Raw genomic sequence first — 72,089 nt, forward strand, 5'->3', positions numbered from 1 at the left:
TTCTTTAAAAATAATGACATAATCGGCAGACTGTAAAATAAGATCCAATTCTCCCATTCTTTAGCCTTCCAATATCCTCTTTCGCTTATAGATCTTGATAATCGCATTGATTGATGGGGAACATTGATTAAGTCCAACAGTTCGTCAATTTCTTTCAAATCTGCAGGTTTCAAATTCTTAATCCAATATTCTATGAATTGTTGTCCTATTCCTAAACTACCGAAGTGCATATCTTCGGGTACAAATCCATCAATTATGTGAAATTTGTCCAAAACATTTAATGGTGAAACGTGTTGCACGCCAAATAAATGTTCCTCTTCTGGATCATTATCTTGATAATTGTTAATATCTTCCAGGATACATTCTTCTTTTGAGTTTACCATATCAACATTTTCGTGATTATCAATATCTTTTAAACAATATTCTGTTTCTTCTTCTTCAGGATGGACCATATCAATATCTTCTGTAGCAACTTCATCAGCTTTAGGAGGAGAATAAATATGTTTTATTAAATAATCTAAACTTCTGTAAAAATTCTGTTCGTTTCGTTTTTCAGGAATTTCGTCCGTAATTGGAACTTTTACACATCCCCCTGTGTGTGCCCCATTCCATATATACTCACCACGTTGTAAACACCAGCTACATCCGTAATAACCATTATATGCTTTAATTCCTTGCATGGAAAATCGAGCAACAGAATCAACTGCACAGCATATTGCATATGGTTTAATTATTCGATTTTCCCCTTCAATACAACATTCTACGCCTACGTTTGATAGCTTATTTGATTCTTCAACAAATGCTTTTAAAAGAACGTTCATGTCAGGTTTTGACTTTCCAAACCACAAAGCACTTACAATTGTATCCTTTGTTCTCGCTTCCATTGGCAACTCATTTATCATTAATTGAATAGGATAGATTGAGAAATTACCCAGCTTAAAATTCCTGTACAGGATCCTCATGGGATCCCGGGAGGTTCCTGCGCAGGAAGGCTTACTTTATTATTCTGTAAAGGAACCTTCGCAGGATCCAAAGGAGAATCGTGTATAGGAACCTTTGTGGGTTTTTGGAGAGCTTTTTTGTGGAGGATCCTGTACAGGAACATGTACAGTTCCCCGTGGATATAAGCTTGGAAATGGGATCCTATGAAGGAACCTGTACAGCTTCCCTTACAGGTTCTTGTGTTTCTGGAATCTATACAAAAGTTCCTTCGTTCATTTCTAAAACCGTTTACAATTTAATGAATAAATAAATAGATAAAACTGTTGATTCCTAAAGGATTATTTATCAATTTAAGAGTGTCATGAAGGAATTTGTAAATAAAAAGTTATTTTATGAAGAAATATTTTATTACAAGACAATAATATTTTATACTTCTTAACAATAGTTATCTCTAAGTGAGTTTATAACACTTGTTCAATCATCTTTCAACTTATAAATTGCTTTAGAAGTATTACTTTAAAGCAATATATGGTTCACACTTATTTATAAATAATTTATTGTTAATATTTGAAGCATGGACATTGTTTAAAGATCAGTCTTTCTTCAATTATTAATAACTTAAAAATAGCCACTTTTTGAAGAAATTTGTAAAGACAAAGTTTTTATTTACATATAAATTATTAAGAACAGAATTAAATCTTTTTATCATATTTGGCTTTGAACTATTAAAACTATAAAGAATTAGATTTAATAGTGCTATTAAAATAAAACTCTTAAAGTAGACAACACCCCCAACTTTGACCCCTTTAAATTTAAATTATCAAAGACAGTAATACTTTTTTTCTTTCATCATTTTTTACCTAAAACTATATAGAGTAGTTAAAATAAAAATTTTTTTTATTCCTTAATAAATTAGTTTTCAGTTTTTCTCAATTTTAATATTTTTTCATATACATGCGAGAAGTTGTTTTAAATTGTAAAATAAGCTTAGCAAAAATGGTTGAAAAATATTTAAAATTATAAAAGAAGATCATTTTTTAATATTCAAATTTTGAAATTTTAACGTTTCTTCAAAAGCCCTAGATATCTAATTTTTTTAACTGTGTGTTCTTACGTGATTTGATACTGATTGCAAATATCATAGTGAAATTTGGCGACAAACTTATTTTTTTATATAAATCATAAAAAACCCTGAAAAACGATTTTCTTTGCATATCCTATTGTCATGGACATTTTCATGTGAGGTTTTAATAGTGACCTTTTTTTGGTTTTTTCTCGAAAACTAATCTTTTTTTAAACAATTTATGCAATTTAAATTTTTATTTTAATGAGGCCTATAACTTTTATGTCAAATTCTTTTGAAATATTTTTAATTTACTGAGATAAATGCAGAAACAATCTTCTTTAAGAGTTTCTTTATGGTTTCTATAAAAAAATGAGTTAATCGACAAAATTTCAGTACAATTTTTTACAATCAGAGCATTAATTTACGTAAGTAAGAGTTTAAAAAATATTAAATGTCAAGGGGTTTCGAAAAATTATTAAAATTTTAATATTAACAAAAAAATCCTCTCTCACAATTTTGAATATTTTTTAAAGCTTATTTTAGAATTTCGAATAACTTCTGGCAGGGATTTGAAAAAATATTAAAATTCTGGAAAACGAAAAACTCTGTTGTTCAGAAATAAAAAGTTTATTTTCACTACTCTTATATGTTTTTGGTGAAAAATGATGCAAGGGAAAAAATATGATTATCTTTGATAAATTAAATTTAAAAGGGTCAAAGATGGGGGGGGTGTCTCCCCTTAAAAACCATTTAATATGTGATAAAGTAATCTTTTAATTACATAACATTTTTATAAAAGTGACAAAAGAATTAACAATTCTGTTATTTCTTCATTTTAATTATTCAATAAAGTAGTTTCTATTTTACTATTTAGGTGTTGGCAAACAATTAATTGTTATTAAACACTTTGTAATTGGTAATAGAGTGAGGTTAGAAGTAACTGTAACAACTGATAATTTTAAAGTGTTTTAAAATAATTAATTTTAAAATTATTGAAACTTGCATTTCACTGTCCTTCCTCAATATATTTTAGAGTTATTTACAAAACACTAGTTTAATTTAATGCATTTAATATTTAAAGAGAAAAACAGTCGAAAAATTGACATTAGAGATTTAACAGTCACATGCTTTTAAACCCTTTTATCTGAGCTGAGCGTCAGTATAAACTGATAATTGAGGGACTGATAGTAAAAATAGTTTTAAATAATAATGGGAGGAAAATAATTCAAATCACAGAATTGACGATCAAAAGAATATATTGACTTGTTCAATGAAAAATGAGACTTTAGTCACTGACACCCTATACCTAAAATGGGAGAAAAATTGGAATAAATGACTTGGAAGTAAAAACGGCTTAAAATGATTGATGAAGGTATTGATAAGTTAAATATATTAATGATTTAAAAATATTAATTATAATAAAATGAGTCTTTTTTCAATATTGTTAATATTTTTTAATCAATAATATAATGAATTTATCAATAAATTATCAATTAATAAACACGAATAATTTTGACCCCTTTTTGCTCTCAAGTCACTTATTTCACTTTTGCTCCCATTGTTATTTTAAACCATTTTTACTATCAGACCCTCAAGTGTAGTTTCACATTTCTTTACTAAAACGAAAATAAATTTGGGACTGGACAAATGTATTTGTCTTTTTTTATATTAACGCATACGCACACTTTATCAATTTCTGTCGTAGGTAGAGCTGTTACTTCACAGTTAATTTTTACAATTGTTTGCAACACTTTGTGATCATTGAAGAACATTGGTCTTGTTTCTATAATTTGTAATAAAACAAACTCTCTTTTAGTTTCTACGTCGACAACGAAGGATACAATATGCCCGTATGCTCCATTCGAGAGTTTGACGAAAGTGTTATCTGATCGGTTATTAATTTTTGACGAAGATAAATAAAGGCAACCATCTTTCACCATTTTTTTATAACATATCGCATTACTCGATAATTCTAAATCTGTAATCCATGATGAATGTACCGCCGAAGATGTTCCGAAATATCTGATTTTATTTATTTTAAAACTTTTTTGAACATTTGCTTTATCCAGCTTATCGACGTACAATTGTGTTTGTTTTGAAGACACTGGATAAACTTGACGTTTGATTATAATTAAGCTAAATTTTAAATTAATGTGTCGGCAAACTTGTAAATGAACGCCCTTTGAGGCATGAATTGTTTTCAACAATTCTTTATTACCTGCTTCAAAACTGTAGGTACTATGTGCCCACAAGGGACCCCAATTAGAGACACAAGTACTCAAATGAAGCAAAAGGTGAACATTAAAGGTCATTGCAAATGACGAATACAATTTCTCCGTATCTGCAACAAACCTACATAACAAACTATCCGCGTAATCTATTTCTGGGATTGTTACTTCACTTTTCAGAAGAATGTAGATAGATTCTACAAGGAGAAGCCAGTGTTTAACATGCTTTTCTTCAAGATATAGTTGAATAATGGGTAAACTATAGTAAAGAACCCAGTTCTCCCATTCGCGGGCTTTCCAAAATTCTTTGTCATTTAACGTTCGAGTTAAACGACCTATTTGACAAGGAACTTTAATGTTCATCATAATTTCATTTATTTCATCTACATTCTTCTTTGTGATTAAACTGGACGATTCATTTTTAGTTCCAAACCAAATTTTTGCGAATTGTTTTCCTACCCCACTAAGAATGTGCAGAATATCTGTGTCGAAGCCTTTAACAATGTCAAACTTATTTAAATTTATCAGTTGTGATGGTTGTTTCACTCCAAAACAGGGATTTTTTTCTGTAGCTAGAACCATGTGTTTAAAGGTATCGTTGGCATTTCTAGAAGGAATTGATTTATTTAACAAAGGATATTTGTGACTTCCTGTATTTTTGTTTTCATGATAAACCCATACACCTGGGTGAAGGCACCAGTTACACCCATATTTTCCGTTAAATTGACAAATGCATTGTAAAAAAGCTCTTGCCACAGAGTCTACACAGCAAAGAAGGGTAAAAATTTTAATAATTCTTTCTTTACCATCAATTTGGCATGGAATTCCTGTTTTAGAAAGTTTATTCATATTTTCGACGAACGGTTTTAAAAATATGTTCATGTTAGGTTTATGTTTGCCGAACCATAATCCAACGGTTACCAATTCAGTGTTCCTAACGCTAATTGGTAGTTCGTTGATTTGTAAAAATATAGGCCAAATAGAATACTGTGAGCTTTCAAACACCGGTGCCCCATCGGTATTGAAAATCACAGATGCATAATTATGCCTATCTTCAGGATCTAGTGTTTTAAGGAACTTTCTATACATTTTACCATTATATATATCTCGAATAACATTGCCATCATTTGATTGATCATTCACTATTGCATTGTAATAATCACTGTTTGAATTAATTATTTCTGCAATTTGTGATGAAACATCAAAAAATACAAAAAAATCATTATAGGCAGAGTCTTTTACATTTATCTGTAGATTACAAATATTACACGTAATACTTTTTACAGAACGATCAAATTTGTCAACGTAGCCATTACATTCTGGACACAATCCATGAAAAATCGCATTATTCGAAGGATTAAAAAGTTTATCGATAAAATATCGAGTGTTAGGTATAACAGGGAACGCAAAAATTAAATGCACAAGCTGGAACAGATGAGTTACTGCGGTTTGATTGAGTGAATGAGTAGTTGCGAATTTCAAAAGCATCATTACTACTTCTCCCACCGTTTTATTAACTGGTGCAGTAATAACCTCTTTAAATTCGTCGCTGTCAATTAAAGTATGTAAACTTTGAAACGAAGATTTGTTCTTAGTTGGATTTTCAATAAATGACTCTAAGAACTTCTGATCTCTTAAGTCTTCCAATTCTTGCATATGATGATTTAAAATCTAAAAAAGAAATTTATTGCTTATATAAATTAAATGAGACTTCTTACTGTTCATTGTTTAGAAATTCAAAAATTGTAACACAAGCCTGTGAAAAAAATTTTCCGTTGTCTGAGATCGTCAAGTCGTTTCTCGTAGTTTTTAGCGCGCTGAATTCGAAATTGGCAACGGAAATCTCCCATCAGGTCAGGATTTTGAGAAAAATGGGGGCAGAACACCCAAAAATTACGTTTTTGTCAGTATTTGGGAATTTCTACAGGGTAAATTAGACGTGCTCTAGACTTGTCTTAGAGATCAATTTTAAGCTTGTTTCTCGGGGGTTTTTGGGGTCGCTGGTTACGGATATCAAATCAGATTTTAAAAATTCATAATGGTAGATCCATTTTGAAATGAAAAACTCCAGAGTAGCAAATTTCAAGCAAATTCAATCAATTTTGAAAAAGTCGCCCACCCTATTAAATCCGCCATTTTGAATTTTTGGAATCTGATTTCTTATTCGTAATCAGCGACCCCGAAAACCACCGAGAAATAAGTTTCAAGTAATTCCAATCGTTTTTTTTAAATAGATCTACATTTATCGACAGTGACAGCCAATTTTTACACTTGGCAACTGTCAAAAAAGGCATGATTGACAGCTAATTTAGTTTCTTCTTGTCAACATTGCTACATTTTTTTAAAGTACAGTTCAAACTTTAGTTTGACCCCTATGACAAAAACGTGATTTTTCTTACCCCCACTTTTCTTATAATATTGACGTGATGGAAAGTATTAATTGCCAAATTCGGATTCAGCGCACTAAAAATTACGGGAAATGGCTTGTTGATGTCAAACAACGAAAAAAAAATTTTTTTGCAGGCTTGTGTAATTACACTCAACAATAATGAGATTTATTAAAAAACAACAAATTTGTGTCATGTACTATTTGTAAAAATGCATTTGATCTTTATTAAATTTTTTTAAACTTTTAACAGTTAACTCGTTTGGTTAAATTATATTAAATACAACCCTTGTAAACAGTTCATATTTTATAATCTTCGGAATTAAATTTCGTTAAATTAAAAATATAAGTTCAGATAGTCAAGACAATTGATATTATGTTGTTCGCAACGATGTCTTTATGGTAAGTCAGTATTTAAACGAGAATTCTATAAACATTTAATTGAGCCGCTGGAAAGAAAAACCGCACATAAAGTTCTGACCGACATGCTAATTCAATAGGAGTCAGAATTTTATGTGTTGTTATACTTTCCAGCGACTCAATTTCTGTGAAGAAATTAAAAAAATTGAAAATTTTTATTTTTAAAATTATTCAAGTTTTGAATAAATTTTATTTCTAAGAAATTTTATTGAAAAATAATTGAATTTGTTAATTAAAAATTTATTTTAAAAATTACTCAAGTTTTAAATAATTTTATTTAAATTCTAAAACAATTGCAAACTTTAGTTCTATTATTTAAAGTTACTTGACTTTGTAATGAAATTTTATTTAATATTTTTCAATTTAATTGAAGGTTCATGAAATTTTCATGAAAATATTACAATTTGTTAAGAAATTTCATTAGATGTTTAAAAAAATCAAAAGCTTAATTAATTTAAATTTATTTTGAATTTTTTTTTTCATATTTTCGTACGTAAATTTTTAATTTGAAATGGGTGACATCTAACGTACAAATGATAAATTTATCCATTATTCGAGTATGGATAAAGTAGAAATCAATTGACATGGGTTCGGTCTAATTGAATTTCTGAAAATTAATTTTAGTGCATGTTCTCTGAAAAAAATGGATCGTCTCTCGCCGCCGGGGTATGATACGATTTAGATTACACTTTTTTAAAAAGAAGTTTCGAAAAAATTTATTTAAAATTCTGAAAATTTTGGTTTTTGAAACATTTAAATTCTCCATTTTGATAATTGAATTGAAGATGATTGAAATTTTATAATCAAGTAATTGAAAATTTGTAAAATATTTGAAATTTCCTAAATTCTACTAAAAGTAGATTTCCAAAGAATTTTATAGTAAATTTTTGAAAATAGTCGAGAAAAGTTTGATACAGTAAGTAATCATATTTTCAACTGTTTTAATTCTTTTTTAGAATGATCAGGAGAGAAGAAAAAATTTTATTTGGAAATGGGGAAAAATCAGGGAATCATTTTTTCAATAAATTTGTTCTGTATAAGTTGAAGTGGATTTTTTTAAATTTATTACGTATAAAGAACAAAAATAGAAATTTGAATTGTCAACTTGGTCACTTTAAATTTATACGCGATTCAAATACGGCAAATTAACTTTTAATAGTATATTATGCGTCGCACAGACAGCGAGTATTGAAATCATCCGAACCTAAAAATTGCTACGTGCGAGCCGCCATTGATATGAAAAAGTGAAACAATAAAAAAAATTGAAATATAGATAAATATGTTTATTTAGAATATGAATTAATATATAGTTAATTGTACTATAATATTTCTTTATTACTGTTATAGATTAAAATTATTAATTATAACCAAAATAAATATATAAAATATTATTAACAAACAAAATGAAGAAACACGAAATAACAAAAAAATCCTTCAAAATCAACAACTGCCTCAAAAAGTGCCACTTTATCTGCCCAAAACAGGCACAAAAATGACACTTTTTCATGTCAATGGCAAAAAAATGTTTTATAAAATTCGATGACTTTTTAAGATTTCCCTGGTTTTCCCTGACAGGAAAAAATCCCCCGACAATTTCAGATTTTCTCGTAAAGTTTTTCTCATTTTATGCTGTGAGTGGTAATGCAATTCTATAAATTAATTAAAACCCCTTCTAAATCGATTATCCGTTTTAATGTGATGCTTAGATAAAATTTTGGAAAATAACCTAGATACATACATACAACGACAGATAGAGACATTTTTGAATTTGTGAAAAGTTAAACATCAATTAATAAGTCTCAAGCAATTACCTTTTTTAAACAATTGGCGCATACTGGATAATTAATTTGATAAACAAAAAATCCGATATATACGAGAAAATTTAACTCAAGGCGTGTAAAGATTGGTCCGATATAATCGGGTATTTTAACACAGACTTTCATATGAAAATTCAAGAGACCGAAAAAAACAGATGTAAGGAAGAATCCGAATTCATACGGGTCCCACACACGTAGGTTTCACTCTATTTTATTTATATTTTTTTAAAAAATTCCAGGTTAAGCAAAATAATTTCAGGTTGATTCCTATATTTTTTTGGGCTCAATACTTAAATTAAAATTTTTATTACAAACCCCATGTTATAAAAACCTTACTTTTCGTGAAAAATAAAAATATTATTTTGAATTTTGCTAGTTATGCTAATATTCAAATAATATTTTTTTATTTAAATATCTTACCTCATCACTGGTATTCCTAATACTAAGATGGTCTTCGATAGTATCAAAATCCTCGGCTATGGCATGTAAGAAAGTTGATGTTGCGGCAGATGTAGATTCTTCTTCATTTCTTGACAAAATTTCGCAATGTTTAGATGAAGCAGATGGCAAAGATATATTCTCGATTGAAGTCCTTCCTTGTGTACTTTCCATAACAATATCAAACGCATCAGTTGAAACATGTTCAGGAGATGGTGTTTCTTTCAAAGTTCCTTGCTTCAAATTTTTCTCCCTTTGATTTTCTTCATTAAAATCGTACACTGCCCGGGTCCTTCGTGGTGTACAAGGACTACCCAGATAACAAAACGCCTGCATAATAGCAGGCCGTGTGCCGGACCTCAGTCCGATCGATCGGACCAACGTGCCGGCACATAAGCAGCGCAATGTACGCGCCATTGCTGGCGATATCGCCCGCCCGCGGTCCGATCCATTAAAGTACAGAAAATGTTTTTTACTAAAATAAAAATTGAAACTGCGTCTATGTAGATACGTTTAATGATTATTTAAACAATTTCAGTAAAAAAATTACAAGTGCTGATTAACATTTTGAAAATGTGCTCTGGTAACTTTTTTTATCAGATAATCAACCATCTCATTGATTAAATAGCTAAAAAAATAGTGTTATTTCATTAGTAAAAAATGAGCTGTTTTCGGAATTTAATCACGGAAATGCATATATTTAATTCAGTATGATTATTTACAATATTTATCTTAAAGTTAAATTATCTCACGCACGCAAGGGGAATCGAAACCGCGACCTAACGCAAACTAAACCTAATGCTTAACCAACTGATCTATCAACGCACTTGCTTTTATTTACAAGAATTCTGTCCTAAAAATGAACTATAAAATACTTTTATTTAAAATTATTGTTTTTCAAAATTTCATTTATTCAAATATTCTTCTTAGAATTAATTATTTTTATTATAAATAGATCAAACATTTTGAATATTATTATATAGATTGTAATAATTTTCAAGATATTCTATGATTATTTTTTGTGTTATTAAGAATATTCGTATAATCGCATGATTGTTAAATGCAATATATAATTATTATATTCATTAAAATAATAAATTTTTCACTAATGATTAATTATATTCACGAATTCATCAAACTTAAGTAGCAAACAAGTTACAAAAGAAATTCTAAAATTATTCTTGTAAATTATATCGATGGCCCCTAAATGAAAACACGTTTTTCGCGAGTGCAGATAGGAAACACTTTATTAAGAAAAACAAATAGAAAACATCTTATTCAAAATGACAGTTGTTTGAAGGCTATGTTACAATTTTAATTAATGGTTATTTTTAAAGTATGAATGATACATTAAAATTTAAATTAATTTAAACGTTTATGTTGTGTCAAACTAACGTTGTATCCTTAAATTACTTTATTTAGACATTTGATATTGGCTTAAAATAAAAACATAGCAAAAGTTAAGAAAATTAGGTTACAAAATTTTCAGATGAGTTTTCTATTTTTTTTCGTAAATAAGGGTGTTTTTTGTTTGCTCTCGCGAATAACGTGTTTTCATTTAGGAGCCATCGATATAAATTCTCAATGTAACATTAATAATTAAATCCATCTTTATTTTATTAATTCATTAATTTATTTCTTTGTTAAAGTAAGACAAAATAAATATTTCGAAGTCAAACTTATTAGCTTTATTAAAAGTTTTCATAGTTTTTTTAAAATTTATTCCATCCAATTTTCAATTTATTATTCAATTAATTCAATTCGTTTTATGAATTTTTATTTGTTTAATATTTAGTACAATTTTTAAAAAACTTTTCAGTTAATCGTTTAATTTTTTTAAGGATTTTCTTTTTTTCCCACACATCACATTATATTTCATAAACATTTAGTAGTAGAGCTATGTAGGTTCTAGCTCAGTCCTATTCGATTCCTACCTTACCGACCTATGGTAACTCTACTTTACCATAGATCGGTGTTACCGACCGTTGTCGCGAGATGGCGCTGTTGCTCGCGGGAATTTTTGAATTTTTGAACCCTCTTGGCCACCCCCTTACCACCTACTCATTTGCATATCATTTGCATATAATTTGAATTTTTTAAACCCGTTTGGCCACCCCCTTACCACCCACTCATTTGCATATGATTTGAATTTTTGAACCCTCTTGGCCACCCCCTTACCACCCACTCATTTGCATATCATTTGCATATAATTTGAATTTTTTAAACCCTCTTGGCCACCCCCTTACCACCCACTCATTTGCATATCATTTGCATATAATTTGAATTTTTTAAACCCGTTTGGCCACCCCCTTACCACCCACTCATTTGCATATGATTTGAATTTTTGAACCCTCTTGGCCACCCCCTTACCACCCACTCATTTGCATATCATTTGCATATAATTTGAATTTTTTAAACCCTCTTGGCCACCCCCTTACCACCCACTCATTTGCATATCATTTGCATATAATTTGAATTTTTTAAACCCGTTTGGCCACCCCCTTACCACCCACTCATTTGCATATGATTTGAATTTTTGAACCCTCTTGGCCACCCCCTTACCACCCACTCATTTGCATATCATTTGCATATAATTTGAATTTTTTAAACCCGTTTGGCCACCCCCTTACCACCCACTCATTTGCATATGATTTGAATTTTTTAACCCTCTTGGCCACCCCCTTACCACCCACTCATTTGCATATCATTTAAATATGCTTTGAATTTTTTTAACCCGTTTGGCCACCCCCTTACCACCCACTCATTTGCATATAATTTGCATATGCCTTTTGAGATTCCCTCCCACATTCCACCCACTAATTTACATGCCGATTATTTATTTTTTATGGTAAGTAACTATTTTACCATATAGTAATCTTATTTTTCAAAAGAGGGCGCCCCTTTTTAAAACTTCTTTTTTTTCATGGTAAGTCTCTATTTATCATATATATATTTTAATGTTACCAACATTTTTCAAAAGAGGGAACCACTTTACATTGACCGGGAAAAATTTAAATGGTTCGATTACTTATATATTTAAATATTTAAATTTTTTCAACGTTTTTTTTTATATTCGAGAATTTTTCATTATTATATATATTTTTTGGAAATTATTTTTTAACTGTAAGTACTACAAGTTTTTTCATGAATTTGAAGATTCATCTGAACGTTGTCAACAAGCTGTTTTGAGTTTACCTGTATTCCTATCATAAAAAACATAAAAAGTGTCATAAAAAAGAAAATTCCTTCCAACATGCGAAAAACTGTCATTATGAAAACTCCTCTCTTACTAAAAACATCTTTTTTTAAGAAAGTTCAGTGAAAAACAAAATTTTTTTCCATTTTTTAAAAATTAATAAGTTAAAAAAATATTTTAATTTTTATTGAAAAAAACTAATTTTATTGAATTAAATTCTTTGAGTTTATTCATTATCATTAAAGTGTAGTGAAAAAAGTGATTTGTTTAAAGAAAATTTGAATTTGAAGAAAAAAAAATGGTATGTATAATTTTTATATATTTTATAATTTTTTAATAGAAATCTTTCATATTCTTATAAATTCATTTTTTTACAAATTCTGATATTTTTATGTACAGAATTCTGAAAGAAAAACTATTGTTCGCCTACAAATGGTTCCAAGGCGTCGTCAGGAGGAAGCGGCACCGACGCCGAAATGGATGATAGTTATAAATCCCGAAATGTGGAGCTTACCGAAATATTGGATGGTATGTTAAAAAAAACTAATTTTTTTATTTTAATTTTTATTACTATTAACATAATAATTATTTTTTTTATTATTAGTAGTGTTGATATTTTTGTTATTTTTATTATTGTTATTATTACCATTATTATTATTATTATAATTTTTTGTTATAATTTGTTGTTTCAGAGGGATCAGTATCAATATAGGGTTATAGAGGGCGTGATTAATCAATCAAAACCAACAAGGACTATAATTGATGTGCAAATTAAAAAAAAAATGAAATGGGGGGTTGAATCATCAAAACCGCAACCATCATCGGATCCGGAGGCAATACCCCCCTCCATCAATTATTCGTCATCATCATCATCATCATCTGAATCATCATCATCTGAAGATGAATCATCATCATCATCATCTGAAGATGAATCATCATCATCATCATCATCTGAAGATGAATCATCATCATCATCATCATTACCAGCATCATCATCATTACCATCATCATCATCATTACCATCATCATCATCATTATCTAAATCATCATCATCGTCATCATCGTCATCATCATCATCATCATCATCATCATCATCATCATCATCACCATCATCATCATCATCTTCAGATGATGATTCATCTTCAGATGATGATGATGATGATGATGATCGTCCTCCCACTCCAGACATTTGTCTAAATTTATCTCCCCCGACTGATTTTATAATATCCTATGATCGTCCTCCAACCCCAGACATTTGTCTGAATCGTCCTCCAACTCCAACAATTCGTTCTCCTAACCCTCATTCAAAATCAAATCCTCGTAAAAGAAAATCCTCGGAATCCAACCCCCCCTCTCTAACAATGATGATGATGGAAAAAAAAGTAAAAGAAATTAAAAAGCTTTTTTTTTTACAAATTTAGTTTAAATTATTTTTTTTATTTTTTTGTTTAAAAAAAAATGATAAAAAATATAATAATATTTAATAAATTAATGTTGTATATATTTTTATATTTAAAATATTTTTTAATAACATTAATTAATAAATTTGTAATTTCTATATACTCTGTGTGTATTTTTTTTTTGTATACTTCCTATAATTTACCTTTTCCCTAATTCAAAAATAATAAAAATTATATTGACAATTAAATATAAAAAAATATATAACCAATTTTTTAAGTAAAAATATAAATTATTTAATTATTATTTCATAGTTACCCTTCACAGATAAAATTACCATATGTCGGGAAGTTACCCTTCCTAGATATAAATTACTATATATCAGGTAAGTTACCATAAGTCGGTAAGTTATCATTCATAGATGTTATCCATGAATTTCTACTTTACCTACTAAGTGATTCATAGTGTTTTCAAGATCTACCGCACAGGACAATCGATGCAGTAGAGTAATAGTAGGGAGTGATGTGGTGGGAGAGATGGGGTGGGAGTGTAACCTAGCTACCCCCCCTTACCACCCACTCATTTGCATATGCCTTTTTAGAGAATCCCTCCCCCTTTCCACCCTCTTGACCACCCACCACCCCCCTTACCACCCACTTATTTGCATAGGTCTTTTTAGAGAATCCCTCCCCCTTTCCACCCTCTTGGCCACCCACCACCCCCCTAATTTGCATATATCTTTCCTACATATTAACATATACGGCCCCGAAAATTCAAAAATCATAATTAGAACGTCGAGGAACAAAGGGTTCGCGAGATACCGCGCGGGACTGTGGGTGGTTGGGAGTAGGTGGCTGTGGGTGGTGCACAGTGGATGACTCAAAAGTGTGCGCGGCACATGCGCGCGTACATCACCGGGCCCGTTGGTAGTCCATGCGTCAAGTGGGGATGGAGTTCGGTAGTGGGGTGTTGTGAATAGTGGGGACGACATGTACCTCAGGCGATTCCCGTGGCAAGGAAAGTCATTCTGTTCTAGGTTCCAGAATCAGCAGCATCAACCCGGGGCTCCTCCTTACATACACCAGTACTAGTAGCTGTCTCACCAAGCTGAGTCGGGTCCATGAGAGAGAGAGAGAGGGGTTCTTCTCACTCACACCAATAGTAGCTGAGTCGGGTCCATGAGAGAGAGAGAGAGGGGTTCTTCTTCTCACTCACACCAATAGTAGCTGAGTCGGGTCCATGAGAGAGAGAGAGAGGGGTTCTTCTTCTCACTCACACCAATAGTAGCTGAGTCGGGTCCATGAGAGAGAGAGAGGGGTTCTTCTTCTCACTCACACCAATAGTAGCTGAGTCAGGTCCATGAGAGAGAGAGAGAGGGGTTCTTCTCACTCACACCAATAGTAGCTGAGTCAGGTCCATGAGAGAGAGAGAGAGAGAGGTGCTACTCACTCACGCCAATAGTAGCTGTCTCACCAAGCTGAGTCGGGTCCATGAGAGAGAGAGAGAGGGGTTCTTCTCACTCACACCAATAGTAGCAGTCTCACTGAGTTCAGTCAGGCGCGCAAGAGAGGGGGCCACCTACACGTAGAAGCAGTTGTAGTAGAAGCGTGCACATATATCTCATCTAACTCAACACCCTTGAGACTACTTTCACTTCACAGACTGTAGTCTCAGTGAGTTAAGACTTGTTTCTTCCCTGTCTCAACTTGCTCAAGCGCGCTAGAGAGGGGGTGCTACTTTTACACACATTGTGTGTTATAAAGTGTAGTCAGAACATTTTTATGTAAGTATTTATTTATATGTGTATATAATGTTAGTAATAATTAAAAAAAAAAAAAAATTCCTTTATTCTGTTGCAGACTAGTCTCAGGAGTAACAACAAACAATTAAGGGTCAAAAGCATTCAGTTTGGAGGTTCCAAATATATCCGTGAGAGGGGGTTCCACTACATTCAACTACATTCAACAGCATTTTTTTTTCTCTGTTTCAGCTTATTCTTTTTGTTACAGTATCGTTCTAAATAAAAAACAATAATAAAAAATGGCTACACGCAGAAATAATAAACCTTATGAAAGAATAGTTTCACAGGATAGCATTAATGAAATTTGTGAAGTATCAGAAAATTTCATTAATGTTGCGAAAATTGAGTTAGAATCTGTATCATCCAAGTCAGGTGATGATCGTTTCATTAGCGCATTTGAGTGGCATAACAAATGTAAAAAACATTATTCTCTTTTAAAAAAATTTTCAAAACGTTTCTCTTCTATTAAAGGTAATCAAAAGGAGAGAATTTTAAATTTACTAAAACAAATTTATTATTTTGAATGCCACTTTGATTCGGTAATGAAACGTGGATCAGGTTTGGAAGCGAATGATAGAATTAAATGGACTGTGACTGATAGGGCATTTAATTCAAGAATTCAAAGCGGAACAATTATTAATATGAGTCACATAGATGTTAATTTATTCTTAGATGATGCCTTTTCAATTTATGAAGATCAAGTTAAAGCCTGTTTAAATAGGTTAGGTTGCTTAAAAGTTTATACAGTTTTGGTAGCTAAATTTAAAAAGACTTTAGCTGATGGAACAAGTATTTTAGATTTGAAATCATTTATTGCAAAAACAGGCGAGATTTTCCCTGCAACAGATTTAAATAACTTTTATAATGAAAATGTTAAGCAAATAACCCTCAAACTTATGGAAGAATTTCAGGAGAAAGAATCAAATTGGCAACTTCACTCTATTCTCAGATTAGATGTGAACTTTAACAAATACAACCCTATGCGTGTTGGTTGTTTCATTAAACTGCCACTTGCCACTGAACGAAAAAAAGCCTGTATAAATGTCCGAAAAGAAGGTAATGAATGCTTCAAGTGGGCGATTCTTTCAGCATTATATCAAACCTCCTCTAATTCGGGAAGAGTGAAAAAATATGAGAAATTTGAAGATACTTTAAATTTTACAGGTATTACATTTCCTGTAACATTTAAGGATATCCGAAAATTTGAATCTCAAAATGATGTTTCAGTAAATGTTTATGGTTTACAAAAGCATAAATCAAAATTTACTGTAATACCATTATATCTCTCATCTAGTAAGAAAGTCTCACATGTGAATCTTTTACGCATTGAGGAAGATTATGATGAATGTGAGGAGGAAGATTGTGTTGAAAAATCAAACACTACCACCTCATTCACTTATCATTTCGTTTGGATAAAAAATTTATCCAGGCTTGTAGGCAAACAATTATCACAGTCTGAATATAAGAAGCATATTTGTGATCGGTGTTTACATTATTTTAAAAATGAAGAGGAGCTTCTTTAGTTTTATTTAGTTTTATACAATTTTCTATATGATTATAATCATATAGAAAATTGTATAAAACTAAATAAAACTAAAGTTATTTTACCAAAGCCTGGACAAAATAGGGTTCATTTTAAGAATTTTTATAACAAGGAGCGTGCTCCGTTTATCATATATGCTGACTGTGAGAGCCTACTGCTTCCTGCGACTGATTCTTCATTCGTAGGGGATAATACAGAAGTTTTTCAAAAACATAAACTTCTGAGCATTGGCTACTATTTAAAGTGTTATGATGACACTTTATCAGTATACAAAGCATCCCCTATTAATGAAGAAGATGCAGCAAAATGGTTTGCTCGTGAATTAAAACAAGTGGCAGAGGATGTTGAGCCTGTTTTTATAACTAACGTTCCGATGGAAGTCTTAAATGCAACTCAAAAAGCAGCATTCAAAAATACTAATGTTTGTCACATCTGCAGAAAAATTATCACGCATGGGGGTGTTAAGGTTAGAGATCACTGTCATATAACTGGTAAATATAGAGGAGTCGCTCATCAGGATTGCAATCTGAAATATCAGGTTTCAAAAACTATTCCTGTGGTTTTCCATAACTTGAGTGGATATGATGCACATTTCATTATAAAAGCTATCGCGACTGAGTTTGAGGGTAATGTTAGCCTCCTTCCAATTAATAAAGAAAAATATATAAGTTTTACTAAACACGTTGCAGCAAATGATATCAAATTTAAATTTATAGATTCATTTAGATTCATGGCATCATCTTTGGATAAATTAGCATCTTATTTGACGAATTATAATATTGTAAATTCTGAATTTCAAGCCTATGATATGGATAAAATTCAGTTACTAACCCGTAAAGGAATTTTTCCATATGAGTACTTGGATTGTAGATTAAAACTTAATGAGGAACAACTACCGCCAATAGAGAAATTTTACAGTACCTTAAATGATTCAAATATAAGTAATGAAGATTATCTACATGCACAAGAGGTTTGGTCTGCATTTAATTGCAAAAATATCGGTGATTATGTATATTTATACATGAAAACAGACATTTTATTACTTGCAGATGTTTTTGAAAATTTTAGAGACCAATGTCTTGATGCATATGGTTTAGATCCAGCTCACTATTATACAACTCCTGGATTGAGTTGGGATGCTATGCTAAAGTATACAAATGTTGAGTTGGAACTTCTTACAGATATTGACATGATCATGTTTATTGAACGTGGCATTAGGGGTGGGATTAGCCAATGTTCAAATAGATATGCTCATGCTAATAATCATTATATGAAGAATTATAATGAAAAGGAAGAATCATCTTACATTGTGTACTTGGACGCTAATAACCTTTATGGATGGGCTATGGTACAAGCACTTCCCTACGGTGGTTTTGAGTGGGTAAAAAATATAGATAATACATTTAACTTTAACATCCCTGATGATTCACCTTTTGGTTACATATTAGAAGTGGATTTAGATTACCCTCATGAATTGCATAACAGTCATAGTGACTTACCATTTTGTCCTGAACACTCAAAGCCACCTGGATCAAAACAATCGAAGCTGTTAACTACTCTCTTACCGAAACAAAAGTATATAATCCATTATCGTGCACTTAAACAAGCATTAGCACATGGTATTAAACTTAATCATATACATCGAATTTTAAAATTTAAACAGTCCACTTGGTTAAAAAGTTATATTGATTTTAATACTATGATGCGAACAAATGCTCAAAATGAGTTTGAAAAAAATTTGTTCAAACTTATGAATAATGCTGTTTATGGCAAGACTATGGAAAATGTACGAAAGCATGTAGATGTCAAGCTTGTGACAAAGTGGGAGGGTAGGTACGGTGCCGAGGCTCTTATTTCAAAACCAAACTTCCACACAAGAGCTATCTTTAATGATAACTTGATTGCTGTGGAACTCACAAAAACGGAAGTGTACATGAATAAGCCAATCTATATTGGACTTAGCGTTTTAGATATTTCTAAAACATTAATGTATGATTTTCATTATAATTATATGAAAATCAAGTACGGTAATAATTGTAAATTACTCTACACTGATACCGATAGCCTTGTGTATAAAATTAAATGTGCAGATATCTACTCTGATATGAAGGTAGATATTTGCAAATTTGATACATCAGATTACCCAGCTAATAATGTATATGGCATTCCGCAAGCTAACAAAAAAGTCTTGGGTCTCATGAAAGATGAGTGCAGTGGGAAAATTGTAACAGAATTTGTTGGATTGCGGAGTAAAATGTACAGTCTTCGCGTTGAAGGTCAAGATTTTATAAAAAAAGTTAAAGGTATCAAGACGGCAGTTGTGAAAAAAACTATTACTTTCAATGATTATCTATTCTGCTTAAAAAACGTTCAAATTCAATCTAGAACACAGTATTGTATTAGATCAAAATTGCATAATGTACACACATTAAAACAAACCAAAACAGCTTTAAGTCCATTTGATGATAAGAGATATTTATTAAAAAATAGTACAGACACTCTCGCTTGGGGACATTGCAATATTGTAAACCATGATGATGATGATGATGTAGAAATGTTACAAGTCTGATGTATATATTTGTTATTTATTTATATTTATTGTATATTTCTTATTTATTTATATTTATTGTTTATATTTCTTATTTATTTATATTTATTATACATATTGAAAAAAAAGAGTTGTAGTGGAAGGAAATTCTTATTAAATGAAAACTTTTTATTAATTTTATGTCTACTTTATTTAATATAACCTTCATATACATTATTACAATTGTTGACATAGCTCTAACAAGTATAAATAAATTCTCAGAAGATGCCTTTGTTCTTTTTTTTCAAAAAAAAGCAAGTTGAAACAAGTCTAATCTGTGAAAAGCATAAATTTCTTTCTTTGTTCCTTTTCAAAAAAAAAGCAAGTTGAAACAAGTCTAATCTGTGAAAAGCATAAATTTCTTTCTTTGTTCCTTTTCAAAAAAAAAAAGCAAGTTGAAACAAGTCTAATCTGTGAAAAGCATAAATTCTTTTCTTTGTTCCTGTTCAAAAAGGCAAGTTGAGAAAAGTCTAGACCATGAAATGCATAAATTCTTTTCTTTGTTCCTGTTCAAAAAAGGCAAGTTGAAACAAGTCTAGTCTGTGAAAAGCATAAATTTCTTTCTTTGTTCCTTTTCAAAAAAAGCAAGTTGAAACAAGTCTAGTCTGTGAAAAGACTAATATTTTTTTTTAAAATTATAACGACTTTTTTTTTTTGTTTCCTTCAACAATGAAGTTGGAATTTGTCTAAACTTGCTTAATTTCATTCAGTATATGAAAAGAACATTCTCTTAACTTTTGAAATAGTTAACTTTAACTTTTGAAATAGTTAACTTTAACTTTTGAAATAGTTAACTTTAACTTTTCAAATAGTTAACTTTAACTTTTCAAATATTTACATGCTTTTTAAATGTAACTTTTCAAATAGTTAACTTTAACTTTTCAAATAGTTAACTTTAACTTTTCAAATTTTACATTTCTGATTTTTTTATCCAACTATTGTGAGAATTATCGAATCCAAGCCATTTGACATAGATTTCATTACGACGATTTTTAAGGACTTTTTCTACCAAATAAATATCTGGAAATTTCATTTTAGAAATTTCTTCTTCATAGAAGCCGCCTTCGATGGGTTGATCTTGATAATCCTTCAGCTTGTAAGTTACTGGATTCGTTGATTTGACTTGAATAATGGTGAAAATTTCAGTCGTCCAGTTGGGTGTGTATCCTTTTTCAAAAACATTCTTATACTTGCTCACTCGTACTCGATCACCAACTATGAATTTTGCTTTTTTAGGCAAAATTTTTCTTTGTTTGGAGATGCGTTTCAACAGTTTCTTTTCATCTTCTCTGCTGACATCCTTAGGTTTCATTCCAATAGTACGATGTTTATTGTTATTATACTTTGTAACAAGAGATGGTAAAATGTCTTCCCATTTATAACTTCCTCGTAAGTTGAACTGTGGCCACATCATATTTTTTAGTGTGCGGTTAAATCTTTCGATAATTGAAGCTTTTAAATTACTATAAGTTGAATACAGTTTAATTTTATATGATTTCATTAAACTCTCAAATATAGAATTATAAAATTCTTTTCCTTTATCAGTATGCAAGTTTGTAGGAACACGTCCATTCACAAGTATAGATTCCATAGCTTCAGAAACATCTTTTCCACTTTTACTTTTTACAGGAATAGCCCATGCATGCTTGGAAAATATATCTATAACTGTAAGCATATATTTAAAACCTTTATTAACTTTAGAATAAGGTATCATTTCAACTAAATCTGCTTGCCAAGTTTCATCAATTCCACGCATTTCTACTTTACGACGTGGATAATTTCTCCTAGCTTGCCTATGTAACTCTGTCACAACTGTTAACTTTTTATCATCCATGTTCAAGGATTTATAATAAAATGATCTGAATAGAACAATATTTAATATAATAATGATGTTGATTTTACAAGTTCACTCTTAATATATAATTTGAGCTTCCCGTAATTCTTCAATTATTGACATAATTTCATTGTTATGACTTGAATTGCCAGCCTGTTGTGATGCTACAAGTAAGCGTAGACGATCAACAATCTCATTTGGATCATCCCAATAGACATAGTCTGGATATGATTCTTTCTTCACCGTCATAAATTGTGGTAATTGAGTTTTTCTCTTCAAATAAGAATCTCCGGATTTGAGCAAAAGTTTTGCAATAACATTAGTATATTTGTAAGTCTTATTACTACGAATAGGTTTCTTTGGGCTATAGTTCTTTCTATGTGCATTCGTACTACGCAGGATTTCTTTATAGTTTACGAAATCATTAGCATTTGTTAACTTCTGATCAGGTTTTTGTCGGAATATGAGTTCCAATAATCCATCCGTTTTAGAATATTTTTTCTTCCCAACTAGGTTAATGTAAGAACCTTCAAAATTAATTTGTGTATCACCAATCATATATGTACCGTCGGGAAGTTTACGTACTCCATAAACCATATCTATATATTGTTTCCTATTTTTATCCAACATTTGTAGAAATTTCTTTGTTAATTTATCAGAATCTTCTTCTTCTTCCAGAGTATCAATCACATTACTTGCGTCTTTAATATTATACATGCCTTGCTCATGAAAGGTATCATTAAGTATATTATTATTTTGCTCATTAACAATAATATTATGATTCTCTTGATTGGGCAATCTATCAATTATATTTTCTTTTGATAAATTTTGCATGTCTTCTTCATAAATAGGATCATAAAACGTTACATCATCATTATAAATAGATTTGTTGAAAGGTGTATCTTTACTAATGGCAGTCTTAAAAGATGATTCAAAGTCTTCTTCTTCTTCTTTCTTTACATGGTTTTGAAAATTTTCAATCTTTATAGGATTTTTAGTTATATTGACTAATTTTTCCAATGGAGTAACTAATGGTTGAAAGGTTTTTTTCAACATATTTTCAGCTGACTCTCTGCCACTTTTAAGAATACGATGCTTTCGACGTATAGCATCACTTGCTGCAGCTATTTGATGTAGTGTCTCTCGCTCCTTTCGAAACATGTTTATTTATGAAAGTCTCAAACTAAACTAATACAATTCTCTTGAAATGCTTAATATTTATAACTGAATAAAGCAATCAAATCCCTTCCTATATCTTCCATCATTTATATTTCTATCTTTATCAATAACTACAAATCCATACCTGTCAGAGTTCCAACATACTGAACATAAATCTCGAAACTGTGTAAAAGTCATATCTGTATTCACATGATCACTGTAAACATGCTTGAGATTCCTTTCATCTTGTCTGAATAGCACAAGCAAATTAATATTATCTCTAACAAGATGTTTTGGAATATGAGCATATGTTTGACAAAGATAAAAACTATCGACGTTAACATGCCGCCCCATACAAAAAAACGCCTTAACATTGTCCTGCTTCTCACAAGCGATATCATCAAAAATGAAAATTGAATTAGTTTTTGCATCCTTAGGCGTAACAACTTGTTCATGTTCACTGAATGGGAAGAACTCGATGCCATCTACTTTACTAAGTACTTGTTCCAAAAATTTATATTTCGGCTGCTGTAATGATTTTGAATATAAATATATATTTTCAAATCCTAAACCATTCGGATGTATAATCAGAGAGAGAAGTGCATTCGTTTTTCCACAATTTGATGGTCCACAAAAAGCTGCTCGAATACTATTTGAAAATAAACTTCCATGTCGTTTAACCCCATTATCTTTACTTTCAATGAGGTTATCCACATTGGCAATAGGGAGTTGTACAGCTTGTACCTTGAACTGCATCTTAGAATTGACTAATGAAAAAACTATAAATACCCCACTTATATAGTCGCCCTCAATCAGTTGGTTATAGACCATTGTCGAGTGAGGTATGATTACTCACGATAAAGTGAAGAAAAATTCTTGCAGTGGTCAAGGATTTCTCAATACTTTAATTAACAAATTACCATTCGAGTGTCACATTCCTGGTTATCAATATTGTGGACCTGGAACAAAGTTGGCAAAACGTCTTGCACGAGGGGATCCTGGTATAAATCCTTTGGATACGGCTTGTAAGGAGCATGATATAGCCTATTCAAAAGATAATGACGTGGCTGCAAGAAATACTGCAGACAAAATACTAGCTGAAAAGGCGTGGGAACGAGTAATTTCCAAGGACGCTAAAATTAGTGAAAAAGCAGCTGCATTAGCTGTAACTAATATAATGAAAGCTAAATCTAAATTTGGGATGGGTTTAAAAATTAATAATAATATTAAGAAAAAGATTGTGAAGAAGAAGAAGAAGAAGTCGAAGAAGAAGAAGAAGAATACAATTTCCAAGAAAAATAAACGCATGACATTAAGGAAGATTATTCATGCTGCTAAAAATAATATGAAAAATAATCATAACGCAACGGACACTATTAAAACAGCAATGATTGGTGCACAAAATGCAGTTAAAAATCTTGGTAGTAAGTGTAAAATTTCATCACCTCGAATTCTTCCTGTACCTTCAAAAATTGGCGGTATTTTACCGCTAATACCAATTTTTGCCGGGCTTAGTGCATTAGGAGCACTTAGTGGTGGAGTCAGTGGTATTGTAAAAGCAGTAAATGATGCTAATGCTGCTAAAAAACAACTTTCAGAAGCACATCGACATAATGAAACAATGGAGGCCATTGCTATAGGAAAGGGTATATATTTGAAACCCTATCGTAAAGGACTTGGTCTTTATATTAAACCACATCAAGGAAATGGATTGAAATATACAAAGAGTGTTCAAAAAAACTAATATTGAAGCTACCTCACCGCGCACTAACCGACTATGATTTACTTAAATATGCTAAACTTATGAAAATACCTAAATTTCGTGGAGTTTTTATGAGAAATGAATTACCTATTACAGGACCTTATAAATGTGAATCAGCCATAATTAATCTTGATAATAAAGAAGGTCCTGGAACACATTGGGTAGCATATAAAAAGATAAACAATGAAACTGAATATTTTGATAGTTTTGGAAATCTTTCACCACCATTGGATCTCATTGTTTATCTAGGTGTTGGTAGCTATATAAAATATAATCATGAGAGATATCAAAATTTTGATACATTTATATGTGGTCATTTATGTCTTAAATTCTTATGTAAGCAACTTAACGTTAAGAACAGTTTTAATCTATATAAGAATATGTAAATAATTATAACCTTCAGTATAAAAGTAGATGTCCAACATGAATGACTCTTTTACTTTAACGTTAACGGGAAAGTCTTCAGTTATGGAGGCTTCATACTTCCCACCTATTGGACTTTCACCTAATAAAAATTATACACTTGGACTTGTTGATTTATTTACATATAACTCAATTCCTAACATTGATGAAAATTGCAACAAATTTTATATAAACAATATTGAGATTACTATACCTACTGGCAGTTATGAAATTAAAGATATAGAAGCATATTTAAAACGTCAAATAACAGACAAAAATTATTTGTCAATAGAGTGCAACAATAGTACATTACGATGCTATATTAAATCAAATCTTTGGATTGACTTTACTCCTGAAGATTCTATTGCTAGTTTATTGGGATTCACTGCTCGCAAACTACCACCGAATGTAAAACATTCCTCTGATTTACCTGTAAAAATATTGAAAGTGAATGCTCTACGCATTGAATGTAATATTACCACTGGAGCGTATATAAATAGTGAAAAAGTCCACACTATACATGAATTTTTCCCCACTGTTCCACCGGGATATAAGATTGTAGAAGTTCCACACACATCATTTACCTTCCAGTCGCCGTAAGGACAATACATAACATTCAGCTGCGTATAGTAGATCAGAACGGTATTTTGATTAATTTTAGAGGAGAGACAATAACAATCCGTTTACATATTAAATCAATGTAATGGGTATTGTTTATAATCGAAAAGTTGGAAGTAGTTATAAAACTCAAACACCATGTCCATCGAAGATCAGTTTGAAAACAGCTCGCAAGGTGTTAACACCTCAGAGTCGACAATTCCTGAAGCAGCTAGGTCTACGAGTCAGAAATCAAAACTAAGGAAGAGAAAGAAGAGAAGAGGAGAAAATTTTTTCTTGTTTATTTTGTGTCGCTGTTATAAGAAAAATGGAGGAGATTCTCAGCATTCCAGCATCAGTGAATTTTGATGAATCCATAGCTAATTATGAGATTCACAGTCATCAACCATATGCATCCTCATCGTTTAACAATAGTGATGAAATTCGTATTATTGTACAAAATCAAGATTTATCTATTTTACCAAGCAATAGTGTATTACATATTTTTGGAAGGTTGACTAATGCTGATGGAACTGATGCCACACAAAATATTCATTTCACCAACAATGCGATAGCCTATTTGTTTGATGAAATTCGTTATGAATTGAATGGTATTGAGATTGACCGTTGCAAGTATGTTGGACATACAACTACTATGAAAAGCTTGGTTTCTTTAACACCACCTCAACTTAACCGCGCTGAAAATGCAGGAGTTTTGAATGTGGAATTGAATACAAGAATGGCATTACAAGATGGATATTTTGATATATCAATACCACTTGGTATGATTTTTGGTTTTGCTGAAGATTATAAAAAAATTGTTATGAATGCTAAACATGAACTGATTTTAATAAGAGCACGTAGTGATTTAAATTCTATTATTCAAATGGGCGAAGGTGCAGATGAACAGTTCAAAGTGCAAATTAATAAAGTGGAATGGTTAGTGCCATATGTTTTACCATCTGATAATAATAAAATCAAATTATTGAAATTTATCGAGAAAGATCCACTAATTTCAATGAGTTTTCGATTGTGGGAAATGTTTGAATATCCTTTAATTCCATCAAGTACAAGAGTCATGTGGCAAATAAAATCGTCAACACAATTAGAGAAGCCTCGATATGTAATTGTTGGATTCCAAACAGGAAGAAAAGATAAACGTAAAAAGTCTGCCAGTTATTTTGATCACTGCGACATTACAAATGTAAAACTCTTTTTAAATTCACAATCATATCCTTATGGAAATTTAAATTTAAATTTTAATCAAAATCAATATTCTATACTTTATGATATGTATGCTAATTTTCAATCTTCCTACTATGGAAGAGATTCTGAACCCATATTGAAGCTTGATACTTTTAAATCATTGGCTCCTCTAATTGTTATTGATTGTTCAAAACAAAATGAGTTTCTCAAACAAACGTCAGTTGATGTACGTTTGGAATTTGAAGCTAGAAATAATATACCTGCTGAAACAACTGCTTATTGTCTCATCATACATGATCGCATTGTACAGTATAAACCAATCAGCGGTATAGTTAAAAAACTGTAAAGCAATGGAGGGGGTAAAATGAAAGTAGTGGGGAGGGGTTGAACTGAGAGGTATATAACTCACGTTCCTGGGATAGAAATTTATTTCTATTCCAAGATGGAGTTCATCGTAGACGTTCAAGGCTTCAAGAAACCCTGCAACGATTTCATTTTCAAAGAGTTGGCTATACTTCCTCTTGAAGCTGATGCTCAACCTCGAGTTTACCTCTTTGAACCTCCATGTGCTTGGAATTCACTACCTGAACGTTATAAAAGTGAAAATCTCTGGCTAACAAACAATTATCATGGAATCCACTGGATGTCTGGAGATGTATCTTACGATGAATTGCGTACTATTATACAAGAAACATTACGAGGTGCAAAAACTATCTACACGAAAGGTGTTGAAAAAAAGCAGTGGTTAGAAAAATATTTGTTAAATGTACAAAATTTAGAAGATATAGACTGTCCAGCGATTAAAAATATTAAAACTGAATCATTGTTAACTACATGTACGCATCATATTACACAAACTAACCATTGTGCTGTAAACATTGTTATGATTCTTCGAAATTGGTTTCTAAATGTATCAAATGAATTGAGAAATTTTTCAGATGGCGTCGATGAAGTGGATTGTACTTATACTACTTTAAAATCTTTTTATGAAACTTCTGAATCTCTATTATTATAAATTTAATCTATTTTTGAATAAATAAATATAATAGTATTAAAAAATTAATATCTTTTTATTGTTGTTCAACCTATGCCCTTAGTATTAAGACTAATAATGAAGGTAAAATAAGAAAAGAAACAATTTTTTTAAGTAAAAATTTATAAATTTATTTTCTCTCACATTTTTGAATATATTTACATTTTTTTCTATTACAATTTTTTTATGTATATTTTAATAATATTTAATATATTATTTATATTCAAATTGAATTTCATTAAATTTTCCACCGAGATATTTTAATTGCAATGTTTGAGACTGCGCGGCTTCTTCCATCATCGTATAGGAAGTAGGTTCAGCTTCAAACAGCCGAGCAAACCTTGCTGGCAGGAATGTTGTGAAAGCAGCATCCAATTCTGCTACAATCCTGACTCCGAATTTGGTCTGCACTCGCTTTATTTTAGTCACTGCATACAACCCATTTGGAGTCAATTCAGCTAGCGGTTTGGTAGGTAGGAAGCTTTCCATACGGCCAACAGCGTTAAGTTTTTGTAAATCCATAGTTTTTTTTATATCTGTAAGCAAAAAATAAAATTAAAAATAATAAAATTGAATAAAAAAAGGATTTGAAGAAGAAAAAAAAAAGGATATAATACATACCGAAAAAATGTCTCTACTGCTGCTAGTGCTGATGCTGCTAGTGCTGATGCTGCTAGTGTTGATGCTGCTAGTGCTGATGCTGCTAGTGCTGGTGCTGCTGCTGATGTTGGAAATCTAGGACAGAAATGATCTCTCTGGAACTGGAACCCGCACTTTAACTCTGAAACCCCACTCTTCCTCAACTCCCACTCTATATTACCCCCACTTGAAAACTGCGGAGGCAACTCCCCTTTAATTTAAACTCTGTACCCCCACTCTATTACAATAATGCGCACGCAAAGTTGTTGAAAAGAGAGGGAGAGTGCGCGAGCAAATCACCATATACTCTGTATCCCCTCTTTATTATAATAATGCGCACGCAAAGTTGTTGAAAAGAGAGGGAGAGTGCGCGCGCAACTCACCGTACCCCACTCTGGTTGTCAAGAGGGGTGGGGTCAAGAGGGTGGAAAGTGGGAGGGAATCTCAAAAGGCATATGCAAATGAGTGGGTGGTAAGGGGGTGGCCAAGAGGGTTAAAAAATTCAAAGCATATGCAAATGATATGCAAATGAGTGGGTGGTAAGGGGGTGGCCAAGAGGGTTAAAAAATTCAAATTATATGCAAATGATATGCAAATGAGTGGGTGGTAAGGGGGTGGCCAAGAGGGTTCAAAAATTCAAAAATTCCCGCGAGCAACAGCGCCATCTCGCGACAACGGTCGGTAACACCGATCTATGGTAAAGTAGAGTTACCATAGGTCGGTAAGGTAGGAATCGAAAAGGACTGAGCTAGAACCTACATAGCTCTACTACTACATTTCATGAATATTTCATTGAAAGATTTGAAATATTTCAATGCAAGGTTCATGAAATGTTGATGAAAACAGGAAAATGTCCGCCTATAAGAAATATTGCCGTGAAATTTTGCTGAAACATTACACATTAAGACTCCTGCAATATTACAAATGAAGACTCTGTAATATTCAGAAAATATTTCAAAGAAAGTTAGAAACTTTTTTAAAATATGAAGTCAATCGTTATTTTCTAACATGTTCAACACCTTAGGGTCCTTAGCATCATTTAAGTTGGAATTTTTCTATAATATTTTAATGAAATATTTCAGCAAAATTACCCGGCAATATTACTTATAGGCGGACATTTCCCTAATTTCAGCAATATTTCAAGGACTTTACATTGGAATATTTCAAAATTTCAATGAAATATTTCAGAAATATTTAGAAAATATCATGTGCTGTGTGTGTTTATACGTTATTTTCTCATTTTGTTGTTAAGTTCCTTTATAATTTTTTATCATTCTTTGCTCATTTAATAAATTTTATAGTTTTTCATAATTTTTTCATTTCTTAGAAATGTTGTCCCTTCTCTAAACTGAATAACTTTTTCCTTATATTATTCTTTTTTAATAGATTCTAGTCAGTTTTTTTTGCATTTTTTCCTGTATTTTTACAAATTTCCCAATCGTTCCTATATTTCAATAGTTTTTTGTTCTCTTATAATATTTTCTTTAATTTTTTAAAAATATTTCTGTAAATCATTTCAATTTTTTTTAATTTTCAGATTCTTTTTATATTCGTTTATAAATTCTTCTATTTTCTTACAACATTTTATTTTATACAATTTTTAACATTTCATAATTTTTTTAAAATTTAAAGCTGTTTAGTTTTTGTTTTGGGCATTTTTAAATATTTTAAGCTTTTTTCGTTCTTTAAAGCTTTGTTCTTAGATTTTTTAAACTCCTTCATTTTATGAATAATCTTCTTAACTTTCTTATATTTTAAGAATTTTCTTTTCTTAATATTTCTATAGTGTGTTTTACAAAACTTAAGTTATTAGGATTTTTATAATTATTAAACTGCTTAATTTATTAAAAATTTGTTGGCTTATATTTTTCTCATCTTTTTGATAATTTACTTTACTTTTTAAATTTTGTATTCATGATTTTTTAGATATTTTAAAAAGTATTCTACATTTTTAAAAATTTGTGAATTATTTTTTAATAAATCTTGTTATTTTCTCTTATCCCTAGATTTATTCTTTTATTTATATTTTTATATATTTTGAACCATAAAAAAAATTATTGCAAACTTGTTTTGCTTATCACTACAAAAAAATAAAATATCAATAAAAATTAATTTATTTATAAATTATTTAATTTTATTAGTGAAAGTAATACTTTTTTTATTTATAATGAAGATTCAAAAACAGAAATTTAAACAAGCCTATTGGCAGATATATCCTGGACAAAAGATCCGGATAATATGTCAGGAATATTGCGAGCACTATGCTGGCACAGTCGGTCTTGTCATAAAGTAGGTGGCACAAAAGGTGCGTTACAGCAGGGACACGGTCCGCCGCTCGTTGTGCCTGTAACGTGCCAGACACGTTTGTTATCTGGGTATCGAATTGTGTCTGTTGAAAGAAAGTCATATTTTTAATTATTTCGTGGTTTGGATTCTTTTGTTGATTAACACATTCATGAATAGAGATAGTCAAGAGTTGAATTAATCTCCAAGAAAACAACCTTTTTGTTTAGGTCAGTTATTCTGTCAATAAAAATTATTTATTTTGAATAAAAAATTATGATTGTCGGGAACTACCATTACCATATGTACATCCTAGTGACAAGTTTCAATAAGCGAATCGCAACAATCGGATCAAATATGAAAGTAGCTATGTATGTGTATGTTTCTTATTTTTAGGTTATGGCAGTGTCAATTGTTGAATGCTAAAAACTCGTGACTATTTATTTGTTGTTGTAGTGTGCATGAACATTAATCATTTTCAGAAAATTCTTGCACAATACAATTATTAACTATAATAATCTTTGAATTCATTCCTTCATTCCGTCCATTCATTCATTCCGTCCGGACCCCTGCTGGGTTTTCGGTGACAGAGAAAAGAACAAGTTATGGAGAGAGAAAGATATATCTTTATTTTGCAAATGAGGGTTCACTTGACCTGCAATCTTTTAAAGAGGATTAATTAATAACTCTGAGGACCCAGGTAATAATTTCTTTCTCCCTTTATCACGTGAAAAAACTATAAAGAAAGTCTAAAACTGAATAGGTAACGCATACCTTTCTTTCTTACACCAAGGAATATAACATAAGTACTTCTTCGTTTAACATTGCGTTTCTCTATCTAGACAATTCAAAATGGCATAAGAATATCTTCGTCTAAAATCTTAATCTTCTTCCTTTTTGTTTTGAAAATAAAAATAAATATATATCTATATACAGGGTGATTTTTATGTTCCGGACCCCCAAAATATCTTGAAAGGAAATAGTTTTTGAGAAAAATGTTGTATACAAAAGTTGTCGGGTTGAAAAAAATCTATTAAATTGTATAATTAAAAAACGGGCCCTACCGACAAAAAAGTAAATTTTTTAAATGGAACCAAGTATTTTCAAACTCAGATTCTTGTAGCCAGTGATTTCCTCTTTTCAGACATGTGGTAACTTGTGGGCCCAAAGTTAAATTTGGGCCCAAAATTCGATTTTTTGTGGATTTAAAGGTGATTTTAGTGTAACTTAGTTCCAAGGGGTTTTCGGGGTCCCTGATTACGAATATGAAGTCAGTTTTTAAAAATTTTCAATAGCGGACCCAAAATGACTAATTAAAAATGAAAAAAATTAAGGGAAATTATGAAACTTCTTATTTTAGACTTACTTTGCCTGCTAATTGTTAATTCAATGTTACTTTTATTGCTGTTAATTTAGTATCATAAAACTTGGGGTAAAAAATTAGATTTTTTCAAATTTTAATATTTAGGGGCTTATAAGGCCCAAAATTAGATTTTCTTTGGTTTTAAAAGTTATTTTAGTGTGACTTAGTTCCGAGGGGTTTTCGGGGTCCCTGATTACGAATCTGAATTCAGTTTTTAAAAATTTTCAATAGCGGACCCAAAATGACTAATTAAGAAAGAAAAAAATTAAGGGAAATTATAAAATTTCTTATTTTAGACTTGCCTTCTAATTGTTAATACAATATGTTACTTTTATTGCTTTTAATTTAGTATCATAAACCTTGGTGTAAAAAATTAGATTTTTTCAAATTTTAATATTTAGGGGCTTATAAGGCCCAAAACTAGATTTTCAGTAGTTTTAAGAGTTATTTTGTGTGACTTATTTCCAAGGGATTTTTTGGTCCCTGATTAAAAATCGGACACCAGTTTTTATAAATTCAAAAAAGTGGACCCAAAAAGACTGATTAAAAATGAAAAACTTAAGAAAAATTGTGAAACTTCTTATTTTAATCTTATTTAGCCTGCTGATTGATAATTGCACATTACTTTTACACAACTTAAAATTTAGTTAGTTTAAAATGTGAATAGATTAAAATTTAGATCAATTGAATTTAAGATCAGGTTAAGTGTACCGGTTATTCCACACGTCATAATACTTAAAACGTGTCTTTTTTCAATTCTAAATCAGAAAGTTCCCTTAAACTAAAATAACTCTTAAAACCACAGAAGATCCAATTTTGGAACCCATAAGCCCCCAAAATTTAAATTTGAAAATAAACCAATCTTCCTTTTTGCCCCCAAAGGATAGTAAATTTAGAGCCAAGAACCCCTTAGAACTAATTCACACTAAAATCCCCTTTAAAACCAAAGAAAATCTAATTTTGGGCCTTATAAGCCCCTAAATATTAAAATATGTAAAAATCTAATTTTTTACCCCAAGGTTTATGATACTAATTTAAAAGCAATAAAAGTAAAATTGAATTAACAATTAGAAGGCTAGATAAGTCTGAAATAAGAAGTTTCATAATTTCCCTTAATTTTTTTCATTTTTAATTAGTCATTTTGGGTCCGCTATTGAAAATTTTTAAAAACTGACTTCATATTCGTAATCAGGGACCCCGAAAACCCCTTGGAACTAAGTTACACTAAAATCACCTTTAAATCCACAAAAAATCGAATTTTGGGCCCAAATTTAACTTTGGGCCCACAAGTTACCACATGTCTGAAAAGAGGAAATCACTGGCTACAAGAATCTGAGTTTGAAAATACTTGGTTCCATTTAAAAAATTTACTTTTTTGTCTTTAGGGCCCTCATAAGGCCCTGGGCCCGTTTTTTAATTATACAATTTAATAGATTTTTTTCAACCCGACAACTTTTGTATACAACATTTTTCTCAAAAACTATTTCCTTTCAAGATATTTTGGGGGTCCGGAACATAAAAATCACCCTGTATATATATGTGCATACCTGTATTAGAGTTCCTGAAAATTGTAATAAAAAAATTTAAAAATTATTACCTAGGTTCTCAGAGTTAATCCTTATCAAGAAATGTTCTATTGTCCAAGGGTATTTTTCCATGTAATAAATGGGAGAAAAGAAATTATTACCTGGGTCCTCAGAGTTAATTCTCATTGATTATTTAACAAAGGTTCTTTTGTCCAAGGGTTGATTTTTTGTGGTAATTAATCCGGGGTTTTAATAGAAGTGTATATGAGAGATTCTTTTTCAATCGCCCCAGCCCAAAAAGTCAATGTTCTGGGATTGGCTTCATACTTTGGTAAATTGTTGTCCTATATGATAGTAATAAATCCCTAAAATATAAACTCATTAAAAAAATATTTGTAGAAAGTAGAGGGGGTTGAAGTTTTGACGTTAAGGGTAACATTGTCATTTTCAAATCCGTATAACTATGACAAAAGTTAATGGGGGTGCACTTCCGAAAACCCCCCCCTTCCGATTTTAATGAAAAAAAAAAAATTTTTTAAAAATTAAGTAAATATTAAATTTAGATTTCATAAATTAATAAATTTTTAATATAAGAGGAAAAAATAAATTAAATAATAAAATATTAAATTTAAAAGGGGTCAATAAAAGAGTAGGAAAGTGTAAAATGAAATTAGTATAAAATATAGTAAAATGAAAAATTTAGGAAATGGGATTAGTATAAAATATAATAAAATGAAAAATTTAGGAAATGGGATTAGTATAAAATATAGTAAAATGAAAAATTTAGGAAATGGGATTAGTATAAAATATAGTAAAATGAAAAATTTAGGAAATGGGATTAGTATAAAATGTAATAAAATGAAAAATTTAGGAAATGGGATTAGTATAAAATATAATAAAATGAAAAATTTAGGAAATGGGATTAGTATAAAATATAATAAAATGAAAAATTTAGGAAATGGGATTAGTATAAAATATAATAAAATGAAAAATTTAGGAAATGGGATTAGTATAAAATATAGTAAAATGAAAAATTTAGGAAATGGGATTAGTATAAAATATAGTAAAATGAAAATTTATCTATAATAAATTTTAATGCATTTTTCACGTACTCTTCAAAAATGTATTCGAAAATTTAAAAAAATATTTTTTGACCCCTTTTTTCCAAATTCAACCCTTATTTTTCGATTTTCACCCCTTCGGGTATTTTTTTTTAATTTTATTTTCATTGGAAAGCTGAGGTTTTTTCCCATGAGCTATGTAAATATGAAAGTGGGACAACAATAATTTTGTGAGAAACAGAATATTAAAGTAGACGGTGCCGATATATCTTTATTTTGGAAATGAGGGTTCGCTTGACCTGCAATCTGTTTTGTTTAAAGAGGGAGAAAGAGAGAAAGAGAAAGAGAGATGAAATTTAAACTGACAAATTTCTGTCAGGTAAATCATTTCTCTAAAAGTTGTCAATGAGTAATTAAAAACTTTCGTACATTATATTTGCCTTTTTGATTTTGATTTTCTAAACTACTGAAAAAAAAATATTTCAGTGCATTTTTTTTTATTTTTTTCTTTGATGTCAATTATATTTTGGATTTTATAGCATTTGTACTAAAGATTTATGCATTGTGGATATTAAATGACTTGAGTATTGAAGATATTTTAATTTTTTTTAAATAATATTAACATTGAAGAATTTTGGATATTGAATTGGATTTTGGAATTTGGATTTTGGATATTGGATATTGAATTGGAGTTTCGATATTGAATTTTTGATATTAGAAAATATTTTGAATATTTATATTACATTTTGGATACTGAATTTTGGATATTGAATTTTGGATTTTTGATATTGGATTTTGGATATTGAATTTTAGATTTTGGAAATATAATTTGAATTTTTTTGCATTTGTACTAAAGATTTGTGTATTTTGATATTAGATAACTTTAGTATTAAAGATGTTTGGATTTTGAAAATTGGACAATATTTTGATTTTGGATATTGGAATTCGAAATTTTGAATAATAAAATTACATAAAATAAAATTCGATGAATTCTACAATGGCCAACATAAAAGGGTATGTTGTTTTAAGTAATAAGGATTTAAAAATTATTGAAAATAAAAATGAATTGTTAAATGACATGCATATGTATAAATTTGAAGATTTATTGAAAAAAGATTCAAATTCTTTTTTTAATATACAAAGTACTTTGTATTTACAAATGCTTGATTTAATTGTTCCAATTAAAGAAGGCGATAAACATATTCAAATACTTTTTAGCGGTAGTATCAATTCAGGTCATTGGATTTGTGTCTATTACGATGGAGTAAGGCTTTATGCTTTTGATAGCCTTAATGCAGGTTGTTTAAATGTGCATCAATTAGATTATTTAATTAGATTGTTTCCTTTTAAACCAACAGTAGTTTTTGTAGCTGTTGATCAACAACCGTTTGGAAGTGTTGAGTGTGGAGTATATGCAATAGCATTTGCAACCTCTGTATTTTTTAATGTAATGCCAAGCAGCGTGAATTATAAAACTGATAATGATATAATGAGAAAGCATTTAAAATCAATGTTTTAAAATAATAGGCTAAATCATTTCCCGGCAGATAAAGTGTCTAAAATGAGGAATTCGATAGTAGAAAATGATTGGAATAGTCTTTTCATTAATCGATCTGACGAACTTAAAAATGGTAAACAAAATCCTTTTTATATTTTAACAACCCTTTTCAGTGATAATGTCGACAGAGTTATGTCATCTAATGCTTTCGAAATAAAGCATTCTCTGAATAATGAAAGTGAAATAAAAAGACTTTGTGCAACTAATAAAAATGTTAAAAAAGCTTTAACACTACAATATTCAGAAATGAACCAATCCCTAAATAAAGAAAACGATAAAAAGAGACTTCTAGCAATAAAAGAAAAAGAAAGAAAACAGAAAGCAAGGCGCGAAGTCACGAATGAAAAGAAAATAATTGGAAAAGAGAAAGCACATAACTAGAAATTAAAAATCTTTTAATTCACATAAATATTTCAAAATCTATTGCGAAACCGTAAGGTCCCTTTTCTCGTGGAGAAATATATATATATATATATGGTCGATTCCACGTAAAATTTACCAATGACGCTTAAATTTGCTAAATATATATTTTTTTCTTTCTCTATATAAAAAACGGATACGTATTTTTTATTTTTTTTATAGGAGGCCAAAGTTTTGAGTTACGAATTTTAGAAATTTCTGTTTTTTCCGGATTTTTCACAGTAGACCTATTTTCAATGCTATATAACTCTGAAATTATTGAATTTAAAAAATTTTTCCAAGATAAGAATTTGTAATTTTTTTATCGACTTTTGAATAGTGTTAACGGAAAAAAATTTTGTTAATTTTTATTAAAGAAATAGTAATTTTATATAAACAAATTATTATTTTTTAAATTTGGGTACAATTTTATTTAATTATTTTTATAAATACCTGGAAATAATTACAAAAGTTTGCAAAAAGTTGTAGAGTGGGCCTGATGAAGCTTTTTGTTTAAATAATTTGTTTAAAAAAAAATTTTGTTTTTTTGTTTTTCTTTTTAATTTTTCACATCAAAAAGTTTTTCTGTCGCTAGGATTCTTAACTTTACTCATAAAAAAGCAAAATAATATACTTTTTGACGTGAATAAAAAGAAAAAGGAAAAAAAAAATTTTTCTTAACAAATTATTTAAACAAAAAGATCCATCATGCCCACTCTAAAACTTTTGCAAACTTTTATTATTATTTCCAGGTATTTATTTATAAAAAAATATTTGAAACGAATCATGCCCAAATGACAAAAGTCAGTTACCGCTCCAAAAAGAATTAGCAACTGACCTTTATGGATATCTCTGTACTCCTCGGTAAAGGTGTGCTTTTAGTCGAGATTTAGCTTTGCCGCGCCACCCATAGGAGCTGCAGCGTCACTATAATTTTCTCAGTGTATAAAAAAAATGTATCCGTTTTTTTCCTATAGATTTTTATTTAATATTTAAAATGTAATGTGGGAATTTGCCTTTTCTTTCTTCTTTCTATTTCTAAAGTTATGTAAAATATTCTAGATACTTTTTTGTCAAATTCCTTAAAAATAAAATTTTTTTGTAATGTAACTGTGACGCGCTCTGAAGAAAGGGATCTTAGAAGCAAAAAATTGTAGGTTATGTTTGAAAGTTTTGGAATGAAAATACACGAAGAGGATTAACTCTCAATACAGACCACTGATTTTAAAGTCTTCATTACACCCAAAATATTTAGTAAAAACTATTGTTGATTTTACATAACTCAATAAAAACATTTAATCAAGGTAAAATTGTACCAAACATAACCTCAAAGTGATTTTCTTCTAAGATCCTTTTCTTCAGAGCGCGGCACAACTATATTAACTTTCTAAAATTAATCAAAAAACTTAAGTTAAGTTACAACTATTTCTTACAAATTTAATTTATAATTAACATTAACAAATTATTTTGAGGGTTTGTTTGTGTTTCGACATCTAACCATTGACATGAAGAGGGAGTACCATAGTTTAGTTATTCTGTAAATATCCGGTCTTACGACCTATGATCTAATTTTGAGGTTATGATCGCATCTTGACCTATGAGCTTTGACCTAATTTTGAGATAATGTTTATAGTTTGTCTATAACCAAACTTTCAGGTTATGATTGACTCAGGTTTTATGAAACTTGATCTATTTTTCAGGTTATGTTCGCATATTGACTTTTGATATGAAGGTAAAATTCGATTCTTGGATTATATTTTCTTACTTATTTTGTAGATAAGGTTCGCCTCAAGTTCTATGATATTTGACCTATTTTAGAGATTATGTTTGCATCTTGACATATACTACTTTATCTAATTTTGAGGTTGTTTTTGTATTTTGACTGATGTTCTTTGACCTACTTTAAAAGTCGTGTTTACTTTTTGATCTATGACCTAATTTGATGATCATGTTCGCTTATTGACGTATGACCATGGCTCAATTGAAGGTCATATTCGAAAATTTACCTATAACCTAGACCTAATTTTAAGGTTATATTCTTGATTCCTGTTAATAAATCGATGATTTTAAATTGACTGGACTTCTATGAAATCATCAAGTTTCACTTCATTCAGCTTATTCGTGTTTGAGTGATGCGCGAACAAAGGTTTGCATGCATTAGACAGACAGTCAATAACTTTTTTAGAGTTTAGGATTCTTAATGTGTAAGAACGAAACAATACATAAAACTTTTCAAGTTTAGAGCAATGTAAGACATAACACCGATATAAGTAATATCTATATAGATAAATCTAAAAAAAAGAAAAAAAATTTTAATCCTTAAAGCACACACTTCGAAAAAATTGAATAAACTCACTATTTTCTAAATTAAATTCTAAATTAACTTAAGGTAGCTCAGTACATCTATTTTAAAGAAAAATAGTTTTCATAGACATTTATTTAATGTTACTAATTAAAACAGAAAAGTTTGTAATCGAAACAAATATAAAAGTTAGACTTTTTACTAAAAAATGTACAACTATCATAATTTCTTATATTTGTAACTAAAACTTTGTGCATATACTCTTAAAATATAACACATTTTTGAGAAAATATAGGGTAATATTTTTCCTTACTAAATAAAATGTTGGAAAGGAAAAGTTGAAAATGGGTGTCACAAAAATATTCCCGCTTGATATCAGCTTGACATTCAAGCAATATTCCGTGCTACTTGGGTGGTAGATCCAATATAAAGAAATTTTTTTTTATATTTCTAATATTAAATTTTTTTGAAAAAAAATGAATAAAAAATATGGTTAATACACACCAGCAACGTAGTCGGCCGCTTGCGGACGACCAAGTTGCTAGTTTATATATAAAAATTCAATTTTTATAATTTTAACATTATATCTTCCTGGTTGTTTTCAATGTTATTAAACTGAACTATTAAAAATAATAAAACCAAAAATATTAAAAATTTTACAAAAAATTCTTAAAATTTGTTTTTTTAAAATATTAAAACGTAATTTTCAAAGCATTGTGTTTTTTAGTTATAAACAATTCAAAAATTCTTAAATAATTGTGATTTATTGAAATTTGTTGAAATAATGAATAATATTAAAAATAATAAAAATAATAAATAATTCAATTTCTTAAAATAATTTTTTAGGGAAATTTTCAAAACTATCTAAGTTTTTAAGGAATTTTAATTATAAATATGGAAATACAACCTTTTTTTAAATTTCTGAAATTTCATTATAAAAATTACAACTGTAATTTTTACAAAATTCAATTATTTTCTTAAATTTTTAACTAAAATTCTTCTCTAAGTCTAATTTTTCTTTTTTTAAATTTTGAAATAGTTTTATGAGAATTTAATTATTTTAAAATGGTGAAAATTCATTTAGAATACGTCGTTCATTAAATTGTTTTCAACTAAATTTCATGATATTTACAATATTGGGAATTTTTTTAATTAAATATGTATAGTGTCGCTATCACTGGATAACTTTAACCCACCCTACAGCGATTAAAGGATTTACAATAAATTTTGAACTTTGTTCATTATTAAATGTTAAGAAGATCAAAAAAACTCATTTGAAAGCTCATTTCCTAAACCAACACTATATAAAACAGAAATTAATCAAATTTCCGTTAATGCAAAAAAATGTTACATTTTTTTGTTCTATAAAGCGATACATTTTTTCAGGAAATCATCACATTTTAATGGCATTTATATCCAGGGTGTCCAGTAAAACTGAAGAAAAATATTCCCTGACTCTTCTATAATATTACCCTGACGTTTTTCTGATCTCTCTTTTCCTCTGTTTTCAAAAAATATTTCATATTAAAAGAGTGAAATGTTTTAATAGTGAAGAATGTTAAGATAAAAAAAGCATTTTTTGACATTTTAAAGAAGTTTTATCACTTTTGCTCCAATTTCCTGATTTTTACTGACTTTTCACTAACTAAAAAAAATACATGACTTCTCCCTGACTTCCCTGATGGTAAGAGTGTTTTTCTATATTCTTCCACTTATTAATTAAATTATAGGAAACTTGAAAAAATCAGAGACGTGTTGGGATACGAGCCCACGACCGATCTTTTTTCAATTGTTCATAATTCAAGAACGGTTGCTTTAAAAAAAAATTTTAAATCATAAATTGTTAATTTTTTCATGTAGAATTATAAATAAATTATTAAAAAATTTGTTTTGAAGAAAATTTTAACATTTAAAAAAAATTTTTTTATTTTTTTTATAATTTTAAGTTTTAATTGTGAAAAAAATTTGTTTCTCAAAAAAATTAAAATAAATTTTTTTAATATTTTATTCCTAATTCTACGTGAAAAAAGTAGCAATTCATTTCTTTAAGAAATTTTTTAATATTAACCGTTCTTGAATTAACAAGAATAAACAAAAACATCAACAATTGAAAAAACGGTTAATTTTTTTTAAACAAATGACCATATATTTGTTAAAAATTACACAGCCACACAAAAAAAAAAGTACCCGGGCCGGGGAATGAGACCACCATTTCTTGATGTATTTTGATGCGCTGAACACGAATCTGAAGTCCGTTTAGCTCCATCACGTCAGGATTTTGACATAACCTCAAAAAACATAGCTGATTTTAAATGACAGGAGAAATTTTTTAAATAATGGCAGATTTGCTTGAATCTTGTTACTCGGGGGTTTTTGGGGTCGCTGATTACGAATTTAACGTCAGATTTAATAAATTCAAAATGGCGGATTCAATATGGCGGACGAATTTTTAAAAAGTAGTTGGATTTTTACAAAAATTGGTATCTAGGGGTTTTGGGAGTCGCTGATTACAAATTTATCGTCAGATTATTCAAATTCAAAATGGCGGATCCAATATGGCGGACGAGTTTTTAAAAAATAGTTGAATTTTTATGTAACTTGGCCGATACTGGGGTTCCGAGTCCCTGCATCGTAATACGTTTCCTACGTGTGTCTGCCATGACGGCATCAAAGCCATTATCCAGGGACTTAGCCGGATAGCGGACAAACTCCGTTGTCCACCGTCACCGCGTGGAGGTACCCTGGATGCAGACACATGTAGAAACATAAAGATATTTGACCACCGTACTATATCTGCCATTTTACATTTGAGTAATCTGACGTTAAATTCGTAATCAGCGACTCCAAAAAACCCCATGATTCCAATTTTTGTAAAAATCCAACTACTTTTTAAAAATTTGTCCGCCATATTGGATCCGCCATTTTGAATTTGAATAATCTGACGATAAATTTGTAATCAGCGACTCCAAAAACCCCTAGATACCAATTTTCGTAAAAATCCAACTACTTTTTAAAAATTCGTCCGCCATATTGGATCCGCCATTTTGAATTTATTAAATCTGACGTTAAATTCGTAATCAGCGACCCCAAAAACCCCCGAGTAACAAGATTCAAGCAAATCTGCCATTATTTAAAAAATTTCTCCTGTCATTTAAAATCAGCTATGTTTTTTGAGGTTATGTCAAAATCCTGACGTGATGGAGCTAAACGGACTTCAGATTCGTGTTCAGCGCATCAAAATACATCAAGAAATGATGGTCTCATTTCCCGGCCCGGGTACTTTTTTTTTTTGTGTGGCTGTGTAATTAAAGATTGAACACTTAGCTTTTGAAATAACAAAAAATGGAATACCTAAATTATTTTCTGAGAAACAATATAAAAAATTTACATTTTTTAAAAAGAATATTTAGCCATTATAAATAATTATATACACCTACACTGTAAAAAATTTAGGGAGTTGAGGGTCACCGGAGTTGAGAATAAAAGTTTTCGAGTTAAAAATCAACTCCAAAAGGGAGTTTATCAGTTGATTAACTCCAAAAGCATTAATGATTTATGAGTTGAATTATGCTGGGGGAATTCCCCAGCATAATTCAACTCATAAATCATCAACTCCTTTTTGCTTCAACACCAAAAGGGTGCGACTTTTATAGAATCCCCTTGGGAGTTGAAATTTCACTCCCTTTTTTTGCAGTGTATTATTCCCGGAATGTCCGGGAGAGATGATCTTTACTTATAACACAGGCCTGCAAATTTTTGGTCATGTCTGCTACAGAAAAATGAGAAGGTGGTTCTAATATAATTTTTGACACTGATTACAAATCTGACCTCAAAAATGACACATCAGGTCAGGATTTTCTGTAATATTAGGTTAAAGGTCCAAAAATGTCCATTTTTAGAAATTTTTTGTGGCTCACAAAATTTTTTTTTAATTTTACGAAACAGGTTCGTATAATACTATACTCGAGCTTCAATGCCCTTTTTTAAAAATTGTTTACTACAACGCGACACAATTGTGAAAAATGAGTTTTGAAGCGTAAGTGTACAATACTATTACGTAATATTTAAAAAATATTTTGGTAAACCACAAAAAATTCATAAAAATATTAAATTTTTTAGTTTTATATGTATGTATATTTTACTGAATAAAAAAGTTCCAAATCTGCATAACTTTTTTAAAAAATTGTAAAACAATTTTTAACAATGAGTTTTGAAACTCGAATGTAGTACTATATGATCCTGTTTCGTAAAATTAAAAAAAAAATTTGTGAGCCACAAAAAATTTCAAAAAATGGACGTTTTTGGACCTTTAATCTAATATTACAAAAAATCCTGACCTGATGTGTCATTTTTGAGGTTTTAAACATTTATCATGGAATTTCTTTCCTTTTTTCATGTAGCCAGAAATCTAAAATATTTCACTGAATCCAATCATTCAATGTTGTTTGATTGCAACTTTTGCCACAACCTACAAATAGATCTCCATCTTTGGTGTCAATTATATCAATTATTTTGTCATCAGACATTTTTTTTCTTTAAAAGTTCTTAAGCATTTTAAATTAAAATAATAAAATTAAAACGAAACGATAATACATGACTGAAATGAAATTAAATGGTCTGAATCAAATAATAAATAAATCATAATAAACCGTTATGGATATTAACTGTATTTATAATAATTTCAATTATGTTTTAAAAAAGTAGTGAATAAGAATAAGAAAATTGTTTCAAGTATTTTTACTTATAAAGTTGTATTTTTCTTTTATGATCAATTTTTATTGATATAGTTTTTCAAATTATCAATTTAAAACATTTATATTTACAGATTTAGTATATAGAAAATTTGAAGAAAAGAAAAAGCTCAAGGAAAAAAACCTAAGTCAGGACAACCGCACTGTAATAAGTAGGAAGATGGTCAAGACGTTTTGCAGAAGGTGCATTTCCGAAAAAATTAATGACGATAATAGAAACAGGCCTAACACGGCTGAAATAAAAGAATTGTTGAAAATTCGAGAGGAAAGAGGTAAATGAAGTTTATATATATTAATGTTATATTTTCTAATTCACAAGGTTGCTTATATATTTTGAAAAGCTCATAATGAAAAAATTTCCAAGATCTTACAATAAATTTATTGAATCAATCTTTAACATTCTGCACGTATGGAAAATGTTAGTACCTTTAAAAAGGATTATGGAGTTTATGGTTGTAACTACACACCATAGAATTGCCCATGTATGATAAAATAAAAAAAAATTTAAGTTTCAAGTAGTCCCAAGTATTCTAAAATTTTTGTATGGGTCTAAAAAGCATAAAAAATATTCTCAGATAAATTTTGAGTAACTTTATGGTGTATGGTTGCAACCATAAACATCACAATATTTCTCAAAATTTATTTGACAGTGTTTTTCATGTTTTCCAGACCCATAAAAAAATGTTAGAACACTTGGAACTACTTGAAAATGAAAATAATCATTATTATCGTACACGGGTAATTCTATGGTATATAGTTGCAACCATAAACACCATAAAATTACTTGAAATTTATCTGACAGTATGTTATATGCTTTTTGGACTCGGCTGGGCTTCAATTCCGCCTTTTCCAGTTGTTCAAATACCGACTGTACATGACCTATTAATCAAAATATGATTCTACTCAGTTTTTTATTCTCCTTAGACCGACTCTACAAAAAGGTTCTGCGGGGGCTGTATAAAAGGAATATAATACATTTATAGAAATACCGATTTTTCACAGACCGACTCTACAGCGACCAATTTTACATAAATAAATTTTCTGAAATTTTTCGGACCGACTCTACATGAAAACTTCTTTTTAATTTGTCGAATGTTTCAGACCAACTCTACAGGGACCGATTCTACATTGACCAACTTTACATGGAAAGACAGTCTCAAATTTTCGAATTTGGGACTACTCTACATGAAATCTTCTTTTCAATTTGTCGAATTTTTCAGACCGAATCTACATCGACCAATTTTACATGAAAAAAATTTTTCGAATTTTCGAAAATATTGTACAAATTCTTTTATGTAAAATTGGTCGATGTAGAGTAGGTCTGTGAACGATCGAAAATGAAATAAAAATGCATGTAGAGTCGATCTATCAAGAGTAGTTACGGGTAGGACCGACAAGTAAAAAATTGTTTAGATGCAGAATCGTCCCTGTAGAGTCGGTCTGAAACATTCGTCAAATTGAAAAGAAATTTTCATGTAGAGAGGGTCCCTGTGGAGTCGGTCTGAAAAATTCGGAAATTTGAAACTTTCTTTCCATGTAGAATCGGTCCCTGTAGAGCTGATCTGAAAAATTTGACAAATTGAAAAAAGTTTTAATGTAGAGTCGGTCGATGCAGACGCGGTCTGAAAAATTTGAAAAAATTTTTTTATGAAAAAAGTGGTCGATGTAGAGTTGTTCTGTAAAAAATTGGTATGTCCATAAATGTATTATATTCCTCTCACACAGTCCCCGCAGACCCCTTTTGTAGAGTCGGTCTGAGGAGAATAAAAAATTGTGTAGAATCATATTTTGATTAATAGGTCATGTACAGTTGGTATATGTGAACAACTGGAAAAGGTGGAATTGAAGCCTAGCCTTGCCGGCCGGGGTGGTTACTTCCGATTTTGGGTTTTAGTTTTCCATGATAACTCCATAAGGACAATAAAATTCTTATTAAAAAATATAAATTTTCTTTGAAAAAGTGACGGCCCTCTAAAGGTTACAAAAAAGTAACTAAGTTACAAGTTATATAAAAAGTAATTAGAATCTTTATAAGAAAACTTAAAAATTCACCATTTTGAAATAAAAATGTTTTTTTAATTAAAGTGGGTTTTAATCAAAATGTGGAATAGGGTAAAGTACTGTTAGATACGCACCAATTAGAAAATTGCGTCTAAATTCAATTAATTAAACATTTTTAATAGTCAGAAATATTGTTGGTTCATAAGTAGGAGATATGAATTCAATTTCTTCTTAGAACGAGTAAGAGTGAAATTTAGTGCCAAGTTATAGCACCGGATTTTTAAAGGGCACACACTTTAATTTCTGACCTAATTTTTGTTCGTTGATTATAATATTTTATTAGTTTATTCAAAATCATATTTGAACAATCGTTTTTTATTTTTTAAATTTGAAATTAAATAATTAGAAAATTTTATCCTTTAAAGAAATTTTAAGTGAATTAACAATATATAATAATTGTTTCCCACCTGGCTTAAATCCTTTCACTCAATTTTGAAGTTATATTACCAATTCGACCTACATCTTTTGTACTAATATTGAGGTTATTATGGGATACGATCTCGGTAAATTCACTTCACAATCCTGTGTTTAGATTTTTTTTTTCTTACACCAGTTGCACTTCCAACTTATTAATAAATTTGCAGTAAAACTTTTTTTGTTTTTGCGAAAATTGTTTGTGTAACTTGATTTACTTTAACCAAAAAATACTTTTAATGACAAGTTTAAATAATAACGTTCAAGTGAACGAACTATTTCTTATTAAAAATAGTTTCAGAAATTACTTATTGCAATAAAAATAATAATTCAAATTCTACATTGATAGATTTTCAAAAATTATTTTTTTATAGTAATTCGAGATTATTGTAATAAAAAATTAATTTGAAAAAGAAATAAATAAATTTTGTTCATTTGAACGCAATTCCGAATTTTAGGATCATATTGACCGATTAAATTTCAATTTTGTCTAGTCGATTCGAATAACTTTCGGCTCGAGTCGATTGAACGCACACCTCTAATCTATGAAATTTTAAACACTGTATTTTTTCTATTTCAGATCAACAAAACGCACAAGCGTCAACTTCTACTGAAGCCCTCAACACAGAGTAAAATGAAAAATTTTGTCTACGCTTTGCTTTGTAATTTTAATTTCTTTAATAAATAACTTTACACAATATATTTCTTGTTAATTCCTCCATGATAATCTTAAATTGCGAAATGATTAAACCTCTATGAATCAATTGTTTTGGATTTAAGTGCACAGGGAGTGCGTAGATAGTTACACAAAAAATTAATTTTCTTTTTAAAAATCTTAAAATTTTATTAAGTTGGCAAATATACTTAAAAATTTTTTTAAACATATATTTTTCCATTTTTTAAATTGTATGAAAAAATAATTTTAATTTAAAAAATTATTCGTTTACAGTTAAGTTAATTTTTTAAAAATTTTGGTAATTATTGACTGGAACAATATTTTACTATTTTTACTTCACTTTGACAATACTTGAAATTTTAATAGTTATGACTCAAATAGAATTTTTTTAATCTAAATGAGATAACGTAGAGGAACATACACGAAAGTTTCATTCATGTATTTACTGGAACCTTTATATAGATTTCAGAAACACAAGAACCTGTAAGGGAAGCTGTACAGGTTCCTTCATAGGATCCCATTTCCAAGCTTATATCCACGGGGAACTGTACATGTTCCTGTACAGGATCCTCCACAAAAAAAGCTCTCCAAAAACCCACAAAGGTTCCTATACATGATCCTCCTTTGGATCCTGCGAAGGTTCCTTTACAGAATAATAAAGTAAGCCTTCCTGCGCAGGAACCCACAGGGGATCCAGCAGCTGGAAAAATTTTATAAAACCTGATGTTGAGGTTCCTGTGTAGGAACCGGCGAAGGAGGCTTGATATTCAAGGTTCCTGTGCGTGTTCCTGCACGGGTTCCTGTGCAGGAACCTTGTCCCAATATCCCGTACAGGATCCGGACAGGAACACACACAGGATTAGTTAGGGATCCTTATGGGATCCCATACGGTTCCTATACAGGAACCTCCCGGGATCCCATGAGGATCCTGTACAGGAATTTTAAGCTGGGTACTACTTTTAAATGTAGGCGCTCCGTCACAATTAAATGTAAATGTTAAATACCGGTCTCTTTCTTCAAAAGGCAAACTTTTCACGAACTTTCTATAGAGTTTCCCATCATAAATATCGCGATATACACCATTTTCATGAACTCTACTTCGCACTACATGATTGTAATACTGATCATGACTTTCTACAGAAGTTTTAATATCATCTTTGATGTCAAATGTTACAAAAAAAGTATTGAAATTTTTACCATTAACGGGAAAATCATTATTACAACTATCACATTGTAACTGCTTACTAGATCGAACAAACGTACCAGCGTAACTGCGACAAGTGGGGCAAATAGCGTGATATGTCACAAATTCGGTTGAGAAAAATAATTTGTCAATTAAATAACCGGTATCTGGTAGAACATTTGAAGCAAATATGCAGTTCACTGCTTGAAATAACTGTGTCACAGCAGTATGTGTTAATTCGTTTACAATGGCGTATTTTAGAAACATTAACAAAAGTTCTCCTTCGCTAACTGCGATCGGCGTAGTAATAGGGAGCAATATTTCTAGTGACTGCAATTTATCTTGTAACTTTTTATTAAGTAGATTTTCATTTTCAAAATCAACCGGAAACTCTTCAACATCTATGACACTGTCACCAATTTCATCTTGAATGGAACTTTTGCTTGAGACACTCTAAAAAGAAATTTTCTTATTATTTTTAATTGAAATTTACATAAGTATATAATATTCACTAATATGTAATTATAAATATATATTTAAATGGAGCTAAAGTGTACCAACCCGGTAAGAAGCGAAGAATTGAAAAGAATTCAGAATCTGAATTCCTTTGAATGGGTGATTTTACGTTTTTATTCAATTCCTCGATGAAGCAAAAAAAAGTAGAAAAATCTATTCTTCTTAATTGACTTGGCCAAAATTTATACTCTAAATTATACATGTAACCTGACGCAGTGAATTGCAAGGCATAAAGATACCTCATTTAATCTACAAATTTTCTATTCCTCTAAATGCGCTCCTGATGACATGACACAGTCAATTAAAAGGAATAGACATATCCACTTTACTCTCCAAATTTCTTATTCCTTTCAATGCGCTTCAGAAATTTTGATACTGTCGATTAAAAGGAATAGATATTTAAAATTTACTCTCCAAACATTTAATTTTTCTCTATTCGCTACCAAAAATTTGAAAATATGAAACTTTGCGCATTAAGAAGAATAAGAAGTTTGAATTCTTTTCTATTGACTTATATGTACTGGGAATAGAAAAAAATAGAAAAAATGATTATTCATCTCTTAAACTTGGATTTTCCGACGAGTTGACTCTGAGACTCGAACCCTCGACCATCATAACTCTCAACCGCACTGGGAGCACCTTAACGCGCTCGATCAGGGGAGGTTATAAAAATTTTTGAGAAAATGTCTCTTATAACGAACACATTAAACAGATACTTATATTATTTTGTTAACTCATCAAACAGCTCTTCAGATGTTCATAACTACAAAGAGTATATTATCGAATATATATTTTTATGAACATTAATGTTATCAATTAATAATTTTGTCAATTTAAATAGTTTTAAATGATTAATTGTGTTAATAAATAAAAATTACAAAATTTTTTCATCTTTACAACACAAAAATGGTATATGAATTTTAATACCTAATTTTAATGTGAAGTTTACTAACTTCGACATTTTAATTTAGAATGACATGGACATGAACTTAAATTTCAATCAAGTGAATTCTGCATACATTCCAATTTTTTCGAAAATGAATTAAGTAACAATGTTGATATAGCAAATTTTTTTAACAAACTAATGTAATTTATACAATGCTAATACTTAATCAGCACTCAATTTTTTACCAGAATTTTCTTAAGCATATGGAAATATTTCCATATAATATAAATAAATAGTTCAGGTCTCATATATTGACTGATATTATTAAAATTCTATTTTACAGAATATTCAAGTACAAAAATAATTTCCCGGTAAAAGGCGAATAATTGAAAAGAACTCAGAGTTCCAATTCTTTTGAATGGGAGCATTTACGTTTTTATTCAATTCCTCGATGAAGCAAAATAAAATCGGACAAGTGCGAGTTACACTCGCACTGAAATCGAGGGTTCCGTACTCGAAGCGAACTTATTTGGTATAAAAACAAATGTTTAAAAAATATGTGTTGTATGACAACTAATATAAGTGATACAAAAAGGAACAATTTTGTAAAATTCAAGAAAATTGTTCCTCTTCGTATCACTTATATTAGTTGTCATACAACACATATTTTTTAAACATTTGTTTTTATACCAAATAAGTTCGCTTCGAGTACGGAACCCTCGATTTCAGTGCGAGTGTAACTCGCACTTGTCCGATTTTATTTTTTAAAAAATATTTTACTAAAAAAATATAAGAAACATAATTTTATTTTAACTCGCAATATTTTTATTGTATTTACATTTTAAAAATATATTGAATATTAAATTTTATCTTTCTAAGTCAAAAAGAGATAAAACTTAAGATATTGATATAAGGCTAGTAGCTGCTTGTCAAGGAAAAATCGAAAGTTATCTAAAAAATAAAATTTGTTTATTAATTCCAGAAAAATCAACTCCAATCATCCTCGCTATATTTTTTTTGTAATCTACACGTAAAAATACGTCAAAATATATAAATTTGAATCACTGTAGAAAAACTTTTTTCGTTTTTTGCGGAAAAATACATTTTTTTCTGAAATTTATCATTTTTCTTCAAAAATTTGATAAAAATTGATCATCAACTAAAATCGCGCTTACATTTTTTCCCTGTATTTTTCACGCAAAAATTGAGTTTTACAGCAAGTATGAACAGTCTGGATTGAATATTGTGTGCGCTAGAGAGAATAAATAATTTTTTTCGAAATTTTTGATTTTTCCTTGACAACGCTATGTAAATTAATCCCAATCAAGTTCGCTATAATTTTCCTGTAATTTTCACGTAAAAATACGTAAGTGTGTCAAATTTGAGCTCTTTATGTCAAAAGATGTGGCCGCTAGGGGGGGGGGTACATACTCATTTTTAGGTATTTTTCGTAAAAATTCATGGTTTTTCCTTGACAACGCTATGATAATCAACTCCAATCATGCTCGCTATATTTTTTTTGTAATCTACACGTAAAAATACGTTAAAATATATAAATTTAATTTCCTTTAAATAAAATTTTGTTCGTTTTTGGTGGAAAAATACATTTTTTTCCTAAAATTGTCATTTTTTCTTGAAAAACTTGATAAAAAGTTAATCATCAACTCTAATCGTGACCGCTTTTTTTCCCCTGTATTTTTCCCGTAAAAATACATTTGTATACTAAATATGATCTGTCTGGGTTGAATATTGTGTGCGCTAGGGAGAATAAATTATTTTTTTCGAAATTTTTGATTTTTCCTTGACAACGCTATGTAAATTGATCCGAATCAAGTTCGCTATAATTTTCCTGTAATTTTCACGTAAAAATACGTAAGTGTGTCAAATTTGAGCTCTTTATGTCAAAAGATGTGGCCGCTAGGGGGGGGGTACATAGTCATTTTTAGGCATTTTTCGTAAAAATTCATGGTTTTTCCTTGACAACGCTATGTTAATCAATTCCAATCAAGTTCGCTATAATTTTCCTGTAATCTACACGCGAAAATACATATGTGTACTAATTTTCAGCCCTCCAGATAAATTTATGTGGCCGCTAGGGGGGGGGTACACGATTTCAAAAAAACCGATATTAATAGGGTTCCGAACCGAGTACGGAACCCTAAAAAAGTAGAAAAATCAATTCTTCTTAATTGACTTGGCCAAAATTTATATTCTAAATTATACATATTATTCTTAACAACCTGGCGCTGTCAATTGTAAAACATAGAAATGCCTCATTTATTCTCCATATTTTCAATTCTTCTAAATGCGGTCCAAAATGCGACATTTAAAATTTACTCTCCAAACATTAAATTTTTTTCTATTTGCTTCCAAAAGTTTGAAAATAAGAAACTTCGCGCATTAAGAAAAATAAGAAGCCTGAATTCTTTTCTATTGAGTTATCTCTACTGTGAATAGAAAAGAATTTATTTTTTATATATATTGATGTTCAATGAGGAATTGAGTAAAAACGTAAATTCACCCATTCAGAAGAATTGAAAATGATCAACTTATGCTTAATATATGCAACATTTCAATCTTTCTCTATTCCTCCCTTCTTACTGGGCAGGTTTAAAAATTGGTTAAATAATTTAATTCAGTACACTATTGTTTCACTTCCATTTTTACACACACTGAAAAAGTTCAGATTTACAGTAAAAATATTTGTTTATTCAACTTTTTTAAAAATGTCTTTAATTAGTCAATAAGTAAATATTAACTTATATTCTTTTAAATTCTTAAAATTTATATTCATTTTCTTTCGCTTCTTATAATATTTTTAAAAAATTGAAATGATTAGGAATTATTAATATACTCGCCAGTTTTTTCATTCCTTTCAATACACTTTTAGAAATCTGACGCAGTCGATTGCAAGAAATAGAAATATTTAATTCATATTACAAAATTCCCATTCCTCTGAATACGGTCCTAAAAACTTGACTCAGGCGATTGCGAGGCATAGAAATACTAAATTTATACCCTAAATTTCCCATTCCTCTGAATATGCTCTTAAAAACCTGACGCAGTCAATTGCAAGGCATAAAGATACCTCATTTAATCTACAAATTCTCTATTCCTCTAAATACGCTCCTGATGTCATGACACAGTCAATTAAATGGAATAGACATATCCACTTCACTTTCCAAATTTCTTATTCCTTTCAATGCGCTTCAGAAATTTTGATACTGTCTATTCGCTACCAAAAATTTGAAAATATGAAACTTTGCGCATTAAGAAGAATAAGAAGTCTGAATTCTTTTCTATTGACTTACCTCTACTGGGAATAGAGAAGAATTCATTTTTCTGATATTTTGATGTTCAGTGAGGAATTGGGTAAAAACGTAAAATCGCCTATTCAGAAAAATTAAAAATTCTTAATTTCTGCTCTATGTCTGCAAACTTTCAATTTTTCTCTATTCCTCGCTTCTTACCGGGAAATTAAAATATTTTACTATTTTTGTGTAACTTTTATAAGATTTGCGTAAATAAAATCAGTTTTCCCACTAGGAAAGATTACCCGGAAAGTGTCACCTGGAGATTCCGTCGAAATTTCCGCGGAATTTCGTCAGTCGCATGCAATATTTTATATTCAACACCCAATGGGCACCAAGTCATCTTTAAGATAACTTTAAAACGGCCCAAAGTGTCCTGGACATTGCGTCGAAATTTCCGCGCAATTTCGTCAGTGGCATGCAATATTTTCTATTCAACACCTAATGGGCACCAAGTCATCTTTAAGATGACTTTAAAACGCCCCAAAGTGTCCTGGACATTGCGTCAATGGTTCAAAGACATAAAAAGACCAATTAAAGACTCCCAAAGTATTTCCTATGTCTGCTCAGAACAGTTTTTAGAACGTCTTGAGAATGTCCTAAAATTGTCCCCAAAATGTCTTAAATACATCTTCAGAAGGTCCCCAAAATGTCCTAAAAATATCCCTGAAATTTCAAAAAAAATTTCTAAACTATGCTAGAAATGTGCTTAGAGAGTCCTAAAAATGTTCCAACCATGTTCTTAGAATGTCTCAAACATGTTCTGAGAAAGTACCAAACACGTGCTGAAGATGTCCCAGAAATCGCCTTTTAATATCCACAGTATATTAGAAAACAAGTAGGGGAGAATGACAAACTGTGGGACAGTTTTAATAGTAGGACACTTTAATTTTCTGAAAAACTACTTAAAGAAACTCGACCAAAATTTAAATGTAAACCAAGTTTTCGACAACACACTATCTCCAAACGTTTTAGCCACATTGATTCATTATTTACAAAAAAATTGAAAAAAACTGTTTTTGACGTTCCAGAGTAAATTTTTTCTAGAAATACAATGTTGATTTTTATATAGATAGGACAGTTTTAAAAAAAGTGTAATTGTTACTTCGTTTACTTATGTTCTTAAGTATAATATCCAATAATTTAAAATATTTTAAAATTTCACAAACAATTTTTATTTTAATAATTTCTTGCGATTGCTCAATTTAAACAGTGGGACATTAAACATTGGGACATGAAAAAAATTTAAGTTTATGAAACGTGGATTTTGGCAACACTGATTATAAGTTGTGTCAGCTATACGCATGCGCATTTATACTTACACAGCGACTTAAAATGTTATTTTTATGCTAAAAAACAATAAAAAATTCAAAATTTATAACTAAAAATTATTACAATTATTGTTCGACAACATTTAAAAAGTAACACTTGATAAGAGGACGACTCTTCAAATTTTGCTCCAAATTGTTTTTAGGTTATGACCAAATTATGACGTATGATCAGCAGTACTGTAAACGTGAAAAAAAATAATAGCAATTTTTTATACGAAACTTGACATCGTATTATAAAAATGTAAAATATTATTAAATTATGAGTGTTTTGCAACATTTGTTAACGTCATTTAATGCAAAATATATATATTTACAAAGTTTGGAGCAGAATATTATTAGAATAATTATTCGGCACTTAATAATAGGTGTCCCACTGTTTAACACAAACCTTCAAAACAAGAAAAATGTATCAAGTTTCAAAAACTTCAAATTTTTTTTATTTAATCACAATATAATCTTAATAGAATATGTGCATTGTGTAGAAAAGAGTTCAAACTTTATGGTAATACCAAAAAGTCTTCAAATATATAAATAAAATTGACATATTAATATGTCTTTGAAAAAAAGTGTCCCACTGTTTGTCACTTTTCCCTACATGTATAAATTAAAAATTTTTTCAAAAAAACATTTAAAACCGTAAAAATTATTTGCGTCAGTTGCGGTAAATGGGGACAAAATCTCTATTTTCACAAATTACGTAAGTTTCAACCTTTAAAAGGTAACATTTGCGGGTTTATTTTTTTTAAGTTGTTGTTAAAATAAATAAACAAACCACGTGTTTTATTTATTAGCACGTGCTAGAAGCAGAAGGATTTTTAAATTCAAACACCATTCGTTTGCACAATTACCGCAAGTGGCGCTACTGTTGCTTGGGGACTCAGAACATTACTCTTGCAAAAAAAGGACATACTTTCCGTTAGAACCATGTATAGGAGATCCACCTCCTTATTACTACTCCGTGGATGGGTTTCAGACAAATTCTTTAAGATAAATTTTTATTATTTCATTTTAAAGAATTTTGTTTCCAAGATGCATCCTGTTTCCAGGATGACGTCCTTCCAACCTACGATCCTAATTTTGAGGTTATGCCAATATATTTTTCTATGACTTTGACCAAATTTTGAGGTTATGTCCGTCTCAACTCCATCAAAAACTATAGTTTTTAACATATGACTATGATTTTTGAGGTTATGTTCGTTTTCGTCTACGTATGAATGGTAGGCGAGTACAGTGAGTTCCCGCATAGCGTCGAAGTTCTCGACTAGCGTTCATTCTTGAAACTTTCTTTTTGTAATATAGGTAGATATATACCCACACAGCACAATATGTTTCTGTAAGGGTACGGTCACACGACTTTTGGAAAAACCATTCTTGTCTTTCTCTCTCCTATTACAGACGCATAAGTTTGTCTCACTCTGCATTTTCCGTCTTTGGGAAATGTAAGAAAATGCAGAGTGAGACAATCTTATGCCTCTGTCTTAGGAGAGAGAAAGACATGAATGGTTTTTCCAAAAGTCGTGTGACCGTACCTTAAGCTTACCTAAAGCTAACACAGTAAGTTTCAGGTAAGGTCGAGTTAAGATAAAAAAAGTCCGCCATACAGTAAGCTTACACAGTAATGCCATGGTAAACTCACATGGTAATGTCATAGTAAGCTTACATGGTAGGGGCACTGTAAGCTACACGGTAAGGTCACCGTTAGCTTCCATGGTAAGATCACTGTAAGATTACAGTAAGCTTACAAAGTAAGCTTATATTGTTGCAAAGATGTAACAAAGTATTATTTTATTAATTTACAGTAAACTGTGTAATATTATAACAACAAAAAAATAAATACTAGATATAAGAAAATAATAAAGATAAGAAAAACATAAATACGTTAAATCAATAATCGCGACCAGTGATGGGTAGGTAACATACTTCACGTATATTACATGGTTTGTTACCGTATGTTACATACGTATGATACTTCAAAAATTTGTTACACAATGCATTTTTCGGTAGTGGGGGGGGTAACATACGTATTTTACCTCTGTAACAAATCATGTAACATACGTAGAAAACCTCGAGTTTGTTACATTTACCCATCCCTGATCGAGACATTATTGATTTTACAAGGGCCCAGCTGACAGGTGTGCGCGCGCAAACTGTAGAATGCGAGACCAAGCGAAAGACCCAGGCAAAGGCACGGACGCTGGAAAAAGGCCCCAGTACACGGAGCCAAAAGTTGCGCGCCAGCAACCCAGAATCGACCTAGCGCCACGCAAACCGAGAGATTTCCCCCACCAGACGCCCGATCCAATCGTTCGCCCTACTATTTACCGGCCGGTCGAGCGGGTATAAAAGGAAGCGGATTTGTGAAATCAGAAGAGAACTGAGTGTCACTCAGAGCAGTAAGGTCTTACCTTACTGTAATAGCCTAGAGTTTTACTCTTTGCTGATAGAGTTTTACTCTAATAACCGATGTATGTCGAGTTTTACTCGAACGCATTTAGATTCTTACGTTGAATAATTTTTGGTTCTTAAAAAATATTAAATTATACTAGAATTTTACTCTACTATAAGTTTCTATCAGTATTTCACGACATCGTTCAGAGGAGGAACATCGCCCGAGAAGAAGATTTTCTAACGGTTCCCATATCCCGGTTGACGCCGATCAGTAGATTTCGCGCCTCGATCCGTATCGAAGCCGATTCGACCCCGCGGCTCAACGCACCCGATGCATGCCAGTTAAATCAAGTATCATTTTGACGTCAGGATTTGCCAGTATTGACTAACATAATTAATGAACTCTGCCGTAAATTTGAATAAACCGTGAATCATTATATTTTATTTATCGTTACCGTTTAATCGTTTCCGTATTCCGTTCTAGTAGTATTATCACTACATACAACCCGTAAATGTTTCGCTAATTCTGCGAATTGATCGTTATTATCATTGTCTATGTAGTTTTCATTACAACATTCGCATTATCTTATTTTTTTATGTTAATGGAACCAATAGCGCGATTCATGATTTATCAAACTTATGTATGAAACCTGATGTCAGTCCGTATCCGTTAAACATCCAGTCGAATTGGCATTGTTTTGTAAATAATATTGTAAATAAATTATTTGCTTCAGTTTGCATTTAACCTGTTGTTTATTTAATTTTGAATCAAAAAACCTTGGCTCGGCGAGCTAATTCGATTCAATAATTGTAAACGTTACAACTGTATGGCGGATATTTTTATCATACCTCGACATTACCTGAAGCTTACATTGTTATCTTACAAAGCTTAAATATAAGGTTGAGGTAAGCTTACAGCAATATATTGTGATGTGTGGGTATAGATCCTTATGGGATAAATCACCGAATAAAGATAACGTTCCGAGAATGTACTAAAAAGTTTCAAATTCTTTCTATAATTTTCAAAAATATCAATAAGGTTTCTTAAGTATATTATTGTAACGGCTCTATGGCAGACATACAACTTGTTTAGAACTTCTTTATTTAATTTTATTTAGAACGTCTTTTTAATAATGTCTCAATAACTTCCATGGTCCAAGTTAAAAATCTTATTGAATTTTTCCAATTTTTCAATCTAATAACTAATCACCGACCATATCAAAACATCAAACAACCATATTTTCTTTTTCGAATCGTACTTGAATTTTCTTCCCCCACTCCCCCAAACCTGACCCATCACTATTCCTCTTTTTTCTATCCTCCTGCTAACACACGGAAAGAAGATTCAATAGTAAAAGACTGTGCCACATCTTACACTTTGAAACAGTCTGCCGAGGCACAGTGAAAAGCAGTGCGAGGCACACTGAATTCTTGTGGCGCCACTGTATTTCGTTATGTTGACACTGTAATTCTCTATGCCGACACAGTAAAATCCTGTGCCTATACTGCTTTTCACTGTGCCACAGCAGATTTTTTTTAGAGTGTAAGATGTGGCACAGTCTTTTACTATTGAACCTTCTTTCCGTGCAGTCAGATCCTGACTTTCTTTCTACTTTTACCAATATCCCTAATGGCAAAATCACACAGATCTTCTACACTTTTTCTTTTCTTTCTCCACACTTCCACATCATTTACTCTTTTCTTTCTAAACCTCATCTTTTCCTTTTTTGCTTGTTTTCTATCACCTACGAATCAAATTCTTTTATTAACAATTTAAACTCACTATTTTTCTTTGACAGCAACACCACATCGTCCATATATGCAATTGTGTTCGCTTTTCCTAAAACAACCCCACCCTGTGCTCTTCTTTCCATTCTCTTCCTCCAAGTCAGTCAATATAAGATTGAAAAGAATTGGGATCAACAGATACGAGAGTCTGAATCCTCTCCCTCGCAAAAAATGCAGCTTCCCTTTTCCGGACATCCTTCTCTTTCACACATCATATTAAATATCCTCCAAATTACATCTCTCCCAAATTACCCCCAAAATTTAAACTTTCACATTCTCTATTCTATCCTCCCGCAGCCTTATTCCTCTTTAACTTATCTATTGCCTCATCCACCTTCTCCTTACTTATTACACTTAGCTCCATGCCCTACATTTTTAATTTACCCTTTAAAACTATTGCTTCCTCATGGAGGAAGCATTGTAATACCGAAATTTTTCGAACTTGATTTTTTGATGTATCTTTATGTTTTGCGACCACAGGAATCCAAAAATCACATTTTTAAAAAACTGTCGTTCCGTGTGTGTGTCTTTATATACACTGCATTTTCCTAAATATCTCGAATACTATAAGAGCTAAAGGGATAATTTTTTTTAATTGTAAGTCTCACTGGCGGACAAATAATGAGAGTACTTTGAGCAATATTTTAATAAAAATTAACTATTATTTATTTGCATTTAAAAATTTTTTAAAAATCATTTTTTGCCCATAACTTAAAAAAATATATTTGTTTCTAGTATTGTAGAGTTTTTCAAGACGCATCTTTTGACCTATTAGCGAATATCCTACTGTTATTTTATCCAGAGTTAATGACAGAGTTATTGACATTTAGAAATTGAAAATTTTTGAAAAACTTGCCTTTTTTGCGTTATTTATTAAAAAATATTTATGTATCTTTAAAATCATTATGAACAACTTGGAGAATATTTAAAAACGAATCAATTGACCTGTTATTGAACCTTTTATTGTAAATATTACGAAGTTATTGATGTTAAAAATCTATCTCTGCAAATGCCCAAAAATACAATTTAGCACCTTCTTAAAATTATAATCATACCAAATAAGTCATTATAAATTGATAACAAGAAATCTCCATGAACAAGCAAAGTGTTCATTTTATGAACACAAAAAAATTCATACTTCAACTTGGCAGCGGTTTTTAACCTTGCGTCCACATTTCCATTTCCCTCAAGATCAGCTTTTTATTCTGCATCATGCAATGAAACTACTCTATCAATTTACCTACTTCTAATTTCTAGTGTTTTATGATAACAGACCAAAACCATTAGAGCAAGATTTGGACCTTCGTCCGTAGATCTTAAATCTGAAGACTTAAGCCTAAAACTTAAGTCTCAAGCTTACTCTCTAAATCTGAATTAGTAAAAATGTTTACTAATTGAAATTAGTGACTCACTTTTTGCTTCTGAATTAGTAAAATTTTACTAATTATTAGTAAATTTTGCTAACAATTAGTAAAATTTAAGTTAAAGTTTAAGAATTAAGCATAAGGCTTAAGTCTCAAGCTTAAGAGTTAAGATTTCAGAATAACACTTACAATTCTCGCATAAGACTAAAAACTCAAGCATAAAACTTAAGACTCAAGCATCGAAGAAGGCTATCGATCCTTTTTCGATAGCTGAAATACCGTTCTGGTAGCGCAGACTACTCGTTGTCGGTAGAAATATCACCTATTGAAAATTGCAACAAAGTTTCCCACGTGTGATCCTTTAAAACGAATCTAAAAGGAATCCTCTTAAGATTCTTTGTAAGATCTTACGTGGGGTGCGTTTAAAGAAGCTTCCAGACAACATACGACATTACTGAACGAATTTGGTTCAGGCAATGTTGCATTTATGTTGCAATGTTGTTTATTGTACAAAATAAATATAGTTTTACAGATAGTTTCCTACGTAGGATCCAATAAAGGATGTCACAGAAAATGAAAATTTTTAAAAAATTAAAATTTTTTTTTGTTAATGTCATTTTTGTCTTGCTTGTTTTTCGACTTCTACACGGAGAGAAAAACCATGCGTTTTCAATATATGAAGTATACGTTAAATGTATGAAACTTTCTCATACGATTACAGTATGACATTCATAGTTTTTCAGTAAGAAGTCCATACGCCAAACGTATGCGTAAGACAAACATACTACGATTCTATATGCTTCTCATACAACTGACTATTAAGCCACGCCCACTTTCACTTTGCATATATCTGAATCACCTGCCAACTTTAAATTCTTTGCTTAGTTTTGAATTATTTACATCATTTTTTATTATACTTCACTGATAAAGTTGAAATTAACCCAGATAGCACGTAAGCTTGTAGCAACCTTGCGGCAAGCTTGCCGCGCAATATTGCCAACCTTGCATGGCAAGTTTGCAGCAAGCTTGAAATGTCCCACCTAACCCAAGCTTGCATGGTAAGCTTGCCGAAAGATTGCAGTGTAAGGTTACTGCTAAAGATTGCACAGTAAGATTATTGCAAGATTGCATGGGGAGCTTACCGAAAGATTACAGTGTAAGGTTGTTGCAAGATTGCACAGTAAGATTATCGCAAGACTGCTCAGTAAGCTTGCACGGTTAGCTTAGCTATGCGCACTTGCAATCATAAGCACTTACGGCTGCGCAGTAAATTTTTTTGAGCAACTGGTGCTCAATGTGTGTACAAAAAAAATTGCCTCCCCCCAAAATTTTTTTGTTATATTCCGCAAGCTTGTGCTAAGCTTGCCATAAGGTTTCTGAGCATAGCAAACTTGCTGCAAGTTTGCTGCAATCTTCTGTGCTGATTGGCAAGGTTATTTGGCAACCTTGCTCCAACCTTGCAACAAGCATACAGAGCAATCTTGCGATAATCTTACTGTGCAATCTTGCAGTAACATTATACATTATATATATATAAATTATGTATTTCTCGCCAAATTCGAAGGCCATCTGCAATTGCATCTACAATTTTTTTAGTACTAATTCAAAAGTACTTTGAAGGATGTTTACAAGTATGTACGCTGGCGGCATCGATCGTTATGACTTTATTTTTGTAGAACTTTGACTTGTAAAAATCAATAATTTTGTTTCTTTTGTAAAATTAGAGTTTCTAAACAAGTTTGTATCATTTCTCATACAAAGTACATATATGTTATCTTTAAAGGTAGATGGTATAAAGGATAACTATAAGGTATCTAATAGAATTTACAGTAAAGGTAAATAATAGTTATAGAAGAAAAATAATTTTACTTCATTTACAGAAGAAGGTTTTGCTTCCATATCCGTTACTCTGAAATTGTCTGCTACAATCTGTAATAATATTACAATATTAATTTTATCTAAATTATAAAGAAATTTTATTAAAATTGTTAATGTTTATTAAGAATCCGATATCAGTTTTTAAAAATACAAAATGGCGGATCCAATATGGCGGACAGCTAATTCTAAAATACAACGTATTCACTTGAATCTGGATATTGGACGGTTTTCATGGTTGTTGATTACAAATATCAAGTTTGTTTTTGATAATTGGAAATGGCGGATCTTAAATAAAATCCCATTTTTAGGTATAATAAGCGGCGAAACAATTTCTTGCTGGCGCCCAAGAAAACCACCGAGTGACCACTTTAAAGGGAACCTAATCAATTTTTTAAAACGGACTTCAGATTAGTAATTAGTTATCTGCTATTCCAAAAACCCCGGAGTAACAATTTTCTAAAAAATCCAATCACTTTTTAAAAATTCTTCCGCCATTTTCAATTTTTGAAGACGGATTTCAGATTCAAATAATGAGTGACTCCCAAAATTCCTATTAGAACGTTTGTCGTTTTAAATTTTTTTTAAATGTATGCTACAAAGGGTTAAATTAAAAAAACATGCGACAATAAGCAAGTTTTTTCTTTTCAAAATTTTTATGCAAAAAATGCATGTCAATACAAAAAAGTGTGAATGGATAATAAAGTTGTGAAAAGTTGCTTATTGTTCAATGTTCTTTCGAATGCCTGAATTTATTTTTCTAAATTCTATTAGTAAATTGTTTAAACAAATCAGGTAAACAAATGATTTTGCAAAGTGAAATAAATATTAACAAAAGATGTTTATCAATTTAATAGTTAATTAATATATAAAAAACGTTGTTCATTTATATATTTTAAAATAAATTGGCACTATTTATTTGGCTGATCAGGTGCTTTTTACTTAAAAGGTTATGTTTGTTTATCTAAAATTTGACTACTGTTTAATATGAATAATAATTAAATTTTGTTTAGTTATTTGAAAAATGTGATGTAGGAATTAATTCTCTATAGATTAATTATTTCGTTTTTCTGGTTATGCATTGTTCTCTATACATAAATACTTAATATAAATGATAATTTCGAAAATAAGAGGGAGTTTGGGTTTTATATGTCTATACGTTAATTTTAGGTTATATAATTGGCATTTGTATAATTGTCAATGTTAAGGCCTGAGCAGAATAGAAACGTAACCGGAATCGTAATCGCAAATGCAACCGGAAGAATGAGTTAGAGAAGGATAGATAGATTGTTTGTCCTTCTCTAACTTATTCTTCCGGTTGCGTTTACGATTACGATTCCGGTTACGTTCCTATTCTGCTCAGGCCTTTATCAACAAGATTCATAACCTAAAAATTCTCTTATATCATTTAACCCTTTCTTACGAATCTTAATAATTTCATGTATTATTTCCTGTAAATTTATTTGACAGATCATTAGACGTTCCTCTATTTTTTTATTTTTCCGCCATTTATGTTATGCGTAGCAAGATGAGCGTTGCACGCCGTCTCTCACGGGGAAAAAATTGTACTAAAATAATTTCGCTATGAAAAGTGTCACTAATGGGACGTTCCACTGTACTTTAGATTTTATGTACCCAACCCTAGTTTGTTGTTTGTTTATGCACGTATAAAAATGTCATAAAATGTAAAAATTTTCATATATATTTGTAATTTTTTTTGAAAAACTGGTCTACCACTATATACATATATATTTACACAAGAAGACATCAATTTTAAACAGTGTGGATATTTTAACTCCGATCGGATAAAAAAATATGTTTTAAAAAAATAAATAGTTGCGAGTAACCTCAAAATTATTTAACTGATTGAATATATGTTTAAGTTTATTACATTTTAAATATTAATTGGTTTTAATATTTGAATTTAAAAAATTTTATTACCAAGTCTTCAGTGTTCTCCGTGTCTTGAGCGTTTTCCGTTTCTTCTGAAGAACTGAATTTTTCATCTGGTGTTATCTGTTTAAAAATTTAAGTATTTATTTATATATACTAATTTAAAATTACAGTTAAAAATATAAAATACAAAAGTGTGAGTAATTAGACCTAACATTTTTTAAAATATAAAATAAAAGTGTGTCATAGAATAATTTATTTATAATAATTTGTCATATAACTTACCATATTATTAATTTTTTTTTATGATAATATGTTGTAGATCGAGGTACGTCCTCTTCCTCGTCATCTAACCATAATTTGTATATTTTTCTTTTTGACATCATGAACAAATTATCTTTCTTGAATATCAAAAACTTTCGTTTGTAAACAAAATCACAAAAGCACATCTGTCAGAAAAATGACAGATTATTAATCACTCTTTTTTTTTAGTTCAATTTTTCAAACAACTGATTCAGTTGTGTCAAAAATGTCTTACGCGTACGTTTGCTTTTACGACGATAAAAGTTTTGATATTTGTAAAAAAAGTGATATCCAAGGATTAGAAGATATTAATAATTATAAAAAGGGCAAATTATACAATGTCAAGTGGATGGAAAATTTTTACAAAGCTCAAATAATTATGGTCGGACGTAAGTTTAAAATTTGTAATACATTAATTAAACAAATTGAATTTTACATATTTAATTTTTTTTCTTTTAGATTCTCTAATTTTTATAGATTTTCTTTAATGTTATTTACATTTCTTTACTATTCTTCCTTAAATTTCATTACTTTTACAAAATTTTTTTTGTATTTTTCTAATTATCTCATTTTTAAAAATACTTTTCCATATTTTTTCATTTAAAAGAATTAATTAAGAATTTCATTAAAGAATATTAAATCTTTAATAAAAATTGTTAATAATAATTAATGATTTATTAATGATATTTATTTAGAGCTGTGCAAATGGCAAAAATTCGATTCTCTCCATAAGAAGTAACATGGACTCGGTTCGGTTCGGATATCGAGTCCATGTAAAATTCGAGTTGTTGCACACCTCTATATTTATTTCTTCTCAATTCTTTTTAAAAATTGTTTATTATTATTTTAAATTTTCTGGTAAAGTTTTTCAAGATTATCTTATTTTTATATTTTTACATAAAATTGTAATTCTTATTTGCAAATTTCTCAATTTTTTTAACTTATTCTATTATTCAAGGTTTTGTTCTTCTTCAAGTATATGAAATTATTTGTTATTAATCATTTTGCCTTTTTTTTTCTTTCAACTTTAGATTTACGCATAAATTAACATTTAATGTATATTCTTTTACTATTTACTATTTTCGTTTTTAAACATTTTTATTACATTTTATGCATATCATTTAAAAAAAGAAAATGTAAACCATGTAATAATAAAAACAATTGTTTTATTTAATTTTTATGCGTAGAAAAATGTTTTTTTTAATCGTAATTTTCACTGAGGTTAATTAAAATTAAATCAAATAATTTCTATACTATGTATTTATCTGAATCGGATCTTGTCTGTAAATCGTAATTATTATGCCAATGTCTATCAAGATGTAATTTTTGTTATCATAATTTTTGAAAGTCGAATATAAACATTTTTGAACGTTCGATGTTTATGTAACTAATTAAATTATTGTTTATAGTGCTAAACAAAATTTAATTTCTCAGTTTTAGTCATTTTAAGAAAATTCTCAAAATTTTAATTTTATTTAATCAATTTAAATCTTTTATACACATTTTCATAATAAAGTTTTTGAGTCGTAACAAATATACCTTTCCTCGAAATTATTCGTCATTTTTTATTGCCGTAATGGTTTTTTACACGGTAAACTTTCTTTTTTCAAACAGTTTCAACAATAGTCATAATTTTTACTTAGTCTTAATTTTTTATTCTAATATGTTTCAGATAATTAACATTTTTAAATATTTACAGAAACTCGTAAAGAAATAGAAAATAAATTAAAATATAATGATGAAAATAACATCCGAACAAAAGTACATACTGTAAAGAGTACTAATGTATCACCCGAAGCGGATAGTAATACTGTTATTCGAAATACTAAAAAACGTAAACTTAAGGAAGATGTTAAGGTGTTTTTAATTTTACTATTTAGAAGAGCTATATTTTTTGCTAAAAAGTCAAATTGATATAGAGTTAGTTGGGGCAAAAGGGGCCAAAATCCATATTTTTCACAACTTACGTAAGTTTCTTCCTTTAAAAGGTAATATTTGCGGGTTTATTTTTTTAAGTTGTTATTTACATTTCCAGGATTAATTTTATTCAGCAGAAAAAAATTTAGATAAGCTTTTAATGCATGAAACTGACTGTCCCCATTTACTCAAAAATTTAGAAAATTTCCTAAAATTGTGTAGGGATGAAAAAAAAATTGTATTAAGGGATGAAAAAACTTGAAAAAAATTTATAGTAGATATATAATAGTTTAACCAATTGAAATTTTTTATTTTTTTTTATTTCAGTATTTTGTCTCGCATTTGAAAAAAGACAGATTTAAAAATCATGCAAAATTTTTTTCTTATTCCTTATGACGCCCGTAACAGAAATTCACTTGAATTTTTTATTTTTGTTAATTTGGTTAATAATGACAAGATGTCCTCATTTACCCCAAAAATTTGAAAACCTCTTGCAGGTGATTTGAGGTTGAAATTATGACGTTGAACTTAATTTTAAAACTGTAAATTAAGCTCCAAAACCTCTTGTCCCTATTTACCCCAACTGACCCTAATATCAAATATGATATAATTAATTTTTTTATTTAAAATGGATTATTACTTTTTAGAATCACGATTCCACACAGTTTTTATTTAATTTAATTTTTTCCTTAAAATTTTTTGATGAGAGAGAATTCTGCAACGTTTTTAAAAAAAATTATAAAAGAAACATTTTTTCAAGTAAATTTATCTTTAATTTTGAATTGCACAAACTTTCAAAAAATTAATATTTTCTTAAGAGGCATTAACCCCCAAATATCTTTACTTTTATGCAAAAATAATATACTTTATCTCTTTATTTATTTATTTTCGTTTTTAAAAACGTTACGAACTGCTGCCTCATATTTTCTGTGAACATAATTAATTGTTGTCACTCAGAAATATTGTTCGTAAAAAAATTCAATTTTCAAACATTTTTCTTTTACATTTTCTTGAATTTTTAAAAATGCAGACTGAGAAGAAACTAATTTTGGAGTCTCAAAAAAAGTTAGAGAAAAGTATATTCGAAAAAAAAAGAAATGTTTATGAACCTTACCATGATATGCTTAAACCTACTAAAGAAAATGAAAATAGTGAAAAAATAACAATTTTAGAGCAAGAATTAAAAAAAGCTATGGATATAATTAAAAAATTAACAAACAATACAAATCCAGAAATTTCTTCAAAAAAAAAATTAAGTTTCTCAAAAAGTAGGTCAATTTTTGCACAATTTATATGGTTTGTTTTCTTAAGTTTCCTTTTAGCATTAGAAGAAAAGTGATTCTTGAAATTTGAGTGATATAAATTTTAGGAATTTATTAATTCTATATGAATTATACACAGATAGTACATCAGTTTGCCATAATTTAACCTCAAGCTTGCAGAACAAGATTGCCGCAAGGGTGTTGCGAATTGATATGTTATCTGAGTAGCGAAGTACATTTAGACAAAAATATAATATTATAATACATAATATTTACATTTGTTATTGAAGGAAGAAAACTATTTTCAAAACTTTTAAGGAAATAATAAGTGATTTTTTAAGTTAGTCTTGGATAAAACATTTCAAAAAAAATTTCGAATTTTAAGGGGGAAAATTTCAGTAAAGCTAAAAGAAAATTTTTGGGAGAATCACCCACATACGATTAATTAATAAAAAACGAAATGTTTCTTATCGTTAGAACCAAATTTTTTAATTCTTCGCAGAGTTAATTACTATAATTCTCCTGAATTTTATTTAAAACTTGTTATAATCACAATTAAATTTTAAATTATGCAGCTTCACAAAATATCAAGGAGTCAAAATCAATTAAAGCAATCTCGCTTTCCGATGATAGCGGTAAGCATTCAGTATAAAAATGTATTTAATATTTTCTTTTCGGAATATTTATTATTTTTCAGGATTAAAATAAACATTTAATATTTCTTTTACCTTCCACTTACAATGCTAATAAACCCTTGGTTAATAAATTCTCTTCTGTCAAAAAACACTTTACCATTCACAAACGCGTGCTCAACTGAACGGTATCGGAAAAAGATGCCAATATTCAATTTATTAACTTACATAATTATTTTTTATTCATAACTAACGCCTTTTTATTCATCAAAATTTTTTATAATCCAATTATATCTTCTCACAATTACTTTAACAACCCTAATTTCGAAAGATTGAAATTTCAGCGGTTCCTCCCCTTAAATTTCCCTAATGAGATAATTTTTATTATAGAAACTGACGACTCAATGAGAGATGAAAACATAATTTCAAAAAATGATCTCCAACCATCCTTGCAAACAGATTTACAAAAACATCCTCTTCATTCTGGTATTCTATTCATTTATTATTTTTTGTGCGTACACATTCTGCATGTATTTTATTATTTGTTATTTTTTAAAATTTATCTTCAAGTGACACTTGTTTACACTACTGCACTAATCATTTTGAGTTTGGTCTATTTACTGTAAAACCTTTTTTTCTTACGTTTGAAATGTCATTTTAAACATTACTGTAGAAGATGACGATTCACTGAGCGAAGGTGACAATTCTTGTTTAACTATTTCCCATGTATCCCTCATAAAAAAGGATCAAATAAATTCTTTAAATAGTGTACCTTCAGAAAGCAAGAAAATTCTTTCTACTCCACAGAATGATGATGCAAATGTAGGAGGTATGATTACTGTCTATACTCTATCCATCGAGAGTTTGCCCTCGGTCGCACAGTTTTTTTTAAGGGCGTTGAAAAACTTAAAAATGGCGTTTCACTACTTTTTTTCATCAGAAAAATATCCAATGACAATCTTTTCCGTCTCCTACATTTTCGCTCGGCCTTAGGCCCTCATGAGTCAAAGGGTAATTTATGATCTTTATACCTAAAAGGGACTTTCAAATGATTTGCATTGACTTGTGAAGGTTTAGACGATTGAGGATTAGATTTGACAATTTAAACCACATGTTCAAACCAAGACTCAAATTAACATTTTTTTCAAAAAAGGCGGTCCCAATTTGAAAACTCCGCCAACTCTTTTACTTTTATGATGTTCTGCGCGAAAATGACGAAAACTGGTCGTTTTCCGAGGGCAAACTCTCGATGGACAGAGTATAGTAATAATGATTATTTTTAACTATAAAGTATCAAGAATTACAGATCAAATAGATTACCTAATAATCTTTTATTAAGAAGCTTGTAGTAATAATTGTATTTTGCTTAATGCTTAATCATTTATTATCTATGGAATGTTTTTCTCCTGTGATTATGTACTGTATTATTTTCATTAATAAAATATTTTTTAAGAAAGCGATGATTCAAATCATGAAGTCAATATTATTCGTAAAGAAAACATATATACAAATATAAATATTCAAGAGAAGCTAGAGAAGCGCAATTCTGACAATGGTTTAACACTAAATTATTCATTGAACTTATACATAATCATTAGTAATTATTATTACTAATAGTTTGCGCATAAAATAATTAAAATTAAAACAAGCTATCATAAAAAATTTTAACTTAGGTGTATTCTTAAAAAAAAATTTATAAAAGTAAACATGTTTAGTCCAAGCTCAAAACGCCCCACTATATGACTATCAGATACCACAAATATTTTCGTTAACGTATAAAGAAATGAACAGAATTAACCAAAACAGTTAACTAGTTTGGTTATTATAAACTCGTTAAATGTTACGACTTATTTTTTAGCAAAGAATACCTGCTTAGCATAATATATTAGATAATATAGCATATATTAAATTACTACAAAATTTTATACACTTTCTCTTTTATATTAAATATTTTTACGCTAAAATGTAGTGTAAGACATAAATCTGTTTTATTGCACCTTTTTGCATGAAAAATACTTAGGTTCCTGTAGGAGTTTTATTTAGTACCAATTGTAGGTACTTTTCGTACACCAGAATGATAAGTTAAAGTCAAAAACATATAGGAATAAACTCATAGCAATCCTACTGCAAGATATTGTGTTATGTTATATTTAAATTTCAATAGTTATCCGAGTTAGAAATGCCAGCACTGACAATCCGGTCCAACATTGGTGCAGCAATGTCTGCCGAAGTACGAAAATGTTACTGGGCCAGTATTGGCGGTCAACTTTTCCCATTGATTAGCGCCGTTTCTCAGAAATTCTAATTTGTCAAACTTGGTTCGAATCTCATCCCATTACTGGCAAAAAATTTTAATCTTCTAAAGTAATTTCTTTTTGTCAATGATGAAACGAATCTAGGTCCAATAATGACACAATGAAAGTCGATATGTTAAATCAATTATGGTAAATTATCTTCGCCACTAATGAGACGATTCTCGGCACAATAATGGCTCAAACACGGCTGAATTGTTTAATCTATTTTGACAAATTATCTTTTCAATGTTATATATCCTTAAATTTTGTCTAATAAGTTAAATTTTATTGAAGCCTAATTATCCTGTTAACATACACTGCTTGAAATATTACTGTAGAACTCAACGATTCAATAGACGAAGACAAAATTGGATTAAAAATTTGTCATGCATCAGTTCTGAAGAAGGAAAAGCAAATAGATTCTGTTGATTCTGAAGCTTCGGAAAGTGATGAAAGACTTTCTGCTCCAAGCAATGATGATGAATATGGAAAAGGTATTATTAATAATTTTAACTGTAAATGTAAAAAATTTTCAACATAGCTTGTAAGTTTTACTACTTATTAGTTGGTTTTAACTGGTATGTAGTTTTGTGATCATGTCATAAATAGTTAGCACCCTCGTAGAGAAACAAAGATTTCTATTAAAGAATTTCAATTCCCAAAAGTTACGCTAATCAAAATTTTTTATTTTTAAAACGTCAATAATGCTATAAAAGTTGACGATCAACATTCTACTGCTAGTATTATACTTTACATTTCTATATGTAAAACAATCGTCCATAAATATTTTTCGATTTTTAATATTGCTGTAATTTTATTCTATAGAGTAGAATGAGGTGAAAAAGCCAAGGGAAAAATGTTTTATGTTAAAACTATTGAATAGTTTTATCAAGCATTTAGAATATAAATTAAATTACATAATATACAACTTTTGATTCTAGTTTGGTCGTTGTATCTATAATATTATTATATTCATTGTAAAATTTAGTTTTGAGATCTGTTAGACACAAAATTTTTGTTGATTTTCCGAACATATTACGACATATATTTTACATATATTATTTGTTGTATAAATAAAAAAACATGAAAAAACAAAAATTGATAACATATTTTGCCTGAATCGCAAAGTGTCTTTTTCACCCCACCAGGGGGTTTTAAAGAGCAACTTGCAGTGCTCTGGTAAGACTCATATAACTTTGTCCTTTCATGGGATACGAAGATTGTCTGTCCAGGATTTCAAAGCTGAAGAACTAAACTTTAAAAATCAATTAGAATTTCGAAAAATATATAGCACAAAATATTTAAAAATTATAACTTTTGAGTGTGTCAACTAATTAATGTTCAATTTGTTTTCTTTCGCAATCAACAACCTCTAAAATACTTGAGTAATATAATAATATTTGCGTACTTATAGATACATCAATAGAAGATATTGCAGTTCATATGCAAAATAAAAATAGTGAAAATTCAAAAAACAATTTAAAACGTAAGAAGATTAGATTGGCTAAGAAATTATTCGACAACAATGGTATGTTTCTATAAAATTAATGTGATTTTAAAAATTTCCTAGTTAAAGTTATTAATTTTCTACAAATATTTAGTCCGAATGATTATTAAATCACGTATTATCAAATTGATTTGGACATTTTATCCTTTTCTTTATCAGTATTTCGTATAATACCTATAAATTCCTTTATTTTAGCCTGCCTCGTCATCTTCTTCAATATTAAATTTTGTTTGCAATTTTCAAGTTCTGCTTTGTAATTTATTTCTTATTTCAAGAGAGAATTTACAAAAGAACTTATCCTATTTATGTTGGTTCCAGGTAGAAAGTAATTTAATGATTCCATGTGAAATATATTTTTAGTTATACATAAAATCATACAATCCGTAGTATAGTCGGTTTATGTCTAGAATAAGTTTGTCAAATTCACTTTTAATAACAGTTCCCTGACAATGTAAAATAGTGATCAATATTCACTCTCAATAGTCTCACCTTATGTTTAACTGTTATTTATACATATATAATTTAGATGTTTTTATTAACCATTTACTTTCTTTAAACTATTGATTAAATATTATTGTCTTTTCTTTTAAATATGGTAATTTCGCTTCATTGTTTAATATCCAAAACAATATAATTCTGTTCTAGTTTTTCAAGTCCGTTATGTGATATATTACAGATAGTAACATATTTTTAGGGTTTCGTGGCCCAGGGTCCAAAGCTTTCGCTTTGGCGTCCGTCTGTCCGTTCTACACTCGTATCGTTGCCATGGTAACAAATACCATAGCAATCGAT

At 29.8% G+C, this 72,089-nt stretch overlaps 3 protein-coding genes across 3 annotated transcripts; 2 read left to right on the top strand and 1 right to left on the bottom strand.

Annotated features, from left to right (window-relative positions):
* The first annotated feature begins 16,234 nt into the window (after positions 1-16,234).
* Positions 16,235-19,804, top strand: LOC127286461 (uncharacterized). The gene is made up of 3 exons (XM_051312893.1): positions 16,235-16,748; positions 16,857-17,125; positions 17,480-19,804. The coding sequence occupies exons 1-3, from the start codon at positions 16,235-16,237 to the stop codon at positions 19,802-19,804; spliced, it is 3,108 nt and encodes a 1,035-aa protein (XP_051168850.1).
* A 6,099-nt stretch (positions 19,805-25,903) lies between these two features.
* LOC127286462 (uncharacterized) lies at positions 25,904-27,127 on the top strand. The gene is made up of 2 exons (XM_051312894.1): positions 25,904-26,779; positions 26,924-27,127. The coding sequence occupies exons 1-2, from the start codon at positions 25,904-25,906 to the stop codon at positions 27,125-27,127; spliced, it is 1,080 nt and encodes a 359-aa protein (XP_051168851.1).
* Positions 27,128-27,927: 800 nt separating this feature from the next.
* Positions 27,928-28,700, bottom strand: LOC127286458 (uncharacterized). The gene is made up of 2 exons (XM_051312890.1): positions 28,436-28,700; positions 27,928-28,350 (listed from the first exon to the last, which is right to left on the bottom strand). Exon 2 carries the CDS (start codon positions 28,334-28,336, stop codon positions 28,028-28,030), a length of 309 nt encoding a protein of 102 aa, XP_051168847.1. The 5' UTR covers positions 28,337-28,350; positions 28,436-28,700; the 3' UTR covers positions 27,928-28,027.
* Positions 28,701-72,089: the final 43,389 nt, after the last annotated feature.

Source organism: Leptopilina boulardi, unplaced genomic scaffold (assembly GCF_019393585.1).
Source record: "Leptopilina boulardi isolate dan_hultmark-lab unplaced genomic scaffold, ZJU_Lbou_2.1 LbouV2_360, whole genome shotgun sequence".
NCBI classification, from domain to species: Eukaryota; Metazoa; Arthropoda; class Insecta; order Hymenoptera; family Figitidae; genus Leptopilina; species Leptopilina boulardi.

Coding starts and splice junctions, on each gene's coding strand:
- LOC127286462 (XM_051312894.1), top strand. CDS start 25,904: ATGGAGGAGATTCTCAGCATTCCAGCATCAGTGAATTTTGATGAATCC. Junction 26,780..26,923: donor ATCACTGCGACATTACAAAT/GTAAAACTCTTT, acceptor CCCATATTGAAG/CTTGATACTTTTAAATCATT.
- LOC127286458 (XM_051312890.1), bottom strand. CDS start 28,336: ATGGATTTACAAAAACTTAACGCTGTTGGCCGTATGGAAAGCTTCCTA.
- LOC127286461 (XM_051312893.1), top strand. CDS start 16,235: ATGAAACGTGGATCAGGTTTGGAAGCGAATGATAGAATTAAATGGACT. Junction 16,749..16,856: donor TATAAATGTCCGAAAAGAAG/GTAATGAATGCT, acceptor TAAATTTTACAG/GTATTACATTTCCTGTAACA. Junction 17,126..17,479: donor TAAAAAATTTATCCAGGCTT/GTAGGCAAACAA, acceptor TACTATTTAAAG/TGTTATGATGACACTTTATC.